Genomic DNA, 72089 nt, shown 5'->3' with positions numbered 1-72089 from the left:
AATCATGCCAAACATAGCCATAATAGTTGTGTTGTGAAAGAAAACATAGACAAAAAATCAAGAAAAATGAAGTTTAAGAAAGTATATTTCAATCCATATTCAGACACCACCAGTTCTTTCTTTGTGGATGGATAACATTTTTCATCATAAGTCCTTCAGAATTGTCTTGGATCATCATATTGTTGAGAATAGCTAAGTCATTCCCAGCTAATCATCTTACAATATTGCTTTACTTTGTATGCAGTACATTTCACTTTGCTTCAGCCTATCCAAGTCTTTCCAGGATTTTCTGATAGCATCCTGCTCAGCATTTCTTATAGTACAATAACATTCCATCATAGTCGCATACCACAACTTGTTCAACCATTCCCCAATCGATGGACATCCCCTCAATTTCTAATACTTTGCCTCCAGAAAAGAGCAACTATAAATATTTTTGAACACATTGGTCCTTTTCCATTTTGGTTTTTTTTTTTAATTTCTTTTGGGATACAGACCTAGTAGTGGTATTGCTAGGTCAAAGGGTAAGTATGCATGGTTTTATAGCCCTTTCAGGATAGTTCCAAATTGCTCTACAGAATAGTTCAATCAGTTCACAACTCCATCAACTATGCATTAATGTCTCATTTTTCCCACATCTCTTCCAACATTTGTCATTTACTTTTTCTGTCCTATTGAAATAGTACCTCAGAATTGTTTTAATGTGCATTTTTCCAATCAATAGTATCCTCCACTGTAAAAGTTTTTTCTTGCCTCTTTTGTGTGAGATAATTTACTCTATTCTACCTCTCCCTTTCTCTTTCTCCAAGTACATTCCTCTTTTACTCCTTAATTTGATTTTTGAGATATCATCCCTTCATATTCAACTCACACCTGTGCTCTCTGTCTGTATATACTCCTAATTACCCTAACAGGGAGAAAGGTCTTATGAGTTACAAATATCATCTTCCCATGTAAGAATGTAAACAGTTTAATCTTATTAAGTCTCTTATGATTTCCCTTTCCTGTTTACCTTTTTATGCTTCTCTTGAGTCTTGCATTTGAAAGTCAAATTTTTTATTTAGCTCTAGTCTTTTCATCAAGAACACTTTGAAGTCCTCTATCTCATTGAATTTCCATTTTTCCCCTGAAGGATTATACTCAGTTTTGTTGGGTAAGTGATCTTGATTGTAATCCTAGTTCTTTTGCCCTCCAGAATATCATGTTCCAAGTCTTCTGATCCTTTAATGGAGAAGCTGCTAAATACTTGAATTGTTTCTTTCTGGCTGCTTGCAATATTTTCTCCTTTACCTGGGAGCTCCAGAATTTGGCTATAATATTCCTGGCAGTTTTCATTTTGGGATCTCTTTGGGGAGATGATTGGTGGATTCTTTCAATTTTTATTTTACCCTCTGGTGCTAGAATATCAGGGCAATTTTATTGTTTCTTGATTTCTCATAAAGTCATTAGATTCCATTTTCTCCATTCTAATGTTTAAGGAATTATTTTCTTCAGTGAGCTTTTGGACCTCCTTTTCAATTTGGCCAATTCTGATTTTTAAGACATTCTTCTCATCATTGGCTTTTTGGAGCTCTTTTACTATTTGGCCTAGTCTGTTTTTTAAAGTGGTGTTTTCTTCAATATTTTTTTGTGTCTCTTTTACCAAGCTATTGACTCATTTTTCACGATTTTCTTGCACCGCTCTCATTTTTCTTCCCAGTTTTTCCACTACCTCTCTTACTTGATTTTAAAAATCCTTTTTGAGCTCTTCCATGGCCTGAAACCAATTCATATTTTTCTTGGAGGCTTTAGATGTAGGAGCTTTGACTTTGTTGCCTTCTTCTGAGTGTGTTTTGATCTTCCTTGTCACCATAGTAACATTCTATAGTCAGAGGTTTTTTTTCCATTGTTTACTTATTTTCCCAGCCTATTACTTGAGTTTTCACTCTTTGTTAAAGTAGGGCTCTGCTTCCAGAGTGGAGGGCGAACCGTCCCAAGCTTCAGGGGTTTTGTGCAGCTGTTTTCAGAGATACTTTTAGGGACCTGTAAGTTTTCAGTTCTTCCAAGGTGGTATGATCTAAGGAGAGGTGTTACTCCTCTCCTGGCCTGTGTTCTGGTCTGTGAATAACCACAAGCCCTCTTTTCTGCCCTGGAACTGTGAGGAGGGTCTCCACCCCACTCCTGCCACAAGCTCTGTTGTGCTACTGCTCCTCGCCCTGAGACTGCCACCCAGGACTGAGACCTGGATCCAAGTATGGGTAAAGCAACAGAGTCCTTTCTCAGTGCTACCAAAAAGACCCCTGTAATCTCCTTCTGACCAATTGTTTGGTCTCCTTATGGTCTCTTGGCTGAGAGCTCCAGAAGCAGCTGCTGCTGCTGCCCCTGCTGATTTGGTCACTACCAAGGCCTGCTCCTGGTTTTCTGGAGCCAGAGCTATGCTAGACTGTGTTTCACTTTCACCCAGGTGTGATGGTCCTGCTGACATTCTAAGTTGCTTTTGGCATATGTGGCTGAGGTGTGGAAACCACCACTGCTACCAGTGATTCTGTCACCCAGAGGCCAACTCTGGGTTTTCTGGGGGCCAGTTTGCACTGGCCTGGCTGCACAGGACTGTACTCCTCTTTCACTCTGGTGTAACTGACCTTTCCTGCGAACCTTCCAAGTTGTCTTAGGCTGGAAACTTGTTTCACTCCATCTTTTTGTAGGTTCTGCTACTCTAGAATTTGTTTCAAGTGATTTTTTAAAGGTATTTGCAGGGGGTTGGGGGAGAGCTCAGGGGAGTCTCTGCCTTTACTCTGCAACTTACTTTGCCTCAGAAGTGTCTTTCTATTAATCTGTCTTTCTTTCTTTCTTTCTCATCCTTCTTTCTCCCTTCCTCTCTTCCTCCCTCCCTCCTTCCTTCTCTTCTACATCATCTGGGCCACTCAGAAACCAGATAACAGTACTATTTAGTCCAAAAGCCTTAACCTCCATTTTGTCACACTGAGCTGGTTCAACCAGACATCTGATTACTTTAGTCCTAGGGCATCTTAAAACTCCAAACCTCAAATCCACTGGCCCCAGCCTCACCAGCAGTTGGGACAACAGGCAAATGCCACTATATCTGTCCATGCCTACTTTTTTAAGAAAAGTAAAATCTGGTCCCACATACTAAGAATCCAATAATCCCCAGCTTCTCTGGAACTATGATGTTCTATCACTGATTTCAGGATATATCTACTTTCCCCATCATGATGATATCATATCTTATACAATCAATTTTTGGTAGTCAAATGAATTAAACTCAACTTTTTGGGTTTTTTGCATGTCTGTGAATCTTTAGAGAAACTAGACAAACACTAGGGTGTCACAGAACCAAAGCTGGGAAATACCAAATTCACACATTCCTCTTCCAACTTATTTGTTCTCCATTGGTTTGATGACAAAGGAATTTTTGTCAGAATATGGTTGGAAAAAAGAATGTCTAATCATTTAAAAAAAATCTAGAGCCAAAGCTCTGAACAGCTGCCTTAGGAATACTAAATATACTAGTTCATCCAAATTTAATTTTCTAATGTTTAAAATAACTTTTTAACAGCATTTTTCTTCTTCCTTCACCCATACATATCTTTAGAGCCAACTTGCACTTGCCAGGGAAATGTAACTGTCTTGATTTTGTATATGTATACTTTGAACCTGGCACAGTGACTAGGACAGAAAGAAAAAAAGAAACGTATGAGATCTAAATTTCTGTGACATTTTGCTCGATTTAATCTTGTCTTCCTGGCATACAATACTGATGAACTTCTCTGGGCAAGACCTTGGTCAGATTGGTGAACGTTGTATACACACACACACACACACACATACGTATATACACATGTGTGTGTATATGTATTATAGAATTGTATAGTCACAAATATAGTTTTTATATATACAGAAACTTCTTGTTTGTATATGTGTGTGTGTGTGTGTATATATACATAATGCTCGACTGCACTTTACTGTTTTTAAATACATTATTTATTTGAATAAACAGAAAGAGATTTTTCCCCCTCCCCTTCCCCAACATTAAAAAAAAGAAAAAAGAGAGAAAACCTTTGTAACAAATAATAAATGTCCATAGTCAGGCAAAACAAATTCCTTTATTGGTGGTGTTCAGAAGAAATATATCCCAGGTTACACCCTGAGTCCATCACCTCTCTATCAGGAAGAAGGTGAGCAGCAAGTTTTGTCCCAGGTCCTCAGGAATCATGATTAATCTTTGGGCTAATCAGAGTCCTTAAGGTTTTCAAAGTTGTTTGTTTTCATAGTTTTTGGTGTATAAATTGTCCTCCTTGTAATGTTCATTTCACTCTGTATGAGTTCATACAAGTCTTCCGAGGTTTCTCTGATCTATCCCTTTCATTGTTTCTCATAGTACAATAGCATTCCTTTACATTCATGAACCATCATTTGTTCAGCCATTCCAAAACTGAACACCCTCTTGGTTTCTAGTTCTTTACTACTACAGAAAGAGTTGCTATATTTTCATACATTTGGTTCTTTTTCCTCTTTCTTTGATCTCTTTGGGTAATTGGCCTAGTTTGTGGGTTAAAGGGTATTGACTTTAGGGGCATAGTTCCAAATTTATTAGATGTATTATTAACATCCACATTATACTGTTGATTCAAATTTTTAAAATTCCTTATTGATTTTTCTCTCAAAACATTTTAATAATTATTTTTATTATTTTAATTGATCATGAGCAGTAACAAAAGTTACTTTATGTATTTAAAGTTACAGGAATGTTTCTCTCTTTTTATTACCCCTTGTTTTGGTCTGGCATTGCCAACAGGCTTCTCAAGCTTAAGACAGGTCTTCTTAATGGCCTGTATAATGGCATTGTTGTTGATCAAAAACATCTTCAGCAGCATTACCAGCTTCCTGCTTCTTGGGGATGCTGCTAACCATCAAGCAAATAAAGGCGATACCAGATTCACCCACTATGGCGGTAGCCTTGGCCTGTCCTATGCCACCCTCACAGTAATGGTCTTCCACAATCAGAATTCAGCCATTCATTGCACAGGAGCTATCAAAAATTAGTTTCTTATCCAGGGCCATGCCCTAGGCTCATGGGTGCCCATCTTGTCCTCAAGCTTATAATTTGGGAAAGATGGCATCTGGATGGTGATGTTAATTGTGATGGCATCTTCTTTGGGGATGGTCACTGGAATCTTCCTCTTACTTTGGATTTGACTATATATTTTCTTGATAACCTATCCCACCATATTTTTGGGAAGGGGTTTTCCATGCCAAGATTCCTTATCTTCCATACCTGAGATTCTTCTGCCCTTATATGTCTTTGCAATGACAGCCAGTGGTTTATGCTTGCCCTGGTTGAAGGCCTTCCTGAGTTCCTTCACACTGTGTTCATCTACCATGACTGCCCAAAGGAGTCACATGACTTCTACTAGACTTCTACTTGGTGCTACAGTGGGTCAGGGTCTCTGGCCCACCTGGTTAATGTCAAGCGTGGCAACCAAGTTGTCCAACTTGTAGAATCGCACAAAAGACCAAGGACTCCCACACAGCTCCCTGGGTTTTGTCCAAAGTATTGTGAATTTTGATTACCTCCACCCCCATTTCCCTCCCTTCTATCATCCCCCCCTTTTTTATCTTCTTCCTCCTTTTTTCCTGTGGGGTAAGATATCCAAATGAGTATGTATGGTATTCCCTCCTCAGGTCAAATCTGATGAGAGCAAGATTCACTCATTCCCCCTCACCTGCCTTCTCTTCTCTTCCTACAGAACTGCTTTATCTTGCCACTTTTATGCAAGATAATTTACCCCATTCTATCTCTTCCTATCTCCCTCTCTCAATATATTCTTCTCTCATCCCTTAATTTGATTTTATTTCTTTTAGATATCTTCCCTTCATCTTCAACTCACCCTGTGCCCACTCTCTCTCTCTCTCTCTCTCTCTCTCTCTCTCTCTCTATATATATATATATATATATATATACACATATATGTATACACACACACATATATATATACATACATACACACATACATACACACTCACATATACATATATATACATAAAGATATATATATATGCATATTCCCTTCAGCTACCCTAATACTGAGGTCTCATGAATCATACACATCATCTTTCCATGTAGGAATGTAAACAAAACAGTTCAACTTTAGTAAGTCCCTTGCAATTTCTTTTTCTTGTTCTTTTTCTTGATTACCTTTTCATGCTTCTCTTGATTCTTGTGTTTGAAAGTCAAATTTTCTATTCAGCTCTGGTCTTTTCACTGAGAAAGCTTGAAAGTCCTCTATTTTATTGAAAATCCATATTTTGCCTCGGAGCATGATACTCAGTTTTGCTGGGTAGGTGATCCTTGGTTTTAATCCTAGCTCCACTGACCTCCAGAATATCATGTTCCAAACCCTTCGATCTCTTAATGTAGAAGCTGCTAGATCTTAGGTTATTCTTATTATGTTTCCACAATACTCAAATTGTTTCTTTCTGGCTGCTTGCAGTATTTTCTCCTTGATCTGGGAGCTCTGGAATTTGGCGACAATATTCCTAGGAGATTTCTTTTGAGGATCTATTTGAGGAGGCGATCGGTGGATTCTTTCAATTTCTATTTTGCCCTGTGGCTCTAGAATATCAGGGCAGTTCTCCTTGATAATTTCTGGAAAGATGATATCTAGGCTCTTTTTTTGATCATGGCTTTCAGGTAGTCCAGTAATTTTTAAATTATCTCTCCTGGATCTATTTTCCAGGTCAATAGTTTTTCCAATGAGATATTTCACATTGTCTTCCATTTTTTCATTCACTTGGTTCTGTTTTATAATATCTTGATTTCTCATCAAGTCACTAGCTTCCACTTGCTCCAATCTAATTTTGAAGGTAGTATTTTCTTCAGTGGTTTTTTGGACCTCCTTTTCCATTTGGTTAATTCTGCCTTTCAAGGCATTCTTCTCCTCATTGGTTTTTTGGAGCTCTTTTGTCATTTGAGTTAGTCTATTTTTTAAGGTGTTGTTTTCTTCAGTATATTTTTCAGGATTTTTGGGGGTCTCCTTTAGCAAGTCATCGACTTGTTTTTCATGGTTTTCTCACATCCTTTTCATTTCTCTTCCCAATTTTTCCTCTACTTCTCTAACTTGCTTTTCCAAATCCTTTTTGAGCTCTTCCATGGCCAGTTCATGTTTTTCTTGGAGGCTTTTGTTGTAGGCTCTTTGACTTTGTTGACTTCTTCTGGCTGTATGTTTTGGTCTTCTTTGTCACCAAAGATTCCAGAGTCTGAGACTGAATCTGGGTGCATTTTCGCGGCCTGGACATATTCCCAGCCAACTAACTTAACCCTTGAGTTTTTCAGTGGGGTATGACTGCTTGTAGTGTTAAGAGAACTATGTTCCAAGCCTGAGGGGATGTGCCAGCTCTGCCACGCCAGCACTCCTCCTTCCCCAAGAGCCCCCAACCTGTACTGGACTTAGATCTTCAGCAGGCTCTGCACTCCTGCTCTGACCCGCCACTTAATTCCTCCCACCAGGTGGGCCTGGGGCCAGAAGCAACTGCAGCTGTAGTTATGTAGCTGCCCCACCTCCTCTGCCCCCGGGGTGGGGGCTGAACCACGAACTCTATCACCCTGTCCCCAGCAGCTTTTCCCACTAACCTCTGTTGTCTTTGGTGTTTGTGGGTTGAGAAGTCTGGTAACTGCTGCAGCTCACTGATTCAGGGTGGTAGGGCACACTCCGCGCAGCTCCTGGTCTGGTTGGTTTGCACCACCCATGCTGGGCTCTGCTCAGCTCCACTCTGCTCTACTCTCACCTCCGTGAGGGATAGACCTCATCCAGAGACCATCCAGGCTGTCCTGGGCTGGAGCCCCACTTTACTCTGCTATTTTGTGGGTTCTGCAGTTCTAGAATTGGTTCAGAGCCATTTTTATAGGTTTTTGGAGGGGCTCGGCGGGGAGCTCACACTAGTCCCTGCTTTCCAGCCGCCATCTTGGCTTTGCCCTCCTGCACTACCTAGCTTTAAAGGTCACACTGTGAGACAAGTGCTTTGTAAAACCTAACATTTTGCTCTTCAGGACAGCTAGGTTGCACAACAGATAGAGTGTCTGGCTTGGAGTCAGGAAGACTCATGTCCCTGAGTTCAAATCTGGCCTCAGACACTTGCTAGCTATCTGGCCCTGGGTAAATCACTTAACCCTATTTGACTCAGTTTCCTCATCTGTAAAATGAGCTGGAGAAGCAAATGGCAAACCGCTCCAGTATTTTCACCAAGAAAACCTCAAATGGGGTCACAAAGAGTTAGACACAGCTTAACAACAACAAAAAACCCACCGTCAGTAGGTATTTTCACAGAATAATGGTGTTCAGGAAGTACTTAAGATAGCAGTAGCTCCTATCTGCAGGATTTACCAACAAGTGCCTTTCCCATAATATTCCTGTAAGTTAACTAAGGAAGGTACTATTATCCCCACTTTGCACATGAGGAAGCTGAAATTCAAAGGGACACACAGGTAATTCATGTGAGAACCAGGACTCAAATCTTAATCTTTTTTTTGTTTCATCTCTTTTTTAAATTTTAATTTAACATTTTATTTTTCCCAATTACTTGTAAAAGCAATTCTAACATTCTTTTTTCAAATTTTGAGTTCCAAAATTTCTCTCTCCTTTTCCTCTCCCTCCCCATTGAGAAGGCAAGCAATTTGACATAGGATATATACATATAGTCATGAAAACACATTTTCATGTAAGTTATATTGTGAAAAAACAGAGAAAAAAACAAGAAAAAGAAAGAAAGTAAAGAAAAAGTGTCTTCAATGTCCCAAATCCTGATCTTCTAACTTCAAGGCCAGAATTCTTTTCATTGTCTGATAAATGATTAACAAGGAGTCATTCTAACCAAAGGACCTAGGAATGGACCACTAATGAATGAATTTACCAATTGTTCTTGGCTTATTGACTAAGCCTGGCATCTTTCACAGTTACAACAAGAAAATACTTGTGTGGGGGTGTTGCTCAAAAGATGTCAGGTCTTGCAGGACTGTAATGGAAAAACTATGCTGTGTAATTTGTAGCAGAGGCTGTTCTATGGCAAGTATGGAAACCCAGACGCATGAAACCTGTCTTAAAACTGTGCTGACTTGTGTGACACTGAAAAAAAGGAAAGAGATTTTTAAAAAAAGCAACCCTCAATATTTTCTCACTTGACAAGATCAAAAGCACAAAAATACACAATTGTATGCAAATCAGCCCTAACTTACTGTAAGCTTTACTTCTGCAATAAGTGAGAATATGACAGGAGAAATAGATAAGGACATTTTTCATGTGCATTTACCCCATCTGTGTGAGAAGGGTATTTAGCATGTGATCTCAAGTTCATACTGAGCCTCAGATGAATAGCTTCTCATTCTCCTTTGAAATCTGCTCATCTCTTTCATGCTCTAAATTTCCTCTGAAGTCATTATGAACGGAGCATGCCAAAGAGATGTGAGATGAAAGTGGATTCAGCAGTTGCTAAAAAAAACCAACAACTATAACTTATACATCAGGCATATATAAGGCAGTATATTACACTGAATGCCAATTTTACTTCAACCTTAGAAATAACAACACTTGAGGTAGATGAAAAATAATAACTCACCATTGTATGTAACCCTTTGCATAGTTTATGTCATTGGATCCTCACATTAACCTTATGAGATAACTGGAAATATCATTCTCCTTATTTTACAGATGAGAAAACTGAGGCCCAGAGAAGCTAAGTGATTTGCCTGTGGTCACCCAATCAGGAGGTGGCAGAGCTGGAATCCCTGAATCCAGATCTTGCGATCATTTTTTTCTATCAGGTATCATCTTTTTTAGGAGCTTTAAAATAAGTATTTATCAAATGCCTCTTATGTTCAAGGAAATAAAAAGATAAAAACTAAATAGCCCCTGCCCTCCATGAGCTTATGTTTCATAGGGCATTAGTGCCATTCAATAGTCCCTTTGAGATAGAAGTCACTTACATGCCAGCTGGAAATGAGCTTTCATGTATGCTGCCCAGAGCCAGCTCCAACTTTCCTGTCCCTGACCTGCCACAGCTATACTGACCTCACCTTCATGGCCACCTGCTTCCCAGTTCCCATTTTCCCCAAGTACATCCCAGACCCATTATGTCCTAAAGATCAATAATTCATGTGGCTTGTACATCACTTCCTTTTAAAAACGGAGATCCTGCAAATTCAGTCCTCCATTCAGCAGAGCTGTCTGTTGTCTCACTGACTGGTTTCAGAGGATAGTGTAAAAGCCAGTAATATTCACTCAGGCTGAATACTTCCCTCAATTTTGTAAGGGGTTACTTCCAGAAGATGAATGGATAAATTCCCTCTCTTCCTGCACCTCTCTAAAAACAAAAAGTACAGTTTTTTCTTTTTTGTTTGTTTGTTTTGGAGCAAGGAAGGCAGGGCCATTGGGGTTAAGTGACTTGCCCAAGGTCGCACAGCTAGTAAGTGTGTCAAGTGTCTGAGGCTGGATTTGAACTCAAGTCCTCCTAACTCTAGGAACGGTGCAAAAAGTGCATTTTTTCACACCAACTACCAGCCAAATGTCTTACCCCATCAGTGATTAGGTATAGGACTGCTAGGAAAATAGGCCTAATTAAGGCTAGATAAATATTGCTGAGTTCCCTAAAAGATTGAATCCATACATGCCTAATGTGCTGCTAGGGATGGCAAGTAGGGAAAGAAATAGGTGATGTTCTAGCAGTGGTGTTGGCCCAAAAACAGAGGAGATGGATGAGGGACATTTGTTCCTGGCATTTTTATATTCTTCAGATAATAATAATAATAGCAGCATTTACCTTACAAAGTACTTTACTTACATTCTCTCAGTCGGCCCTTACAACAGTTTAGTGAGGAAGGTGCTATGATCATCCCCCTTTTACAGGTGAGGACCATGAGGCCGAGACAGATTAAGTGAATTGTCCAGGGTCATATAGCTACTAAGGCACAGAAGCAGGATTCAAATTCAGTCTTCCGGAAAAGGTCAGTTTTATTGGCCCTTACTCAAAACAGACCCATAGCATATACCTTTTTACAGCTGAACAAACTGAGGAACCAAGAGCTACCTGGGGTTCGGTGAATTGTTCAAAGCCAACTAGGATGTCAGCGATTCTCTTAGATGAGGACTCATACAAAGGCAATATTTTGGGGCAGCTAAGTGGCACAATGGATAGATTACGGGGTCTAGAGACAGGAAGACTCATCCTCCTAAATTCAAATCTCACCTCACACTTACTAGCTATGTGACCCTAGGCAAGTCGCTTAACCCTGTTTGCCTCAGTTTCCTTATGTGTAAAATGAACCGAAGAAGGAAAAGGCCAACCGCTCCAGTATCCTTGCCAAGAACATCCCCAATGGGATCACAAAGAGTTGGCACAACTGGGCAATAAAAATAGCTAGCATTTGTTTAGTATTTTAAGGTTTGTAAGTCACTTCACACATATGATTTGGTCTTCATAGCATCTGCGTGAGGTAGTGCTGTCTTTATCCCCATTTTGTAGAAAAGGAAACTGAGGGGGAAGATAGATAGGTGACTCAGTGGATAGAGCACTGGTCCTAGAGTCAGGCAGACCTGAATTCAAATCCAGCCTCAGACTCTTACTAGCTGTGTGACCCTGGGCGACTCACTTAACCTTGATTGTCTTAAAAAAAAAAAGGAAACTGAGGATGATGGAGGTTAAGTGATTTACCCAGGACCATACAGCTAGCAAATGTTTGTGGCAGGATTTGAGCTCAGATCTTCTTAAGTCCAGGTTCAGTATTCTGTCAGCTGTGCCATCTATCTGACCCTCCTAGCACTAAATGAGAGTAGTAAATTCTACTGCCACCTATGCATGAACAGTATTAGTATTGTCTTCAAACCTAATAATAGCTGCTCCTTTACCAATGAAAAGTGCTCTTGGATTAGTGTTGGACAGAAAAGAATGGGAAAGATGCCCCTGCCAAGTCTTACATGTGTGAGATCACATTCTCCAGCTCTGGTCACCTTTACCCACCTTGAGCAACCTCTCTCCCTCCCACCACTACACACACAGGGCTGCCTCCTGGTCACAGAATGACCCAAATCAATAATCCCTTCATCTAAGTCTTTCCTGGGAGCAAGCTCCCAAGCAGTTGTGATTGGGGATCACCACCCCTGGTAGCTGTGGTCTCCTTGGTAGGAGTCTCCAGGTGCTACCCTCAGGTACCACACTAGTAAGGGTGAAAGTCCAGGTAAGAGCTGCTTCTGGCTGAGGGTAATAGCCTAGGTCTCTCATCTGTGGATCAGAACCTGGGGTGCAGTAAAGCCAACTAAACATGGTTGGGCATGTTCTCTGTAACAAAAGCTGCACATAGAGGATTTTGATCCTTTTGCAGCTTTGGAGAATTTGATATTGGAAGCCCTTGATATCAGAAGAGAAGAACCAAGCTAAAGGATACGTATTACCGAGATAAGTGGACAAATGACAGAAAGGATTAGAGCTCTGTCTTTACGCCTTTACAACGACCTGCTATATAAAATAGCAACAGATATGAAGAAGGTGTTATGAGGAAGAGGGATTGACCTCAGAGGGTAGAACTAGGAGCAGAGGGGGATAGGGATATTCAGAAAGGGAAGTTAGATAGAGCTGCCCCAAAGGGTAATGTAATGGCTCGCCTTGAGAAATGATGAGTTCCCCATCACTGAAGACCTGTGCCTACTTGTCAAAGATGTTGGAGAGGGAATTCCTGTTTATCTATGGGTTAGTCTAGGTGAACACTAGAGTCCCTTCCAACCCTCACAATCTATGAGCTCATCATAACTGTGGGATAATAGAAAGCACATTGACTCTGTTGTCAGAGACCCTGGGCTCAATTCTTGTTCTCTTACTTGTTTGGTTGTTGTTTAGTCATTTTTCAGGCATGTCCAACTCTTCATGACCCCGTTAGGGATTTTCTCAGAAAAGATAGTGGAAAAGTTCACCATTTTCCTCTCCAGCTCATTTTACAGTTGAGAAACCTGAGGCAAATACAGTTGAGTGACTTGCCCAGGGTCACACATCTAGTAAATGTCTGAGGCTGGATTTTAATACAGGAATAAAAGAGCCTTTCTGACTCTAGGACTAGCACTTTGTCTGCTGTGCTACCCAGCTGCTCTCTCTTACTCACACTCTACTGATAAACCTTAGGTTGATGGTTTTATCCTGTTTGATAGCACTCAGAAAAAGGAAAAAGGACAACATTCATAAAAGATGACATTGTGATATCCCAACATTTTTTTTCTAAATTTAGATTTCCTCAACTAGAAAAAATGACAGAACTGGATAGTTTATCTCTACGATCCCTTCTGATCTTAGATCTAAAGAAGTTTGTTTTGTTTTGTTTTTGCCATTTGGTTTAATATTCCTCTGCTCTTGCTAAGTTTCTACACAGGGACTGATAAAAGATAGATGTAGCCATGGTTGGGGGGGGGGGGAGTGGGAGGGAGAGGGAAAGGCAACAATACTGGAGGAACACAACAGATCTCCATTTACTTTTGTGAATGCAAATCGCTAAGGCAGGTCCTGTCTATACCAGATAACTGAATCAACAATTTTTCCATTGATTCATTTGAATTTGTCACCTTAAGTTCCCCAGAGCTTGCAGTCAGCTCTGTTGCAATCCATGCTGGCTGCTGAAACAGCTGGAAACAGATCAATCATCTCATTATGCGATTTCTGTCAGTCAGAGCTTCATCCAGTTTCTGACCACAAGGACTACATGGGCTGGGGGAAGTTGGTGGCAGTTAACAACATGATTTTCTTTATTAATCATCTGTGTTTCTCAGTAAGAAAATATTTTTATTATTCTTTGGTCCGATAGAATAAGGTAATGTCTTTCTGCACACAGGGTATCTCAAAAGTCTTAGGGCCATTTTAAACTTTTGAAACTTAAAGCTATGAAAACATAAACCTGCACTAAGATTTTGGGGACAACCTTTAAAACAGATTAACTAACACATCCCAAGAGAATGTAAACTCTTTGAGAACAGAGGCTACTTTTCCTTTTGTCTTTAAATCCCCAGACTAGTCACTAGTCATACACAGCAGGTTCTTGGTAAATGCTTGTTGAATCAAATTGAAATACCATAAAATTAAGGCCTCACTTTAAGTCAATTCAGTCATTTCACTAAATGTAACTTTAGATGATGAGGCAGCCAGGTATAGCTGGAGCCAGGGTAACTGGGGTGTAAGTCTTGCTTCTGATATATACTGGTTGTGTGACTGTGGGCAAGTCCTTATCCTTTCAATGCTTTAGGCCAGGGCTTCTTAAACTTTTTCCACTTGTGATCCCTTTTTGAATTTCTGGAGCATCTGTTTGAGTTGCATGGCCTGAGTACACGCACAGTGCAAAGTGCTCATGCTTTGTGTTCAGAACCAAGGCTGCAGTGAAGTTGCCAGATGCAACACAAGCAAGCCATGCCAAAAACACCTCGGCTTCATGACACATTTAATTTTTAATTAATTTTACTGTTGCCAAATTTTCCACAGCCCCAAATGGGGGGCTTGACCCACCATTTAACAAGTGCTGCTTTAGGCCACTTTCTAAGATCATAAATCACAAAAGAGAGTCTGATCTATTTGCGCTGATAGACAAAGTTTCTCACTAGAAACTCCCTACTCCAGTAAAATCACAGATCCAGTCTCTATTCCTAATTTTAGATAATCTACATTTACTCTCCCTAACTAATGGGACTAGTTAGCCCCATTAAACTGTCTTTAAATAAAAAAAGTCTGAGAAACCTTAAGTTGATAGTTTCATCCTGTGTGACAGTACTTAGAAAAAGTAAAAAGAAAAATATTAATGGGAGATGATATTGTCATATCTTTCTTTGCACTGGCTTCTCAATATACCTGGGATGTTCTCTCTCCTCACTAATAACCTTTTAGAAAGCCTAATTTCCAACAAGGCTCAGCTCAAGGGCTGCTTTCTCTACGTGAAGCCTTTCCTGATTTCCTAGCTGCTATTGCCTTCCTCCTCCAAAGCCATCTTGTAGCTATTTTTAGCTATCTGTTATCTACCTACCTAGCTAGCTAGCTATCTTATCTACCTGTCAATCCATCTAACCTATCTATCTCCCCTTCTATCTCCCATTGCACCAATCGGTCTCCCATTGCATCCTGGGTCATCTCCAGTTATCCTGATGAATACCTGGTCACTGGACCCAGATGGCTCTGGAGGAGAAAGCTGGTAACCTTGCACAGCCCTCCCTCACTCAAATCAAAGTCAACTACAAGTCATGTCATCATTTCCCTGATCTCATGGTCTTCTTTGAAAATGAAGGACAAACACAACAATCTATCTATTATTTATCTATCTACCTATCTATCTGTTGTCTCTGTCATTAGAATCTAAGTTTCTTGAAGGTAAAGGCTGTTTCATTTTTACGGTTGTATCTCTGGCATTGTGGTGCTTGGCACATAGTAGAAACTTAACACTTTTGTTGGTTGATCAAAATTCAACTTTTATAACACCAAATGAGTTGCTAAGGAAGATAGTAGTAATTGGCAAGAGACTGTTAGCTGAGTATGTACAAGCTAGGTATAAGCTAGTTGCTTCCCAAGATGCATTTTACCTTCCAGGTCAAAATGGTACTAACTGGCAGAAGAAAGAATGCATTTGCAGAAGTGAGTATTTCATACGGAGGGAAACCTTTACTTAAAGACCAGTGAACTCTTCCCAAATGGACTTCTCAACAATTGCTGGTTTCTCAGGGTTTACTAGAAGTAGTAACATGAAGTTGGTCTTCTAAGAGGAAATTATATGTTTTCTGTATTTCAATTTCACTTTAACAAGAGATAAGGTCTAGACTTGTGATTATATTAGTATACGGAACTCCGAGGTGAGGAAAATCCTTCCACCAATGTACTTTCTCTGCAATGTATAATTGTAGAGAATTTCTGAGAACGCTGAAAGGCCCACGGTCACATAGCCAGTGTGTGTCACCGGTGAGACTTGAGCCCAGGTGGTATTGGCTTCAAAGCCAGCTCTCTATGCATTATACTAGGGGTGGGGAACCTCTGCACTATACCATGCAGCCTTTTCATTTTTACAAATATTCATGAAGGCCTGCTATATGAAAGATATTATGCTAAATGTTATGGTTATAAATCAGTCAAATGATCCATAAGCATTTATTGAGCATCTATTATGTCCCAAGCAAGGTTCTAGGCACTGGGATACAAAAGATAAAAAATGAACCAATTCCTGCTCCCAAAGAGCCTCAGGAGAGAAAATGTGTGCCTATATATATAAGGATATACAGAATAATTACAAAAGAAATACAAGGCAGTTAAATAGAAGTTAGAGGAAAAGCACCAGCAGTTGAGGTGATCAGAAAAGGTTTCATGTAGGAAGTAGTGCTGCAGAAGAATCCTGAAGGAAGTGAGAGATGCTATGAGAAGAAGTTTCAGGCATGGAAAATAACCAGTGCAAAGTCACAGAGACGGTAGCATGTCTGAGGAATGGAAGGAAGGTCAGTTGCAAATTATTACAACTAATTACAACTAATTATTGCCCTCAAGAAGTTTACAATCTTTTAAAGGGATAACACTTAGCACAGTGCCTGGCCCATAGTAGGCACTTAATGTTGTTGCTGTTCTTTGTTTTTGAAGAGGACCAACAACATCACAGTGATGTGATGACTTATGCATAAATTGGATTTAAATGAGGCAGAGTTGTACCAAGTTATCAGCCTCACTCTCTCTTCCAGAGTCATCAAAGTCCAGGGGCAGGACAAAAGTCAGGATGACTGCTGGGGGCCCAGGACGCAGGAAATGACTGTGGCATCTTTGATGTCTGACTAAGCACTAAGTGCTCCACACCGCCTGCATTAGCTGCCTTCATGGCCAATGGAACAAATTGTTCTTGTCCATCCATTCCACTAGGGAAGTCTTCACATGCTTAGTGTAGACATCCCCCTAACTCACTAATGGGTTTTAGACCTGTCAGTTATTCTCAACCTGGTTTAGCCCATCAGCCAAGATGATTTTACCAGGGTGTGGTCACTATGCATGCTACAGCTTGGAGCCACAGGTAAGAGTTGGATGAAGTTGGACGAGCAGCCCTGAAAAGAGCTTGGCAATCCCTCACACCAGAGATGCTAGTCCTCCCTGAACATTCCATAGACCCTATAAGAGTTATTGATTGATAAGACATGTACACAAACAACTATACTGCAAATGAATGCCCAAGTTCAAATCCAACCTCAGCTGTGTGACCCTGGGCAAGTCACTTAACCTCAGGCTGCCTCAGTTTCGTACATCTGTAACATGGAATAACGATAATAGCACCTGCTTTCCAGGGTTGTTGAAAGGATTGAATAAAATAATATTTGTAAAGCACAGTATAGTGCCTGGCACATAGTAGGTGCTTAGTAAATGTTTGCTCTCTCTCACTTAAAAGTGTAATAAAGGTTAGGAGGGGTTAGAAGAATGTGAGATATTTAGGGTGAAAGGGATCACTTCTCTCTGTGGGGATCAGGGAAAGCTTTATAAAGATGGTGGCCCCTAAGCTGGAGCTAGGGAAGTAACTGTGTTGTAGTGAAAAGAGGATTGAATTAGGGTCAGCGGACCTGAGCTGAAGTCTTCCGGCTTCTCCAGACTTGCCTCAGGCAAGTCACTAAACCTTCCTAAAACTAGATCTTCCTATGAGAAATTCTAACAATAATAATAGCTTACATTTACATAATGCTTTCAGGTTTGCAAAGAAAGAGTCAGAGAAATTATTTCATTTGATCCTCACAATGTCCCTGAGAGGTAGGTGCTAATATTTTCCCTATTTTACTGTTGAGGAAAGTATAGCAGTTGTCTTTGTTATTCAGTTGTGTCTGACTCTTCATGGCCCCATTTGGGGTTTTCCCGGCAAAGATACTTAAGTAGTTTGCTATTTCCTTCTTCAGTGATTTTACAGATGAGGAAACTGAGGCAAACTGAGCTAAGTGACTTCCCCAGGGTCAAATAGCTAGTAGGTGTCTGAGGCTAGATTTGAACTCTCCTGACTCCAGGCTCGGCATTCTATCCACTTTGTCACCTAGCTAGCCCAAAGTAGAGCAGACAGAAGTTAAATAACTTGTCCAGATTCATAGTTAGGAAGTGTCTGAAGCTAGATTTGAACTCAGTTCTATGCTCTATCTACTGTGCCACTGAGCTGCCTTCATGGAGAGGTAATAACATTTGCATTTTTTATTTCGCTGGTTTTTCGTACAGAAAATGCTTTGTTAACTTGAAGATCCTGTAGAAAGATATGCTGCTTCTGAGAGTTTTCATCACTTCCATAGATGGAAGAGGTCAGTGTGAGTGACCAGGAGAGAGGAGGGTGAGGAGACCTCAGTTGGAAATGTGCTTCTACCATTTATTGGCCATATGATCCTAGACAAGTCACTTCAGTTTTGGGGGTCTCATTTCTCATCTGTATAAATAAAGGGGCTGATCTCTAAGGTACTTTTTAGTTCTAACAATCTATAAAAACAAGACATCGAAAGAATTTTTCCCAGGCTGGGGCGGGGAGGTGCGGCGCAGGAAAAAGAGGAAGCTGAACAAATGTGCAGTAGTGGGAAAGGACAGGATAATATTAGGGAATGGTGAGCTTGGCTGGAATGTTAAATATATAAGGCGAAGTTCCATGAAATAAATCTGAAGAGGATAACACTAGGCTGGGCCTTGAATGCCAGGTTAAGGAGCTTCACTTTTTAACTTTGTGCACTGAGTGGCCATCAAAGCTTTCAGAGCAAAGGACTGTCTTGATCAGACCTATGGATTGAGAAGACTATTTTGGCAGCAACAGGAAAGAGAGACTGAAGAGGGAAGACTGGAGGGAGAGGGAAGTGTGGAAGCCATTATAATAACCCATTTGAAAGGTTTGAGTCCTGCCTGAGTCAGAGTAACTGAATAGAGGTGGATGGATGCAAAAAAAAAAAACGTAAAGGCAAAACTGAAAGGGTTTAGCAACTGATTCAAAATGTGGCCATCCACATCCAGAGAAAGAACTATGGAGCTGGAATGCAGAGTGAAGCAGTCTCTTTTCTCTTTTCTTTTGTTTTCTTTCTCATGGTTTCTCCCATTCGTTATAATTCTTCTATGCAACATGACTAATATGAAAATGTGTGGAATAGGAATGTATCTGTACAGTACATATCAAATTGCATGCTGTCTTGGGGAGGGAGGGGGAGAAAACTTGAAACTTCAGGAAATTAATGTTGAAAACCAAAAATAAATTTCAAAATTTTTTGATGTACTGAAGCTTCTAGTTTAATATTTAAGTTCTTAAAATAAAATATATGTGTATACATATACATGTATATATGCATTGGTATGTATATATTTAATTTTATTTTATATGTAATGTATATGGAGAGATAGAAGGGAGGAAAGAGAGCGGAAGAGAGGGAGAGAGAGACGGAGGGGGGGAGAAAGAGAGAGAGAGAGAGAGAGAGAGAGAGAGAGATACTTATGGCCCTTGAACCATGAAACCATAAACAGGCATGCTGGTTATCCTGAAAACAAGGGAAAATGCAGACTCCCAACTTAGACAATCTGAGGATGGTGGCCAAAGTTATCAGTTACTATAGATTTTACACCTGGCTGTTAACTAGTTGAGCAGAAAATTCACACTCAAAGTGAAACCTTGAACGTTTTAAAATTAGTTTGAGGAAGCTTCCTCATAGGTTCCTTAAAACAGTATCAGAGTTGTAACAGATAGTAGGACAGTTACGGAGAAAGATGAAGAAATTCAGGGCTCTCTGATTAAAGATGGCGCATATTCCAGAGGTAAGTCTTAATCCTATGTGTTGACCTATTTTTAATGTGCCCATCCAATTTCCACTGGGGGAAACCTTTATGAGTCATATCTCACATCAAGGCAGCCCTGTGGGTAACTGTCATCTTCAGTGAAAGGGAAAGAATAAAGTATGGTCTATTTTATGAAAAGACACAGAATAAAGAGTGGGTGACCTGCTAAGATACATGAGTTTTCTACAAGAGATCTTATAGCCCTACCATCTCCTGAAATCTGTACTTTTGATGATTTCAATTAACAAAATGATCATAATGGTTCATTTGTCTAGAACCTCAACTCTGTTGCCTCCTAAGCTAATCAGAGCATAGCTGAAAAGCTGGAGGGGAATGTAATGATCTCTCAGACGTCAAAGTAGATGTGATAAAGCCCATTGCTAAAGTTCACACCCATGACTCATAAAGTGGCATCATAACAGATGGCCTTGCTTCTGGGGCATGGAATAGAGTAGTATTCTTTTTCTGAAGTGATGGCAATACTTTATGTAATGAGTTGTATTTCTTTTCCTTTTTCTTGATTGAAATAAGGGAAAGTTAAATAATATTAATTGGGTAGGAATGCATGTGGAATACTCCCCAAACCCAGTATGCCAACAGAAGATTGTCTACTTGACTGAGAGGGAGCCAGGGATTATAGAAAACCCTGGATGGGCAAAATTTACTGTAATGTTAGCAATGGGCTAAGAAAGGGTAAAAGGTAGTTAGATGTTAGTTGTGTCAGCAAACATTTATTAAGTATCTACTATGTGCCAGGCACTATGCTGAGCTCTGGAGATAAAATTTAAAAAAAAAAAGAAGCAAAAGACAGTCCCTGCCTCCTTAGAGAGAGGCCATTCTCTTCTGGAGGGGTCACAAAGAAGCTAGCAGGTCCATGGACAAAAGGAAACAGGTAGCCAGCTGGGCCCAGAAAACTGTACTAGAAATTGAGTACCTTATAGTCTATAATTCAATTCAGTTTAAATCAGCAAGCAGTACTTGAGTATCTGCTATGTGCTAGGCACTGTACTAGGTACTTTACAAAAGTAAAAAGAAAATGGACTGGTTCCAGCCCTCAAAGAACTTACTACCGGGAGGAAACAACATGCAACCAGATGAGTAAATATCAAACACCTACAAATAAATTCAAGTTAACTTCAGGTTTGGAGAACATTAAAACCTACGATAATAAATGAAGTCCTCTTGAATGAGGTGGCATTTGAGTTGACATTGATGGGACCTAGGGTAGAGGTTCTAAGAACTATAATTTTCTTTTACCCATATTTCTAATTATCTTATCTGCTAGATTATTTCTAAATTTGCATATTCTATTTTCTCTTGTGAATATGTTGATGAATGGTAATTCCTCTACTGATGTGGACTGAGCATTACATAGTATTGTAGCTACTGGAAAGGACCCTAAAGATCATGTGGTCATAAGACTTCATTTTATAGATAAGTAAATTGATGCCAAAAGCTATTAAGTGACTTTGCCAAGATCACGCATGTAACAAGTAGCAGAACCAGGATTTGACTCAGGTATCCACTATTCCATCTCGCCTCCATACCTTCTTGTCATGTATGGATTTTTTGTTCATTCTTTTATCTAAGTTCCCCAAGGAAGATCTACTGAATATCCCAAAGGCCTTCTCTTGGTTCTTTTAATATTGACAGATACCAGGATGGTAGTTTGGTTGTTTCACCATTGTTATAAAAGTAGCCCATCTACTTTTCTGATAATATATGTCATCGATGATATTTTTAATGTACGTTAGTGGTCAAGTCATCACTGGAAATTTCACTGTTTCAGAGCTAAAAGAGATACTTTGACTAGATTTAGGCATTCTTGACCATAAAATCCATACTGCTGCAGTCAGTGATATTCCTTTACCTTTTGAAAATAGATATTCCGCCTTTCAACTGGCCAGAGAGCTGGTCAGCATCAGGCTCATGAAGGATATAGACAATGGAATGTAGTAATACAGTGAGAGTGCAGACTCTGGAAGTTTGGGATCCAGCTAATAATTATCAAAATTGAAATTATCAAAAATTGAGTCATCATCAAAATAAGAAATCTGCCTTAAGTATGCAAATCCTGAGGGAAATTATGGTCTACTTTCACCCACCCTGAATCTGTCATTGCCCGTTGAATTACTTGCATTTCTTTTTATTCTTCTGAGACTGTGGTGAGTTGTGATTTTCAGTCACCCATTCACTAGGAAAATATTGCTAATAACAGCTGTTTTTCTGAAACATAGTATTAAAAAGATGGGCCTTTCCAGCAGCGAGCAGCTGGAATAGGTGAAAGCCTTGAACAATTTCCTTAAGATAAATAAATAGCAATAATGATAGTACTAACATTTATATAGAGCTTACTATGTGCCAGGCACTGTAAAAAGTATTTTACAATGTCATCTCACTTGAGCCTCGGAACAACTCTGGGAGATAGCTGCTATCATTATCTCCATTTTACAGATGAGAAAACTGAGACAAACAGAAGTTGAGACCCCAAAAGTAACCCATACTGATTTCCTTCTATTCAATTCTGAGGCCAGCTTGTTGTCTTTACCACCTGTCCAAGGTATACATACTAAAAGACAAATTCAGTGGGTCACTCATCCAAATATCCAATCTGGGCAATAAATGATTTTCAGCCACTTTGTTTTTCCAATATAAACAGCTAGACCAAACTTCAGGCCCTGTAGTGGTCCAGGGCTCAATGCAAATAAGCACAACGTCATCTGTTATCGAGACTAGTTTGAATTGTACACAAGTCATCCTCCATGATTCTGGTAAATGCGCTAATGAAACTTATTATAATAAGCCATAGGAAATCCATCATTATGGTCTGTAGCATAATATGATAGAGTATGGAAATCAGGACAGTGGAGTAGGCCAGATGCAAAATTTGCAGTAATATTAGCAATGGGGGAAGAAAGGGTAAAAGGCAGCAAATATTTATTAAATATCTACTATGTGTCAGGCATTATGCTGAGCTCTGGAGATAAAATTAAAAAAAAAAAGAAGCAAAAGACAGTCCCTGCCCTGAAGGAGCTCACAAGCCAGTGGGGAAAATGGCAAGCAAACAGATATTTATAAATAAGGTATATATAGAAAAATAGGAAATAATTAACACTGGAATTGAAGGGTTGGGGAAGGCTTTCTGTTGTGATTGTTGTTCAGTCTTTCCAGTGGCAAATCTCTGTGACCTCATTTGGGTCTTTCTTGGCAAAGGTACTAGAGTGGTTCGCCATTTCCTTCTCCAATTCATTTTACAGATGAGGAAACTGAGGTAACTTACTCAGGGTCACACAGCTAGCGTTGAAGGCCGGATTCAAACTCAGGAAGACAAATGTTCCTGACTTCAGGCCCAGTGCTCTATCCTTTTGGCCACCTAGCCACCCCACACTTCCTTCAGATTTTTGTTGGGACTTAAAGGAAGCCAGGAAGGTCAGTAGAGGGAATATAGGATAAAGAATGTTCCAGGTATGGGGGTGAGCTAGAGAAAATACTCAAAGCCAAAAACACCGTGTCCTATACATGGAAAAACAAGGAGGCCAGTGTCTCTTAATCTGGGTAACTCAACAGGATCAGGAACTAAAGGTCAAAAGCCTCCTGAATCTATTCCAAGAAGGATCTGGAATTTCTGGGAAGGGAATCAAGATTAGTAAGACCTTAAAGCCCTGAAATAGAATCCTCATGAGACCTTCGGGCTCTCATTCACACCCTAGTTACTCCTACTATACCCACAATTCTGACAACTCTTGATTTTCAAGCCTACCGCAGATTGGAAGAAGCAAAATAAAATCAAGATCGAAAAGAAAGTTAAGAAAAATGGCAAGCCAGATCTAATAAGAACAAGATGTAAGGTGATATTTAATAAAAATACGAATGCAAAGTCTTACATGCCAATTTTTAAAAAACCCAACTACCCAAATGCCATTTAGGGAAATATAACTAGAAGATAGTTCATGAGGCAAAGTCCTGAAGACTATGAAAAGCATGACTCTCACTTCTTGGGAAGGAGGTAATAGATTTGGTTTGGAGCCAGGCATGCTTTAGTACAGTTTAATAAATGCTCATTGATTAATTGATTGTCAGATCAATCAATATGTTTGTCAACTTTGTCAAAAATTGATTGATATGTTTTGCTGTACTGTACTTGTTCTTTGCAAAAGAAGGTTTTATTTGTGGTGGAACCAGAGAACTAGGTGAAGGTGGGGGATGGGAGGGGAATCTCTGGGGAGTAGCTGTGGTCTTAAAAATAAAGAACAAAGAACATTAACAAAACTTTTTTTTAAAGACCTGGGGGTTTTCATGCACTGCAAACTCAATATGAATTATTAGCCTGATATGACAACTGAAAATACTAAGGAGATCTTAGGCAGTATTGATAGAAACATAATGCCAGGATGAGGAAGGTTCTTTTTGTCCAGCTGTAATATTCTATGGTTAGGCCATATCTTTCAGAGTTTCATAGATTTGGAGCTAAATGAAATGCTGTGAATCTTCTAGTCTAATTCTCTCATTTTACAGAAGACAAACCTAAGACCCAGAGAGACTCTGTTCCATGATTTGCCAAGCTCACACAGATAGTATCAGAGGCGGGATTTGAACCCAGGGCTTCTGACTATAAATCTAACGCTTTCCCCACAGTACTATGCTTCCTCTGAATTAAATGTTCACTTCTGATTGCCACAGTTCCAAAATACTTACACTTTAGAATGTGCCCAGAGAACTAACTCAGTGATGAGGTAACTGAAAACTATGTCACATGACAATTGGTCAAAAGAAGTAGGAACTGCTTAGACTGGAGAAGAAAATAATAAATGGGAATTTTTATAGCACTTTAAAGTTTAGAAAGTTCTTTATGTAAGTTGTCTCACCTAACACTCACAATGACCTTATGAGGGAAATGCTAAAGTCATTATAATCATTATTTTATAGAAGAGGAAAGTACAGCTTAAGTATCTCGCCCATTTTCATACAACTATTAAGTGGCAGTGGTTGCATGATGAACTCAGATCTTCCTGGTTCTAAATCCAGGACGCTGCCCATTATAACACAGTGCATCTTTAACTTAAGAGTAGTAATTCTCAATTTCAGCACCCAGGAAAAATTCAGATGAGTGTGGAAGTTAACTGAGTAGCCACTGCTATGGCTGACTCGGACTTGTAAAAAAAAAAAGTCATGTTAGGTGAGGAGGCTGAGAAACAGGGAGGTCAGGGTGTTCAAAGAAGAGCAGGAGTTAGGATAGAGAAGAAAACTGTGAGCCAGATCCTGCACTTATTTAGGCAGAGGGAGAGTGATGTCGAGGTCCGTAGATGGCAACAACAAAGATCCAGGCATGGATTATAAAGGTGGAGAAGTAGTTGCTGAGAGATAGAGGCAGAGGGAGGATCTAGAAGTAAGGGTAAAGGATACACCAAGCTGAGTTTGCTGACCCTGTATAAGGGGGTGTGAGAGGATAGAAGCAACCTTTGGGGAGATGTGATTCCGAGAAAAATCTGATTGTCAGTAGGTACCAGAAATTGGAAGGAACCTGAGAGAAGTAGATCCAAGATGAAGGAAAGGTTGTTACTGTTGTTTTAACAATAGAGGAAGGCATAGTGGAAAGGGAGGGAAGCAGAGCATGAGAACTGGGAAACATTAGGGATTAGTTGAATAGAGATCAGAGGTAACAGGGGAAAAAGGGTTTTTGTTAGGAGGAAGGTGGCTCCGAAATCTTAGAGATTAGAGGAGCAGGAAGTAAGAATTTGCTAGCTATAGTGATTGAGAAATTACAATAAATCAATCAATAAACATTTATTAAGCACCAGTTATGTGTCAGGCACTATGCTAAGCTCTGGGGATAGAAGAGACTAAGGACAGTCCCTGTCTTCAAGGTGCTCTCAATCTAATAGGGGAGACAACATGCCAACAAATACATGCAATGCAAGCTACATACAAGAGAACATACAAGGAAATAACTAACAGAGGGAAGGGATTATAATTAAGAGGGGTTGGGAAAGATTTCCTGTAAAAGCTGAGATTTTAGTTGAGACATGAAGCCGGGGAAGTCAGTAGGCAGAGTTGAGGAGGGAGAGCAAATCATTTCATCAATCCACCGATAATTACAAAGCATCAGTAAAGTAAATTGACTTAAAGTTCTGACTGGGATGGTAGCCAAGAGGCCCTGCAGATCCAAACTCTGAAATGGAGCCACTTTAACTGATTGGAAACAGATCTATTTGATAGGAAGCATTTCAATTATAATCACAATCATGCATAACAGCCTATTGAATGCTTACTTTGTTCGAGGGGTTCTACTCTATTACAAGAGACCAAGGGAAGCTATAAGCCATGGTCCCTTTCCTCGGAGTTTAATTGGGGGCCTGGAGATGACTAAACTTTGCCACTAATGCCAGCCTCACCACCATCTGGCTCTGTCCAAAGGACAGGCAGGGCAATTGAGAGTCAGGGGAAGAAAGGAGTAATACAGCCTAATGCGAAGGCATACCCTTGAGAAGGACAAAATTACTCATTCCCACTCTAGTCACAAGTATCTGAAAGACTGTCAAATGGAAGATAAATTAGACTTGTTTGGAGTTTGGTTTTGGTTGTTTTCTTTTTCATCTCAGAAAACCAAGCTAGGAGCAGGACATGGATGTTATAGAGAAAGGCTTGATACCAGGAAAAATTTCTTAACAATACTCAGCTATCTTTAAACCATATTATAAGGTAAGAGGAGTGTTGAAGTATAAAATGGATACTTCTGATTACTTTAAATTAAAATTTTTCTGTATAAATAAAACCTATGTAGCCAAGAATAGAGGGAATGCAGAAAAATTGGGGGGAGGGGAATTCTCACAGACAATCTCTCAGAGAGAATGTGATTGGGTCAGAATATTGTAGTGGTGTAGGAAATGATGTGCTAGTAGATTTAGAAACATATGGAAAGATTTGGACTCATAAAGGAAGATGCTATCCACTTATAGAGAAACAGATGGTAAGTGGAAATAAGTATAATGTGGTCTTACATCTATGCATTTGAGTATATATGTGCATATATGTTTATGGATATCTATGTATATGTGCATATGTATAAATATGTGTAAATGTGTGTATATATACACATATATATATCAATCTATCTATATATGTCCTCATTTAATTATAACCTTGGTCAGGGGAGGAAGGGGAAAAAATGAAGTAAAAAGTACACGGCAGAGGACAAAAAAATACAAGCAAGCAAAGAAAAGATGTACAGCTTTGAGAACAATGTGTAGTATTTATTATATAGGTTTTCTTGAAATGAAAGTTCATTGCTTTATATTGAATCCTCTCATTCTGCTGTGTACGTGGCAATAGTTTTTCTTTTTTTGTTTTGTATTTAAGTTTAGAATAAATTGAAATATCATGGAAAAACAAAACAAAACACCAACGACAAAGAACTGTTCAGCCATCCAAAAAGCTGAATTGGCTGCATTGAGAGGTAATGAGTTCCCCACCACTAGAGCTGCGAGTGGAGGCCAGATGACCAGTTTGGGGAGTATCAGAGAAAAGATTACTACTTGGATAAGAGCTACACTAGTTAGCCTCTTAGGTCCCATTAAACTCCGAGATTCTATGATTCTAATAGGGGAAGAAGAACATTTTATAGGCAGACGAAATGTTTTTGTTTTGTTTTGTTTTTTTTTAATGCCTGCTGACAGTCAGGCTGAAAAGAAGGAAACCAGAAAATCATACAAAGCATATTTGAAAAACTCAAGAAGACTAACAGTCTGAGATCTTTTAGCAGAAGCAGTGTGGCTTCGTGGATAGAGTGCTGGACTTGGAATCAGGAAACCAATCATCTGATATTCGCTCTGTGACCCTGGGCAAGTCTCTTAGCTTTGTTAAATGTATTTTTTCATCTTTAAAAGGGGATTATAAATACCTGTAATACCTACCTTGCCATTATTATGAAGCTGAAATGAGATAAAGTATGTAAAGCAAGTACTATTTAAGTGTCAATGATTCTTCAGAGCCAACACCTCTGCTACAAAATTCAGTAGATCTCAGAGTATTTTGGTCCCTTAGAACAAATGTTATTTGTAAAGATGACCCTGAGCTATCAAAAAAGGCTATGTAGATTTGAGTCTTCTTCATTTAAGAAAATAGGGAAGTGCTTACTCCATTTTAGAAAAATTTCCATAAATTGGTTAAAGTTGTTTTTTTTAACAGTTAGTACTTTAAGGGGGGTTTGGGTACAAAGAAGTTTAACATAAGGGAAAACTTCCTAATGACTTTCTTCTTGTTGTTGCTCAGTTGTATCTAACTCTTCATGACCCCATTTGGGGTTTTCTTGGCAAAGATACTAGAATAATTTGCTTTTTCCTTCCTCAGTGATTTTACAGATAAGGAAACTGAGGCAAACAGGGTTAGGTGATTTGCCTAGGGTTGCCACCTAGCTGCCCTTCCTTCTGGCTAGAGCTCTTCAAAAGTGGAATAGACTCTCTTAGAAGGTTAATGGGTCCCTCTTCATTGGAGGTGAGGTCTTCAAGCAGAGGCTGGTGACCACTAGCCAGGTACATTGTATCTGGAATCCTTTTTCTGATCATTCTAGATGTAATTTTAGGTCCTTTTCAACCTTACAATAACCCTTACCTATCTCTAGTGACTCCTTCACCATGGTCTTATGGTAATTCTGCCATTTTTTTAACTTGACTTGAAAGTTTGATAATAATAGACAGGAGTATGCTGGAATAAGCTGGAACAGAACCAACTGTTAAATTTTCAGTGTGAGCATTTATACCTGGGAAATCAGCAAATGCTACAAATTAGGACTTGATGTACTGTTTTGCTAATTGTCTAGACAAAGTGATGGAGAAAATATCAATCATGAAGATTAAACTTAAAAATGTGTAAAATTTTTAGAGAGCTGGTTGTTAAACCTTGACCAGCACGCCACTGGGTATGTTATAATGGGGATCCTTTTTCTGGTTGAAATTGAACTAAATGTCACCTTAGGTCCTTTCCAACCGTTAGACAACCTTTAGCCATCCCTAGTGATTCCTCCTCCATGGTCTTATTGTATTTTTTTTTACACCTGACTTGAGAATTTATTGGCTTAAGGAACTCCCAACAAGGAAGTTCCCTCTGCCAATGTAATGTCAACACCTACAATACTTCAGCTCTCAGAAAAGCCAATTTTTAGTTCAACCTTAAGAAAGGACACTTACATGGTATTCCAGTAGCTGTTAGAACCTTGAAAACATGGACTGCCTTTTGCTGTGCCTAGAACACAGTAGATATTTAATAAATTCCCATTAATTAACAGTTGACTTCTGCTATTAACTCCTTGTAAGCAAACATCTGCTATAAGATCGCAACTTTCATAATTCATCCTTCTACCCCTAATTCTCAGTTAGGAAAGGAAATTCAAGTTTTATGTGCTTTCTCATATTATGCCTGAAGATGAATACCTGATGAACTAATATGCTGTATTTAATAGATACCAATAAGAATGGAACTTTTAAAACTTTATTAAGATACTGGATCTACTTAAGTGAATAAAAGTTTTCATCATACTTGGTTTTTCCCTTTCATTTTTAGTACCATGCAACTGAGCCAAATTTGTATAACCTCTCTGAATGTTATGAAAAATATTTACCCTATTTCTGGCACATGAGATTTCAAGGTCTATTTCTGACATCAAAACAAAGATGAATGCAATTTCAATTACATCTATACTATCACTGCAAAGTAAAAAATGGAAGCAAAAATCAAACCAAAAGAAATACACAAATTCAGGCCAAAAACTAACATATGTGTCTGTCTTAGGATCCACCAACATTACCAAAGTATGTGCAAATGAGGGGATTGGTCAACAGACAGATAACCTGGAAGATGCTTTTACCTTTTTGATCCTATGATCCATTCAAAAGAAAAAATCAAGCCTAATGGCCATAAGGTATCTTATACATAACAAGGCATTCAGTAGACACATGCCTGCTAGAAATGTGGTGGGTTTTTTTGTTAATTTTAGATTATTCTAATCTAAGCATTTCTGCTTAGGGATAGAACCAAAAATGGGCAGAACCACCACATAACTCTGAAATGTCTCTTTTTCTCATGAAAATTCATAGTTCCAATTATAGCATTCCTGGTCAACAGACAAAATTTGACATTATAAAACATCCTAACAGAGCTCAGGGTAAAAGTTCAGTTAACTATTCTCTTTTCATCAAATAGTCACCCTTGAAGAATTATTTTGTTTGTTTCTTTTTCCGTTTAATTCCTGAAACCATTAAATCCCTCTTTGTCCCCTCTCTTCAAAGATTCCATTGTCCAACTAGTCGATACCACCATTAACCAAAGTAATTAAAAAGACTTCTTCCTTCTCTTAGATTGGAGGTTCTTAGGATTTTGTGTGTGTGTGTGTGTGTGTGTGTGTGTGTGTGTTTGTGTGTGTATGTGTGTTGTGTGTTTCATGAACTCCTTTGACAGGCTGATGAAGCCAAGGACACCTCAGGAAAAAAAAAGGTTTCCTTTAAAAAAAATCATTATTGGAGGAAATGCCAACTCGCAGTTGGAGGTTAGTGAAAATAAAATTTTCTCCTCTAAGATCACAGATCCTTTGAATTATCCCTATGAACCTGTTGGAGATCTGTGGACACTAGATAAAGAATGTCTATCTTAGTCGGAGACTACTCTAATCCTTCAGGGCATGAAGAAAGAGGTTACTACTCTTAGGTGGATTAAGGTGCCCCTTGTCCTCATCTAATCTCTGCCCTAATTATTTCGAGAGAAGAGTCCCTCTTGGACTTATCAGAGACATGAGATCAGGATATTGTTTTGAATGGATAGTTCAAGAGACAGATATGTTTTTTATTTAAGATTAGTATGAAGGCTTTAGATTAGGATAATTTTGAATACTTTCTTAATATTTCCAAAAGAGGAAAGAGAGGACAAATAACCCTTTATGTTGGATCTTCATTGGTGCTTGCTTTCTGTGTGTGCTTAGATTGTCAGTCAAAGGTGCTGGGTGGCAGATTTCTGAAGGCTCTAGTCATCAAGTCATCTAGCATTCTTGAAACAATAGAAAAAGAACTGGATTTAGACTCAGAGGACCTGGGTTCCAACTGAACCTTAGTTTCTTCATCTGTAAAATGGGGAGGATGGACTAAGTGGCCTTTAAGATCCCTTCCAGCTCTAAATCTATGTTTCTGTGATCCTATAAACCATGGTATATAAAGTGCCTGATATGGCCAGTGTCTCATTAGAAGTACACTTTCTTCACTGGATATGGTATCTGTCCTGGAAAATTTGGGAAGAACATTTGCTAAACTTATTAGAAATAGAGTGAGCAAGGGAAAGTATGGGTGAGGAAATGATGAGCAGTTGTAAATATAACCTGATTGTTTTTCATAGCTTATGTGAACCTGATTGAGAGATAACCAGACATAGCAGACAGATAGCTAGCTGTGGAATCAAAAACACTTGGATTTTCAAGTTCTGCTCTGACACATAGCAGTCATATGGCCATGGGGAAATTGCTTAACTTCTCAGTGTCCCACCCAGTCCTCTAAGAATGTATGTTACGGGTAAGTTGTGATCTGCATTGGCAGAAGAAATTTTCAACTTGAGTTGCTCACCAATGAAATCAAGGGTCCAGACTCTCCTCCCACCACCCCACCAAAATGAACTTAATTGTTAATGCAACTAAACAATTGTAACCTGGTGATTTTTGTGCTTGGGACAAGTTTAGGGAACGGAAGCTCATTCGGGATGCACTTCCTTTTCCCAGGAAACCAAAAGGTTTCTACACTGCTGGTACAGGACGGAGAAAGGATAGACTAGGATAAATCTACCACCCCCAGGGAAGGGGATAAATAGGAGAGGAAGGATCTTCTGGGATGACTATCACCACTTTCACTTTAAGCCTAATGATGAAATTGACACCCTCTAAATTTCCTGCCTCTGGGTAAAACTTCAGTTTTCCTTTCTTAGGGCTCTGCAGCTGACTCTTACAGTCGGTCAACAGTATAATCAAAGATCAAAACTAGGAAGGAGAGTTTATTAAAAATATCGGCCAGTCATACCAACTGCCAAAATAATATTTTACAAAATATTCAAAGGTAATCATTTATACCAAGTGATGTGGTCCTTTTACAAATGTTACTATAATCAGGATCATACAATTCAAAATGTTACTATAGTGTTTGTTTTGCTTCCTTGCGCATAATTGTTACAAGGATTTCATTTTTCTTTTTTTCGAGTTGGGGGAGGTAGAAGGGGGGAAAATGATCATTAATTGAAAAAATTAAATGCAGCATAAATGTTCCCATGCTCTAATAATGCATATCATGTCTTTCTTCCCCCCACCCCCTACCCCACCCCAGCTTTATACTACATTTTGATTGAAGTTTGTCAAAGCCCTAAAGCTTTGACTTGGAAACTCCACCCTGTGAAATACTAGGTCCCTAGGGATCAACCAGTTTAGTTTTCCTTAGGCTGTGAATGCTAATCTGGTGCAATTAATGTTCTTGTCTGCCTCTCCTGGGGTCTGTCAGTCTTACGTTGATCAGAAGAAAAAAAAAACCCATAAGCTTGTTGGAACAAAATTATCTTTTCACTCGTTTGCTGAAGATGTGAATTCAGGAGCTGCAAACCACAAATTCATTCTTTCTCTGCCCATTGGTTCAGGAGATTTGCGAGCTGTCTCTTTTGCATTTGCATTCTTGCATGAAAAGGTTATGCCTTGCCAAACCAAACAACAGACAGGTGTCTCTAGTACATACCACTGGCTCAAAAGAAAGACTCAAAGAAGGTAAGATCCAACTTCTCTTTAGCTAAAATGCTATGTGGTCAGCTAAGAGCTCATATATCATTTAGCGACAAGGAAAATATTCAGAGAAACTCTCTCAAGCCTTAAAATGCTTTGCTTTTGCTTATACTCTGCATCTCATCCCCTGTTTTGTGCCTTTACTCAGGTTATCCTTCATTCCTAGCTTTAAAGGCTCAACTTAGAGGCCACCTCAGGCTGTTAATGCACTGAAATTATATTTACTCTCTAGATGTGTTAATTCCCAAACATGAAAATATAAGCATCTTGAGGATAGGGACGGTTGGGGTTTTATCTTTCTATCTCCATTATCTGGCACAGTGCATCAAATAATGTCAGTTTTTAATAAATGTTTATTGAATGAATGAATGAATGAATGAATGAATGAGTTCCATAATCACCATAGCAAGAGGGCTAAAAATAATTGTATTATTATTGCATGATATCCGGGAACAATTAGAACTATATTTGGGACAAGCTCCCTGGCTAATTAAGGAGGAAAATTGAGCAACTGAGGTTTTCAAATCAAAATTGTTGTATTGACCTACTGGTATTTATCAAGAATTGCTTGGCCTACCTGTATTTATCCTTCTGATTTCTTTCTTTCCTTAATCCATACCTGTGATTTGATTGGAGATTCCAAATTAGGTAACTCCTACCAACACTGATTAACCTCTTTTCCAATTTAAGAGTGTAAGCTTCTGGGGGCACTGAGATTTTAAGCAACAATACTGGATTCAAACAACTACTGCCTGATAGAGACAGAATTTGAGCCCTGTTCTTTCTGGTTCCAAGGTCAATTCTCTATTTCATTATGCTTCCTCTTAGTCTTTTTATTTCTTGTCAAATGACATAATGATTTTAAAGCACTTAGCCCAGAGCCTGGCATTTAGTAAGTGCTATATAAATATCATACAGCAACAACAACAAAACCTACCCCTAGGTTTTGAGCTGTTACAGTGGCTGGCCATTGGGTAGTAAATGAAAAAAAAAAAAAGACCTGAGTTTTTTACTCATACAACCAATCTGTAAACTCCTCCTCCATTAAACTAAGGAAATTATGGATAAAAGCCCTTAGGGCTATATGATGGCCTTTTGAGGCTTTGTTCCCTCCTTAAGACTGGAGACCATGATGTACAAGGATGAAGTAATTAGGCATGTGTAGGCTGGAGAAGAGAATATTTAGAGGACATGATAGGAGGAAAAATTAGATTTGGAGTCAGAAGGCCTGATTTGAATTCTGACTCAGCCACTAATGACTTATGTGACCTCAAGGGAATCACTCTACCTCTTTGGGCCTCAGTTTCCTTATCTGTAAAATAATAAAGGTTGTGCTGGATGATCTCTGAAGTCTTTTCTAACTCTAGATCATATGAAACTATTTGAAGGCCCCTCGTGCGGATGAACCATTAGGCACACTCTGGCCCCAGAGGGCAGAAAAAGGTACACTGAGTGAAAGTTTGTAGAGAGACAGCTTCTATATAAGGAAAAACTTCATGACAACCTGAATGACATACAAGTGTAATGGGCTATTTTATGAGTTCCAGTCACTAGAAGGTTTCAAGTGAAGGCTAGATGTCCTCTCAGGTGTATTGCAGAGGACATTTCTGTTGGTCAAGGTTGACATAGATGATCTCTGAAGTCCTGAGAGCCATGATTCTTTGACAAGTCACTTGGATAAATATGTCGGGAGTGTGGGTAAGGGCAGAAGGACAATTTGTCTGAGCATCCTTAATTGGAGGGACAGCCATGACTGGGTTTTATTTGGCTTTTGGAAGACTAAGTCCAGTCAAATCAATAAGCATTTATTGAGGTCCAGACATAAATTGATCTGTGGAGAGAGGTCTGATTTGGAAGCAGGGCCACAATGGAAAAAGAGAAAAGTAGTAGTGACAGCAGCAAAAAGTTGTCTCTAATATAGGACTTTCAGGTCTGCAAAGCACTTTCCACAGATTATCACATTTGATCCTCACAACAACCTTGTTCAGTAGGGGTTGTTATTATCCCCATCTTACAGGTGAGGAAAGTGAAGCAAGGAGAAATTAAAAAAAAAAACTTGCACAGGTTCACAGAGCTAGTAAGTATTTGAGGATAATAAGCACATAAGGAATACTATTATGGAGTACTATTATGGTGGACGTAGCCTTGGATTTGGACCCTGGCTCTAATGATCTTGGGTTAGAAACTTAGCTTCTCAGGGCCTCCGTTTACTCATCTGGCAAAGGAGAGGATAAATCTAACTGGTGTCTGACTTTCCTTCTACCTCTAAATATGACCTGATACTCAAGAGGGTGCTGGAGCCAGCTCCAACCAGGAGCTGATTGTTAAATTTTCATTGTGAGCATTCACACCTTAGAAATCAGCAAATGCTATACATTAGGGCTTGATTTATTGTTTTGTTGATTGTGCAGACTTCAATATAGAAAAAATGTTGATTATGCAGATTAAGCTTAAAGGTATGTCATGCATATTTTTTCCCCGGAGAGCAGCTTGTTAACCACTTACCCCCCTGCCTATGACCTATAGTACAAGTTCTTGCTGCTGCAAATGGTTTATGCTCAAAACCAGGATTCAAATTGTGGTCTTTTGCACACTGTCCTTTTGTGTCTAGACGTTCTACTTCAGTGATCTGGTGTAATGATCTGAACAAATTGTTCTGACCCTAGAGCAAAAGCTAACTTACCCTAAATATGCCATCATTTCTGATTTCTGTTCTTCCAAACTTGACTTACCTGCCCAGTGCATGTGCTTTCGCATGTGTTTGTCTGCATGAATGTCATGTAATATGTGAGAAAAGAGAATTTCTTAAATGGGTCTGTGTACTCTGAGAGTTATCATTCCTTTCCAAAGTAATTTCCCCCCTTCTCATTCTGGCTTTTAACTTTAAATGCAGTCTACTTTGATGACTTCAACCAATCAAGAAACATGTATTAAGTACGTACTAAGTGCTAGGTGGCTCAGCAACAGAGCACTGGTCCTAGACTGAGGAAAACCAGAGTTCAGATCTGGCCCCAGACACTTACTAGCTGAGTGACCCTGGACAAGTCACTTACCCTTGTTTGCCTCAGTTTCCCCATCTGTAAAATGAGCTGCACAAAGAAATAGCAAGCTACTCCATTATCTTTGCCAAGAAAACCCCAAATGGGGTCATGAAAAGTTGGACACAACTGAACAAGTGCTAGATGCTGTGCTTGAAACTGAGGACACAAAGACAAAAACTAAATATTACCTTCTTCTCTTACATTCTATCATGGGAGATGTCGTGTCCACACATATTCAGAATAAATGCAAACTAAATATTAAGCAATTATAATGGGGGTGGAGTTGAACTAGCTGCTCTGGAGAACAGGAAAGACTTCAAATAAGAGAAGAGAATTATTTAGAGATTCTAGCTATAAATATTATGAGATTTCATATTTTCTATAGGTGATTCTGATACAATGAAATTATCTATTCTTACTAACTCTCCTTTATATCCAGTCTGAAATGCCCACAGATAGGAAAGGACATATTCCTAGGTTCCTATGTCCTGGCTTTTCCTCACAGGATAGGTGGAACAGTGACTCAACTTATTAATTTCTTTTTTATTTTAGTTTACAACATTCAGTTCCACAAGTTTTTGATTTCCAAATTTTCTCTCCCTTCCTCTCCTCCTCCCTCCCCCCCAAGACAACATGTAATCCAATGTAGGTTCTACATATACCTTTGCATTGAACTTATTTACATAATAGTCCAGTTGTAAAGAAGAATTATAACCAAAGGAATGAATCATGAGAAAGAAGAAACAAAATCAAAAAGGAAGGGGAAAAAAAGAGCTAATAGTTTGCCTCAGTCTGCATTCAGACTCCATAATTCTTTCTCCGGATATGCATAGCTTTTTCCATCATGAGTCTTTTGGAGCTGTCTTTGAACCTTGCATTGACGAGAAGGGCCAAGTCTATCAAAGTTAGTCCTTACAGGAACCGTGTGTCTGTAATTGTGTATAATGATCTCCTGGTTCTGCTCCCCTCACTCAGCATCAGTTCATACAAGTCTTTCCAGGTTGTAATGAAGTCCATCTACTCCTCATTTCTTATAGAACAATAGTATTCCATTACATTCATATGCCACAGTTTGTTTAGCCTTTCCCCAACTGATGGGCATCCCCTTGACTTCCAATTCTTTGCCACTACAAAAAGAGCTGCTATAAATATTTTTGTACATACTGGTCCATTTCCAACTTGTGTGATCTCTTTGGGATACAGCACTAAAAGTGGTATTGCTGGGTCAAAGGGTATGTACATTTTTATAGCCCTTTGGGCATAGTTCCATCTTGCTCTCCAGAGTGGCTGGATCAGTTCACAACTCCACCAACAATGTAACAATGTTCCATTTTTCCCATATCCTCTACAGCATTTATCATTTTCCTGTTTTGTCATGTTAGCCAATCTGACAGGACAGATGTAGTACCTAAGAGTTTTTGATTTGCATTTCTCTAATCAATAGTGATTTAGAGCATTTTTTCATATGACTATAGATATCTTTAATTTCTTCTTCTGAGAACTGCCAGTTCATATCCTTTGACCATTTCTCAATTGGGGAATGACTTGTATTCCTATAAATCTGACTCAGTCCCCTGTATATTTTAGATATAAGGCCTTTATCAGAGACACTGGTTGTAAAGATTCCTTCCCAATTTTCTACTTCTCCTAATCTTTGTTGCATTAGCTTTGTTTGTACAAAAACTTCTCAATTTAATGTAATCAAAATTATACATTTTGCATTTTGTAATGCTCTCTGTCTCTTGTTGGGTCATGAATTCTTCCCATTCCCATAAATCTGACAGGTAAACTATTCCTTGATCTCCCAAATTGCTTATACTATCAGCCTTTATTCCTAAGTCATGAACCCATTTTGGGAAAAAGAATTTATTGGCCCTATATTGATCAGGCCAGCCAATATCTCACTTGTTTGGGCCCCAATTCAGATAGACCTTTCAAGAATAACTTCTTCCCAGGGCAACTAGGTGGTGCAGTGAGTAGATCATCAGCTCTGGAGTCAGCAAGACCTGAGTTCAAATCCAGCCTCAGACACTTGACACACTTACTAGCTGTGTGACTTTGAGCAAGTCACTTAACCCCAATTGCCCTGCCTACCACCCTCCAAAAAAAAAGAGTAACTTCCTCCCTCCTCACCTATATGAAACTTTTGCTCCAATCAGATTGGCCTTTACATGGTAGCCTTGTCATGCCTCACCTTTTTCTGCCTTCAATCCCAATGGATTAAGGTAAATGAGTTACAGGTTCATGACCAAACCAAAAATAGAAAGCATTATGAAATGTAAAATAGATAATTTTGATTATATTAAATTAAAAAACTTTTGCACAAACAAAATCAGTGCAACCAAGATTAGACGGAAAGCAGAAAACTGGGAAACAAGTTTTACAGCAAGTGTCTGTGAGAAAGGACTCATTCCTCAAATATATAGAGAACTAAGTCAAATTTATAAGAGTACAAGCCATTACATAATTGATAAATGGTGACAGGATATGAACAAGCAGTTTGCAGGTGAAGAAATCAAAGCTATCTATAGGCATATGAAAAAGTGCTCTAAGTCACTTTTGATTAGAGAAATGCAAATTAAAACAACTCTAAGGCACCACCTCATACCTCTCAGATTGACTAATATGACAAAAAACCAAAATGATAAATGTTGGAGAAAATGTGGGACAATTGGAACACTAATGCGTCGTTGGTAGAGTTGTAAACTGATACGACCATTCTGAAGAGCAATTTGGAACTATGCCTAAAGGGCAACCAAACTGTGCATATCCTTTGATACAGCAATACCATTACTAGGTCTGTATACCAAAGAGGTCATTAAAAAAAGGGAAAAGGACCTATATGTGCAAAAATATTTATAGCAGCCCTTTCTGTAGTGGCAAGGTATTTGTAATTGAGGGGATGCCCATCAACCTGGGAATGGCTGAACAAATTGTGGTGTATGAATATAGTGGAATACTATTGTGCAATAAGAAATGATAAACAGGCAGATTTCAGAAAAACTTGGAAAGACTCGTATGAACTGCTGCAAAGAGAAATGAGCAGAAACACGAAAACATTGTACACAGTTATCAGCAACATTGTGTGATGATCAACTATGAATGACTCAGCTCTCCTCAACAACATGGTGATCCAAGACAAGTACAAAGGATTCATGAAGGAAAATGCTATCCACATCCAGATAAAGAATTGATAGATTCTGAATGCAGATCAACACACACTTTTTTTCCCTTACTTTATTCTTTTTTAGTTTTTCTTTTCCTTTTGATCTGTTCCTTCTTTCACAACTGTGACTAATTTGGAAATGTGTTTAACATAATAGCACATATATAACCTATATCAAATTGTCTACCATTTTAGGAAGAGGGGAGGGGAAGGAAGGGGGGAGGGAGAAAAATTTGGAACTCAAAATCTTGTAAAAATCAATGCTAAAAATTATCTTGACCTGTAATTGGGGTGGGGAGGGAAAATACTGTTAAAAAATCTAAATGGATTCACCATCCTCCTATACAGAATACCTTCTTTCTTCTCCATTTGACTAAATCCCACTTCAAGCACTGGCTCAAATTTCTGTTTCTGAATATTGTCTAATATTGCTAGTTAAGCTTTTTATGTGTGTAGTTCTCTCTAAACATATCTCAAGCTCCTTAGGAACAGGAATCAAATCTGATGCATGGGGTACTACCAAGGAGGGTAGTCTTTGAGAAGGACAGCAATGAGGAAGTCTGAGGACTTGGGGATTGGACCATGGGAATTGAGTATAATTGGGAAGGAGAGAGAGGAAAGTAAGGGAGTACTTCACACACTACTTCACAGTTTTATAAAGGGTTTAAGCTAGTCACAGGCTTAGTAATAGTGCTGATCACTCACACACACACACACATACACACACACACACACAAAATAAAAGATATATCATTGCTATAAAAAACTCCTTTTATCAATGCAGATCAGCACCTATTCTACAATATTTAATCTTAGAGCAAAGATACTTAACCTGTACAGGAGTCCATAGACTTTTGCTTTTTAATATTTTAATAACATTTCAATATAATTGTTTTCCTTTGTTATCCTATATATTTTATTTTATACACATAAAAACATTAACAGAGATAATGCTGAATCAACAGCTAGAATAACAATGGATAATGATCTGGAACTGGAATTAGAAAGACCTGAGTTCAAATCTAGCTTCCATCTACCTCAGTTTCTTCCTCTGTAAAATGAGGATAACAGTAGCATCTACTTCCTAGGTTTGTGGTGAGGATAAAGTGAGATAATAAAAGTTTTCTGCAAACTGTGAAGTGCTACATAAACTCTAATAAAAAAGAAAACATGGGGCAGCTAGGTGGCACAGTGAGTAGAGCACTGGCCTTGGAGTTGGAAGGACCTGAGTTCAAATCCAGCCTCAAACACTTGACACACTTACTAGCTGCATGACCTTGAGCAGGTCACTTAACCCCAATTGCCCTGCCTAACTCGCTCCAAAAATTTTTTAAAAATAATTTTAAAAAATCAAAATAAATTAGGATTAAATTCACTATGCATTTTTGCAATGTGTTCCTGATTATTTCTGTTTTTTTTTCCTTTCAGACTTTCAACTGAACATTCAGGATATGATCCCTCTGGTGTTGAGAGATCCACAAACTTGTGAATTATGAATAGCAACATATCCCAGCTAGATAACGAAACAATACGGATGCTTGAGAACCGAACCATTGCTGTGGTCCTCCCAATCGTGTACTCGTTGGTGGCCCTCATCAGCATCCCTGGGAATCTCTTTTCCCTCTGGGTGCTTTGCCGAACCAAACCCAAATCACCTTCTGTCATTTTTATGATCAACCTTTGCATCACTGACCTCATGTTGGCTGTAGCTCTTCCTTTTCAGATCTTCTATCACCTGAACAACAATAACTGGACCTTTGGGAATGTCCTCTGCAACCTGGTGACAGTTGTCTTCTACACCAACATGTACTCCTCCATACTGACCATGACCTGCATCAGCGTAGAGCGGTTCCTGGGAGTTGTGTACCCCCTGACCTCTACTAGGTGGAGAAGGAAGAGATATGCGGTTTTGGCTTGTGTAGGCATATGGCTCCTTTTACTGCTTGCCCTGTCCCCCTTGGCTATCACAGACCTGACCTATGAAGTAAAAGCCCTGGGGATCATCACCTGCTTTGATGTCCTCAAGTGGAATATGCTGCCCAGCCTTGCAATGTGGGCCATCTTCCTCTTCACCTTGTTCATTCTTCTCTTCCTCATTCCCTTCATTGTGACTGTGGCCTGCTACACTGCCACCATCCTCAAGCTGATTCGGACTTCAGGAAGATATGGGAATGGACAGAAAAGCCGGTCCATCTGTCTCGCTGGCATTGTCCTCCTCACCTTTGTCACCTGTTTTGCTCCTAACAACTTCATACTCCTAGTGCACATGGTCAGTCGCCTATATTTCAACAAGAGCTATTATCACATCTATAAGCTTACGCTCTGTCTCAGCTGCCTCAACAACTGCTTGGACCCCTTCATTTACTACTTTGCCTCCAAAGAGTTTCATCAGAAATTAAGGAAGTTCCTCGGCAAAAATGCGCTCTTCAGTGATAGCTCAGAAGCCAGAAGGGAAAGTTTATTCTCTGCCAGGACACTGTCAGGCCGGTCAATGTCAAGCGGACAGGGGGAAGGGTCAGCTGGAGGCAGCCGGGCCTGTTTGCAAAGGCAGGAAAGTTTGTTTTAATGATAGTATGTGAGCCAGAAGGGCAAAGCTGAGGCCCATGAGAGACGAATGTGAAAGAATGAAGGTAAAAAGCCCATCTTTTTCAGGTTTGAAAAAGGCTTGAGGTTTCCTCTCTTGTTATTAGAGGCAGTAAAGGTCCTTTCTTGAGGAGGTGGCTAAAATGAGCTAAAGTGGAAATACTTCCTATTACATCAGGCACAGAGTACCCTGTGGGCTTCAAAGGCATGGATTCCTGAAAAGAAAAAAAAAGGAAAAGCAAAGCAGTGAGAAATAATCAGGTCCATTCTCTGGGTAGGAAGTCAGAGATTAAATACTTCTTAACCTGGAGAGACAGAGAAGAATGCCTTTCACAGACTCAGCTACTTTCCTACCTCTGTCTCAACTACAGATTCTCCTTCAGCAGGACTGTGCTCATAGCCCTTGACATACCAGATACATCCTCCCCTCCTGGCCCTGTCTTAGGGTCAAGTGTTGGACTAGATGACCCCCGAGATCCTTCCAGCTCTAAAGCTATGATCATATGACTTTATGTGCTCACACAGCCAGGTTTTTCCTTGTCATTTGTCGTTTGGGAGTGTTTTCTGATAAAAAGACTAATCAAGCCACAGTGGAGGGTTATAGATGAGTGGGCATTTTTTGAGTGGTAAAGGCATTGGCCAGGTCCAACCATCCCTAAAGACCAAGCCACCACACAGGTCATGAGCAATCCACATTGGGTGTTCACCAAGAACTGACAAGATGACCCATGACACCAGACTGTCTTTGCTGTGGTAAATTTCTGCAGCCATGGAAAGACATGGTTTGAGAGTTCCTTGTTTGGGGTATGCCACATCCTCTATGAAAAAAACAAGAGAAAGCTACATGCTAAGTAGTGTCTCCAAGTGTACAATGTGGTATCAGGTGCACCATTCTAACTGTATCGGATCAGCATTAACAGAGCTGCCCTTAGAGCAGCCTCTTGCCACTAGACTTGACAATTCTCTCATATGCCTGATGGTAAAATCAGGCTCTTTGTGTGCTCCTGAGCCTTTTGATGTGGTTTAAGTTTCCTGACATATGTCTTTCTATACCTAAGTCTTCCTCTTTCTGAGAGTTGCCAATTTGTGACATTTAGCTAAATAATATTGCAGAGATGAACCAAGCTGACCTCACTGAAAGTTAATGTGGTTATGGTGGGCAATGAAAACTGGGGGGGGGGGGAAGGATGATAGCCTATGGGTAAGTGAGGCAAAGGGATTGGTCTATCCTTTGCTTGCAAAGCTCTAGAGTTAGGAATATACTAGGTATAAGACCCAGCCCTGCTAAAATGGTATCAAGAGCTAAAAGGCATAAAAAGAGAGGGGGGTGGGGAAATGGTGAAGGAGGGGAGAAATTAGATGTATGATTTCATTTGTATATAGACCTCTTAGTGAGTAAACTCACAGACCTTCCCCTAACCCAAGGATTTTTCCACAGCAGGAGTAAAAGAGAGGGAAGAGAGTGGGCTGAAGTTGGAATCAGAGAACTATAATACTGGGAGGCCGAGGACTGGTAGTCAGAAAAACCTGGGTTCTGGTCCTAGATACACCATTGGCTTATTATATAACTTTGGAGAATGTACACTCATGATGAGCCAACTATGGATGTCCTGCTTGTTTATCCGGAATTGACTCTCACAGAGGGTACACCTTGTGTTAAGCCATTTGTCTGAATGGGAACCCTATCCACCAAAAGAGTTTCCTCCTCTGTAAAATGAAATGATTATCCTAGAAGTTCTCTGAGGCTGCTGATAGTCTATGTTTTAAGCTAGATTATGGTCCTTCTTCTGCTCTACAGACTCCCCTTTATCTGAAGTTTGTGAATTTTTATAAGGATTAGCCATCACATAAGGGCACTAATAAACTGAGATGTGCCAATGTTTCTGAATGTCAATCTATTTTTCATTGTATATTGTTGGGATTATCAGGGCAGGAGAACGTTCTGTTGCTCTTGACCTTATACCAATAGAACATGAAAATACCTGCAGTGTTGGATGGGGGTTGAGGAAAGTTCGTGGAAACAGAGTCACAATTATGCCAGGACAACTGGGGCTGTGTCCCAGGGAACTGATATCAAAGGTGATGCTGCTCATTCTGAGCTAAGACCAACCTCCCTTCCTTACTTAGTTATAGGGCCACAACCTTCCACCTACAGCATCTCTCCCATGTCCCTCTTGTGGTTCCTTTTGCCATTACTGCATTGGGACCAACCAAGGCGAATCACCCTCTGTCACATGGCCAAACCTGAGGCCCTAACATCTGTGGGTTGTCCAAGATCATCAAGGCAACCGAGATCAGGGACAATGAACTTGTCCCTGCTGCTTGAATTCCTAGTTTATACCTATTAACATGAGAAGAGAGCAAAATGCAATGTTGTTTTGTTATCCAAGATACTATACTGATGGTTTTGCTTAGCAGGATAGAATTTTACCAAACGTCTTAGCAAAAGAAGTCTTCGCCTGGTTTGCAAGTCACAGAAGAAAAACTGCATGACCCTGTGGTGAGCTGTGCAAATAAAAAGCATGCCAGGTGTGTGTATATGCTTGGGGGAGGAGGTGACGAAGAGAAGGGGAAGCATGCCTACCCAACCAGCAAAAAATTGTGTAAAATAGATGTCACTTGTTCTGAATACAAAATACAATTGGACAAACCTTGCTATGGCCAAGATCTGCTGTAGAGTGACCCTGGAGTCAGAAGAAAAGGCTTTACATTTTGCATACTGTTCTTTTATTTGAAATGCTAATGTTGACTGCATGTTATTGTCTACAGCAGGCATTCATTCTGTTTGGTTTGGGTGTTCATGCAGAAGGCTCAGCGTGGGGAACTTATAAAAGACAAGTTTAAACAACTTTTGAACAATGGAGGGGAGGGAAAGGGGTGAAGAGGGGGAGGCAGAGAGATTGGTCAGATGCACTTTCATGGTCAGTCAGCTGTGGAAGGCCTGCTTGTTTGGCCAGAATTGACCCTTGAAGAAAATATGCCTTGCAGGAGGTAATTTGGCTGAATAGGAGCCCTACCCTGCAAAAGAGTCCAGAGTTCATTTATACTACAAGGGGACCTAGGTGGTTGAGAAATACAGATGTTCTGCATGTTCTTCTTTAAACAATATATAGTATATCTACCACACCAATGCAGGAGATAGAAAAATATGTAGGCAGATCTATATAGACACATATATCTGTACAGATATCTATATTGATATTAATATATCTATATCTGTATAGATATATATGTGACTATATAGATCTGCCTATCTCTTTTGTGCATGTAGATATATAGATATCATGTATAGATCTGTAAATATCTATGTGCATGTATATATATTCCATGTATATAGAATATATGTATTCTATGTCTCACTTTAAAGAAGCTGATACCGAATCAACTGAAAAATTATCGTAGCCTTTTTCCTTTGATGTAGAAAGAGAACTGGGATGAAATGAGAAGACCTGGATTCTAGTCCTGGCCCCGCACCTGTGACTTAAGCTGGTTATGGCATCCTCATCTGGACAATGGGGATGATGCCTGCTCTGCTTACCTCACAGGACTGTGAGGATTGAATGAGATCAGGGGCTTCATAAAAATAGAATGTTCTATATAAATTGAAGGCAATTCATTCATTTAGCAGGCATGTATTAAGCCTCTGCTCTGTGGCTGACGCTGCTCTAAGCAGGCATACAATGACAAAAACTGAACAACCCCTGCCCTTGCAGAGCCCAGGCTCTGGTTTCGCTTACCTTCTTTTCTCCAAATGATATCGTATTCGCTTAAACATTAAAATTTAGAAATTCAAAAAATTCTGTCAACAAAGTCCTCCATGGTTGAAATTATAGAAACTCACGTCCAAGGGAAATACTCTACCCTTTCTTCATCACCTTTCAACATTTTACCCGTTCTCAATCTCAGACTATATGAAAGAGCTAATCATAGCCATTTGTGTGGTGGTACTGCGACAAGAAGTCATACCCGATAATGTAGAGGACCCTGAAATCTCTTATTTCTCAGTTAAACCAGAATCTCTGTATAGATTTGGAGGGTGAATGGTTGACTTCATAGGCCACAGTCTTGCATCCCTAACTTTCCAAAGGCACCATGGATTCTATGTTGGTTCTAGAATTGCTTCAAGTTTTTTTATTTTTATTTTTATTTTGTAAGCCCTTATCCTATACTCAAAACATTCTCCCAATTTTATCTTCCCACAATAGCAGCAATGGTAACAATTGAAAATTTACAAATATTATTTTATGAATATTAACCAGTATTAGAAATATTAACTAGAGACAAATTCTGACCGTTACCCAAATCCCTCACTATTAATGAGTTGGGCACTGAGTTGGTGCATTATTAGCTAACTCTATCAACTTACTCAGATGAAGAGAGAACGAGTTAGCGGGTAGTGATAAAGGTAAACAGGAAGCAAAGAACAGTATTAAAGGTTTTTTAAAATGGTCAGAAGAGAGCACAAGTAGGATAACTTTGTTACTGTTTTACTCAGTACTCAAATGCATCTTAATGGGTTTTACCTCTCTCAAAGTGAGAACCTGAAAAGACCTTAGCTTAGAAGGGCCAGGGTCTCTCTCCCATTGCATCCTGGGCCATCTCCAGTCATCCTAATGAATTTCAGGCCACTGGACCCAGATGGCTCTGGAGGAGAAAGTGAGGCTGGTGACTTTGCACAGCCCTCCTTCACTCAAATTCAAGTCAACTGCAAGTCATGTCATCATTCCCTGATGTCGTGGTCCTCTTCAAGAACAAAGGACAAATACAACAACCAGCTTATAAATTCCAGTGTTCCTTCTAACAATGCATAGCACAGCCCAACCAAGCTTGCCAGTCCTGTGCAACTCCCATGCATTCCTCCAAAAAACTTCTCCGCAGGGGGTACGTTGTTTTCTTTCTTTTGTTTACTTTCTTTTGCTATAGCTAAAGTATCAGTAGAACAATCTGACCACCATCCACCTGTCATCCCTTCCTCTCAAAATCTTATCTTAATCGATTTAACATACTTAAAAAATAAACTGTGTAATATGTTTATGATTTCATATGCAATCATATTGTATTGGAATGTTTGTGTTTATGTATAGTTTTATTTGTAATTAAAGAGTTTTAGAAAATCACTAGGAAAAAATTTACTGACTGCAGGAATCCATTTGATGGTAAGCTAGTAGTCTATAAAAGTGTTAAAGATTTATTCTGTGACCTTGGACAGTTATTTAACCTCAAGAGATTATACTAGGTTATCTCTAAATTCTCTTCCCAGCTCTACAATTATATTATTTCCATCCCTTGTTAATATCTTACTATCAGGGAAAGATCTTGGCCACAGGAAAAATCAGGCTTTCTATGTATTTCCAAGGTGTTTCCTGCCATTTTCATTAGTCAATCTTCAAAGCAGTCCTCTGAGATAATTAAAATATATATTATTCAATTTTCCAATGCATAAATGAGACTAAGAAAAATATGACTTTAGTAAAACTGAGATTAGACAGTCAATGTGGAGGCAGGGAAAGAGCAAGGAAACAAGTATTTATTAAGCACCTACTATGTGCCAGGTACCTTACAAATGTTATCTTGCTTGATCCTCACGACAATTTTGGGAGGTAGATGCTATTATTACCCCGGTTGAGGAAACTAAGGCAGACAGAGGTTAAGTGACTTGCCCAGGGTCACACAGCTAGTAACTGTGTGAGTTCACATTTGAACTCAGGTTTTCCTGATTTCAGGTCCTGTGCTCTATCCACTGAGCCACATAGCTTCTGAAGCACATTGAATTTAGAGTCAGAAGACCTAGGCTGTAATTCCACCTCTGTTGTTTAGCACCTATACGATCTTGGATAAGTCCTTTCTCAGGGTCTCAGTCCTCTATATGTAGAATGAGGGGACTGAGCTATATGATGTCTAAGGTCCCTTCCAGTTCTGGATCTATGATTCTAAGCATCTAAGCTGCTGTTCTGCTATAACCATATTTATTTACCCTCAAAATTTAACCCCAGAAAACAAGAGCTGATACTCTATTATTCACAGACAGAAATAGTGAGGAAATACTAATCTCTGGAACGGCACAACATTGCAAGTCTTTGGAGGGCTGTTAGCTTTGTAGAAATTGTTCTAAACCCTGTGGGATAGGGGGTGGAGAAAGGGAGGGAGATGGAGATCATCAGCCCATACGCATAAGGTACATAACAGTATTTGGCCTTCCTCATGAATAGACTTAGAGAGAACCAGGTGATAGGATATATGGGAAATTTCTGCAACCTGAACTAAAACTGGGAATCCTTGAACTCAGAGCAAGAACAATAGGGGATGAGGTTGTCAGAACAAGTGCATGGGACTATCCAATGTGAGTTCATTCGCCTGGGGAAGGGTGCAGCCTGCCAGCCAGAGAATCTTTCCTGTGCCTCTGCATGAATTAAGGGATAAGGCAGGCTCCAGGAGAAGAGTGTCATGGCCAGTGGGTCTTATGGGTGGGGCTAGGTGAGGGAGCCAGTTGTAATCCCTAAGGCAGGGCTGTCCAACCTTAGGTTTTTATTGAAACAATAGACAACGTATTTTGATTTGCCATTTTAGTGAGAGCTCTGTGGTAAATCATTTATGTAAATTTCTATGCTTGTAGGCAGGTCTCATAAATCACACGGCATGGTGCACTGGGGGTCACATTTTGGACAGCCCTCCCCTAAGGTATGGGAATGATGGCCCCCAGAAGCAACCTGCTACGTGGCACACACACGTATGTTATTGCCCTGAAGCAAAGACCTTGCCTTAATTATGATTCTGCTCTCTGAACCTTCTGCAGCCCAAACATAAGAAATAATAGCAACTTTTGTCTCTAAATGGTTAAATGTTGTCTTTATGAAAATGTGTATACAGTCATTCCATCCACATCACAACTTTCCCCAGTGCAGTTTCAATATATCATGGATCAGCATAAGAAATTAAATGAGTATTTTGAGAGTTTTGCAGAAGCTGCAGATGACACACAAAGGCCAGAAGACAATACAGAAAAAGTTTAGAAATGCATAAAAATATGTATAGTGTTATATAATATCAAGGCAAATTTTATAATACGGTACTGTAAATACCCCAAAAAGAAAAAAAAACGAATCAGAGTTCTTCTCTGTTATGAAGGGAGGGCCAAAAAATTTTATGCGGATTTTCCAGATCACAGAGGCAGCCTCTAATCCCCTCACAATGTGGATGGGATAACTGTATTCTATTTCCCCTTCTACATATAATGTAAAAATATGATCTCTAGCTTCAGTGACAGACACAAAGTTTCTCCTCCCTTTCTACCATTAGCCTGCTTTGTCACCTCCAAAAATTCATTTTCTTTTTAAATTTTTCAAAAAATTATCTTTTGTTTTTTACATAATTTACATTTCCTAATGTATCTCTCCACCCTCCAACTCCCACAAAATGATCCTTTATAGCACAAAATAAAAGAGGTTGCAAAACAGTTTAGTAAAATTAACCAACATATCAAAAACGTCTGGCTTTATACTACTATGTACATGCCTGTAGTAAGAGATTAAGATAAGAACCAAGATAAGGAGGGAACCTGTGATTTCAAGGGTATAAGGAACGTCTGGGTCAAGAAATACCCTCTGCCAACACAGAACAGCTCATTATCTGAAACTGTGTGTCTACATGTGTACATACATACATGTATTGTACATATACAACTTGTATGTACATGTGTATATTGTGCACATGTGCATATATAGTTTTGGTGTTTGTGTGTATATGCATATACATGTATGCATATATTTATATATGTTCATGTACATGTGCAAACCTATATAAACTTTCAGAGAAACTTTAAAAATAAGTTGTTATATGTTTTCTCTGAAACTTTGTTTATACATGATTTATATGTATATATATACACATTCTATAAATACACTGTATATAAACAAAGTTTCAAAGAAAATGTATACATATGTGCATATTTGTATTAAATATGTATATATGATGTATATTTACATGTATGTGTGTATGTATATATATTATTGTGTGTGTGTGTGTATTTTTAAACTAGCCCTATGATTCCATTGTTAGAGGAAACTTCAGGATTCATAAACTTCTTCTACCTGAGTAGATATGCATTTACTCTGAAACCAATAGTCTTTATGAAAGAGTTAACTACAGCACCAAGTAACTTGCCCAGGTCACATAGACAGTATGTGTCATTGTAACAACGATGTGGCTAGCAGCTGCTGTAGAGGTGTAAGACCCAACAAGACCAGCAACAAGAGCTGCCAGCACAGGTTCTTTGATCTGCTTTTCTAAGGAAGGCAACTTTAAGGGGTCAACAATCTCACTTCAATCAAATATACATAGAGCATTTACCTAGTTCAGGGGGGAAAGCCAGCACCCTGAACTTCAGAGCAAATACAAATAGAAATTACAAAGAGAAAATATCAACAGATTGAATAACACAATTCAAATGATCAGGCTTTGTCTGATCAAGACATCACATACATAGTTACCAAAAAGAGAAGCACCAACATCCGGGTTTTCTTCAAAGCTGGGGGGGAGGTCCTCCACAAAGTCTCCACACCAACACTCTTGCAGTGAGCGAGACCCCCAAACCAAACGCTAATGTCTGAGTTTATATTCCCTTCTTAGGGCCTGAAGGCTTCATATCTAATCATCAAAAGGTATGGGCCTAGAGCTTAGCACCTTCTAAGACTTAATCAAAGGCACTTGAATGCTTTAGCATTCCCAAAGAGAAAACAGTAAGGAAAAAAAAAAAAGTCTCAACTTAATTACCAATACAGTTAACAAGGGCAAGATCTGAACCTCAGTCAGTCTTCCTGACTGAAAATTCAGGGCATTCACATGTCACACACACACACACACACACACACACACACACACACACACACCATGATGCGGCCTCTCTAAAATCAATCTTTTAAAACTTAACAACAATGCTGCTTCTTCCTTCATATCCATTGTTTCTTTACAATATCATGAGATCGCAGATCTTTATTTGTTCCAGCTAATCATGATTTACATTTAATTCATTTCAGAGTGGGTCTTACCATCTTGCTCCTTATCTATTTGTTCCTGAACCCACAAAAGATCGTCTAGACTGTAGAAACTCTATTCTAATAAAACTGCTTTAAATTTTGAAGAGATTTTGCTGAGATAATTTGAATAGAGTCAAGAAAATCATTTGCACTTACCTCCAGAATTTCCAAAGCTCTACTTCCAGTTAGATCTTTCTCATTTCTCTACTACGCAAAATTTTGACATTTTATCTGGGAGGGAAAAATTACTCCTGATTAAATTTATCTACACAACTTTAAAGCTTTTTTTTAAAAGCCTAAAGTTGCACTAAAACTTTGGGGACACCCCATATAAAAATTTTAATCACTTTAATCGCTTGACTTTCATGTCTTAGTATAGTTTCAAGAAAACTCCATGGGATAATGTTCCTGCTGCTTCCAGTCTCTACCTCACTTCCCTTTCCCTTTTCATCAAGGAAGTTATTATCTGTTATTATTTCATCAAGTTACTCAAAGTCATCTAACTTAAATCCAAGTAGTTATCAATTTACAATGGGAAATACGCCACAATTGGCTTTTGGAAATCCTGAATCATTAAAAGAGGTCCTGAAAGGATCAGCTTCAAATGAAATTTAAGTAGCAGGCCTTAATGCCCTCAGTTTTAAGCACTTTACCAAATTCTTTCTGGCATGGTATATGAAGAATTAGAGACATAATTAGATTATAGAGTTAGAGCCCAAAAAGGTTCTCAAGTATAACCCTTTCATTTTATAGATAAAGAAGCAGAGACCCAGAGAAGCAATGTATCTTTCCCAAGGTCGCAGAGGTGAGAAGTGGCAGAGCAGTAGGTAGATCTAGGTCTTCTAGCTTCAAATTTGACCCTCTTGCTATTGCATTGCATCGAAATTTTCACTAAAGAGGTTGAATTCAAATTTCAGCTACTTTTAGAGAGAAAGTGATCCATCCCCCAAGTTTGGCCCTTGTTACCACCACCACCACCATCCTTTCAGGGGGGTGCCAAGGGAACCAAGGATTGGCAGCCAAAGGGCTGTTGTGCACAACAATAGGGGCTGATAGAGATTGGAGGTTCTTGGAGGAAACCCACTTCCCTGGATGTTGGCTTTGGAGAGTTTCTTAAAGTTTGGTGAAAATTAAAATGCTAATAAAACTTCATTAATTAGGAGTATACTTCTAAACCTCAGCATTAATAATTAGTATTTGTGGTAATGTTACCACTATTTGTTACCCTACTTATGGTAATGTCTTAATGTCCTTCTCCAAGTTATAGAGTCTAACACCATAGCACCGTGTTCCTATTATTTTGAGAAATGCACTAATTAGGTTTGCTTTTGTCCTTTCAGTAATGATTCAAGGCTCTGGACTCCATAGAGTGTTACATTAAAAAGTATTATTTCCTGACATTTGGCAAACCATTCAGATGTTTATAATCAGACACACACACACACACACACACACATATATATACAGACATGCATACACAAATACACATACATATATATATACACACACATATATGCTCTCACTAAATTTTATATATCTATATCTATCTATATACTCTCACTAAAAATGATTAGCTGGTGTGGATGGTGAGTGCTAGAAATGAAAGTATTCGAGCTGCCAAAGCTATATCCACCCCACACCTGGCTCCTTCCCCAGCTTCTTGCTATTGAGAGTAATGTGGTCCTGTGATGAATTAATCAGCTAAGAGTGTAGTATAATATTTGGCCACCAGATGGTGCTCAAACAACCTATGTCCTCCCACTGAGGCTGTGGGGCTGTGCCTCTCTTTCCTTAGCTGACAATGAGATTTATGAGGCCACTTCCAGAGAAGTCTAGATGTATGATTTGGAATATGCCCCACCCACCCGAATTAAAAAAAAATACAAAATCTTCTCATTTTTTCTCTCCAAGTGCTCATTCTGAGGTTTTGTTCCTTCATTCAGAATCCCTATTCATAGGGTTTAACATGACTTTTATAATGACCATATGGTTTGATTTGTTGAAATAATTAGCAGAAAAATATGCAAATTGTAGCAGACTTTTATTCACCAAACTGAAGGAATCATTATAGCTTGGATTGCCTATCTTTTTCCCTACAATTTTCCTCCCAGCCAGTAAAAGGGAAGATGAAAAAGAAACCATGACAAGCTTTTAAAGCACCAGCCCTGGAGTCAGGAGGACCAGAGTTCAAATCTGGCCTCAGACACTTGACACACTTACTAGCTGTGTGACCTTGGGCAAGTCACTTAACCCCAATTGCCCTGCCTTCCTCCCTGCAAAAAAAAAAAAAAACCTTAAAAAAAATTTGCAGAGATTTCCTTCCTACACCCTTGAAGGACAGAAGAAGAGGAAACACTGAGGTCAATTGGGCTCTATCTCATCTGTGACTGTTCCATGGTACAGCATGTACATCTCACCTCTGTGCTTCCCTATTCTAGCTTTGCTTTCCTTTGGCCTCTTCCTACCTGTTCCACATTCACAACTTCCCATCTCTAGGAAGGAGGGGGCAGGAGAGAAAGGGGAGGGGAGGCATAGCTCTCTCCATCTCAGAGCATCTTGTCCTTCTTTTCAACCCCAAATTAGAGTTCAGAAAGGCATCTGTTTAGAGGCCTAAAAGCTACAACACAGTCAAGAGCAGTGTGCCCTTCACCAGACTATCAAGGTTTCATGTCTTGAATGGGGGGAAATGAGGGAGGGAAAAGAGAGAGGGGATGGTAAATCTAACTGCAGAGAAAACACAACGACCATGACTAATTGTACTATTGATCAAAGCATAACACAGTTAGGAAAATGAGACCTTATATAATATTACAAAATACTTAAGAAGCCAAGGTTACCTAACTTTACCTCCTGGGGTGTTTAGAGGATGAAAGTGCCAGAAATATCCATGATCCATTATAAGCAATGCTTCCTCACCTCTCCCCAGCTCCCACCCCCCCCCCAAAAAAACCCCAAAACTAATGTATTTAATCTCACAGGCATTTAATTATGCAAGGGGGAAAAGAGAAGGCTACTGGCTAATAAACCCAGTAATCTCCATACATACTTCAGAGCATAGACAGGCATTGTTTCTGTGCTGCACTAACCAGATGACTTGGTCCCTCTGTTTCCTGACTGCCTTTTGGTACAGGGGCAAGAAAAGCTATAGGCCTCCAGGTGAGGAGAGAGCCTTGGGCTCCCTTTAGCTCCCCAACTGGCTCCCCACCAGTTAGTGCATGGCCCTGCAATGGCTTTGTCTCTGTTGTTTCTATTCTTTGCTGTGTTAGGTGAAGAGCATTGACGATAAAACAAACCAGTGGGAAACGTGTAAGGTTCAAAAAGTCAGAGAACCAGAGATCCAGTAACAGTGCTAATGAGGCCTTGAAGGAACCAACCCAAGCAGCAAATTAAACAAACAGAAAGTAATGTAATCACTGTGTTACACAACAGATGAAACGTGCATGAACAGTTTTTCAAAATTTTCTTATTTTCTCTTCTTTCCTTATGTTTCCACCTTCTTATTTTTATTCAACGCCCCTCAATTGCACCCAAGGCTACTACCCCCCCCACCCCACCTCTCACCCCACCCAGCAGGGGGAGGTATTACATACTTTGGGAACACATGCCTGATACTTTGAAGTAGGGGGAAGGATCCCTTCATTATTACCTCTGTGCTGTGATTACCTCTCTAGAAAGGACTCTACTAATCCCTTTTATGATACCAAGACATGAACCATGTCTAAACTTTATTGTATAGAATTTATTCAGAACTCTGTAATGGGACCAAGGAACAGAGAATATTTAAAAACAAACAAACAACAAAAACACACCTGACTACCCTTTTTGAGGTCAGGCTTCCCTCAGGACTGAATCTGGGCTTCACCTGAGCCCACTGCTAGAGCTATGTGCGGAAAGGGGACCCCTAAGCCAACCTTAGTTAACATCTTTGAATTTAATGGCTTCCCATAAGTCAAGGAAAATTACAGGATATTGAAATGACTTCAAAAACATAATACAAGGCATCTATTTTTTGCTGTCAGTTAGATATCAGCTTCTGCCAGTTCAGAATGACAGAATTGTAGGCTTCTTGGTCTGAGCACCCTACCCCGGTTACTTTGCTTTTGCTTTAGTCTGGGCAGGTGTTGAAGTCAAGACCCCACACTGATGCTAGAGTCCCATAGTTGCTGCTCACTTCTGTTCCTAATCCTTGTTCAGTATACAGCCTTGGGACCTTGAATTTTCCTTACCCTTACTCTCGTACACTACCTCTAGGTGCAGATGCTCTCCTCAGTCCACACTGGATCTGGGACCTAATTCTGGAATATGAACAACAGAGCTGTCTGTTTGTTCCTTCTCCTTGCCTATTGTCAGGTCCATACATGCTAAATGTGGAACTGTTGAGGGTTGAGGGAGATGAAGTCCAGGAACCCCAAGACTGGAGTTCCCCACCCAGGTCCTTGAAGGGGATTGCCCCTCGAGGACCCGAGTGCTGGAATGAATTCATGATCTCAACCATTCTTTAAATCAAGGTGGCAAAGATTTATTATGCTTTACAGTGAGCAAGAGTTCTTAGGGCCTGCAACCTTACGGGGGTGCAGGAAAGTTTTTATAGGAGATTTGGGGGTGAAACATGTCAACTAGGTGTTTTGAGGTGGAATTAGGGAGTGGTTAAGGGATGGTCAGTTCTCAAATGAACATGCACTTTTTGTATCTACTGCACAGGTATCTTACCCAGAGTTCACTGGGAAATAGCCCAAGGCAGGGCAACCTGGAAGTATTGTTTTGACTGTGAAATGTCACTAAGTCAACTAACAGTTAGGGCTGACTAGGAATATCCAGGTGGCTCTCATCAAATGTCTTGTTAGACAAGATGAATGTAAGGGAGTATACATTTGACTATGTCTAGGATACATATCAGTAAAATCAGTCAGTAGTAAATATCATTATGGCCCAGTGCACAGCCAATTAGCATGTACAGAAGGAGGCGGACCAATAAATTCTATATGTGCAACTGGCCACAGTATCAGGAGGAGAGATAAGCATTTTGCTAAGGCATAATGCCTTTGAACTGGAGAGGAACTGCCTCAGGCAGTATTTTGAGGCGAGGGAGAGACATGACTTTAGAATTGGGTGTGATTTTGGAATTGGGGTCCAGGCACAGGAACCCAAGCAGAGGCTAAGGAGAAATGTTAGAATTAGGGTCCAAGCACAAGCACCCAAGCACCCCATCAGAACCTTTTCTTGCCCAGATGCACAGCCACAGGCCTCAGTTGACTCCCCACATAAAAAGGGCTCTGTACCCTCATGGTTGGATCCTGTCCCCAGTGTCCACAGATCTGTCTATCTATACCAATGTGGGCTAGAAAAAATGCCTCACCACAATTGTTCCTTTTTGTTCCTTAATTAAGGTTTGGTCTGGCACTTTTCCTAGATCTTTTTTGAAGTAGTTATGGGAGAGACCTAGACTGGGTTGCTTCCTTCTCCACCACCAATTTGGCTATAAGCTTGATATTCCCTAGTATTTCAGCTAATTGGGCTTGAATGTATCACCAAAGAGATTAATACCTCTTAAAAAAAGGTACTCAGTGCATGAAATAGGTATCTAGTATGAGAGCTATTTTCTCTGCCACAAACAAAATGTTTAAAAATATAAATGACACATAGGCACAATTAACAAATACTTCAGACATAAAACAATAAGCCATCACCCTCACTATAATATCCCTGAAAGGCAAAGGCTTTATAAGGGACTATTGAACAAACATGTGACTTTTACTTCAGACCTGCACTATTCAAGTAACTGACAAGGCCTGATCTCTTGGACAGCAAGTCTTCTCAGGTTCAGAATGATCATCTCAATGGTTATTTTCTCCTTAGAGAAGTGGAATACTTACAGGAAGCACCTGCTGCTGGGCACCAGCTCAGAAACCCACAAACTCTTTAACTCATAAGGCAGAAATTAATGATGGAAGTTTACATTTCTCAGAATTTCTGATTGCTCATTATAGACCTGTTCTCACAGAAGAATCATAAAGGCAGAAAAGCTATCAACTTGAGGTCCAGGCTGAGTCCCAATGAGGTGAGCACATGTAACCATTACAGTATGATTTAGTTACTAGTGCTGTTGGGAAGAGGGAGAAAATTTCACATACACACACATACACATACACACACACATGCACACACACGCACACACGCGCACGCGCGCGCGCACACACACACACACACACACACACACACATACCATGGAAAGTCCAAGGAAAGCCAACACAGTCTCAAAGTAACATGTTCAAAAAAGAAAGAGGGGTGGGGCCTTTGTAAAGAGGCATCTCTTCTGGCTCAATTGCCTACTATCTTTGCCGGCTCTAACCACTGAAAATTGCAGTGACCAAAGCAGATATTAAGCATCGTCCCACAGAATATGTCCTTCAATCAGTGAATGAATTCTCCAGAGTCTATGCCCAACTCCACGGGAGGTGCTTCATAGTAGATCAATATGTTCCCATGACCACCATTTCTCTATAGCAGAAAGAATTATAAAATGTATGTCATTTTATGAGTTAAAATAAATATTATCCAGCTTTATAAATAAGGTCACTATTGATCATAGAGATTAAGTGACTTGCCCAAGATTACACAGTTAATAATTAATGAATACATTTTGTTTGGACACGACTGACATTTCTCAATAAATACTCAAGCCAACCATTAAAAAGATATATGAAGAAAAGAATTAATTGTAATCCTCCACCTCAAATCAACTTTAGAAATTCCCCAAAGGACAGCCCTGTGATGCTACATATGAACAGGAAGATGGCCATTCTGGTTTCCTGAGAGACCTTTCTCTCAGGACATACACATATTTCTCTCCAGGAAATTTTAGAGAGACTGAGGAGATGGGAAGGAAAGGCATGAATTGTTGATGAGAGATCTCCCTTGAGCCATAAGCATATGGGAAAAAACAGCCTTCCATCATGTCTCTTGATTCCCAGTGCCTGCTCCCCTCAAAGACTGCTAAATATAGACTTCTTGAGTGAGATTCTTCCTTCTTAAGTTGAGCTGAGATCTTTATCTTGCTTCTGTCATAGATTCTTTCATGTAATGTAATACGTGTAATTTCCCTAATTATTGTTTGACTATTTTTGATAAATATATTTGCTCTCTACCCATGAATAGACAATCACGTAATCTGTAAAACAAGCATTTGGAAGGAAAGAGCTAAGCTCACCAAGAGTAAGCTGTTATTGTCTCTTTTGGATCAACAAAGAAAAGGGATTTTTATCTGGAATCCCAAAAGAGCATTGTACTCCTAGACCGAAACTATCCAATGTGTATTAAATAGATATAATTCTGTGTCACTGCCCTCTGAGAGGTAAGCTAATGTAGGAATAAGCACCTACCTACCATCCTCCTCCTACTTCCCACAAAGACAGAAATTGATGGGGTAGGCCAGATCTCAGATCATATTTATTTAAATATCTATCCCTACTATGCACAGGCCACCCCAAACCCCTGTGGCTCAAGTCTTCTATGTTAGATGTTTAAATATACTAGATAAGCAACACTCCTAATTGCATGTTTAAAACTGGTATGACTTTAAATTTTTATAGTTTTCTGATGATTAGCAGAAAAGAAGATTGTGTCTTTTAACTTTAATAATAGAATTTTAACACTGTCTGTGTATTTAACCTTAGTTTTATTGCTTTTTATTATTGGCTTTATTTCAATTTTTGTAGTTGTTGGTAATAATGATATTTTGGTTCTGTTGTCTGCCTTGTGTGTCACATCACATACTTCACACATCTTTCTTTGAATTCTTCATATTTGTCTTTCTTGATGGTTCCATTACATTGACGTACTACAATTTCTTCAATCATTCCTCAACTATTGGACATATTTCAGAAAAATTTTAATTGCTTTCCAAGAACATGAGATAACACGGCTGTAGAGTCGAGGAGGAAACAAAATAAAGATAAAACAATGCAGGAACAGAGGGTGACAGGTATATTATTACAGAGATTATGCTGCTCTATTAGTTCTAAATACTCATAAGTGGGGTAGGGAGAGCCCCTGATAAATATGATGAGCCCCCCAGTCACCTTGATGATATAGGCTTTTGTCTAGAGGCATCTGTCACACAACCCCTACAGAGGTGCACGTGAATACTTATGCTTTGCTAAGAGGACCCACAGAAAATTTGTGATTGGTTCCCTGTGACTCAGACTCAAGGGGATGGTCTAAGGGACCACTTCATTCAAAATTCTATAAAAGTGAGGGTGTCGCATATACGCTCTTATTTACATTATTCAGGATTCCTTCTTTACATTTTCCCTTGTGCCTCCTTCCACAATATGGCAAAGGAGGAGTGGGATGGGATTTTTCCTTTCCCATTTCTGGAAGCTGTAATAATTGTTCATAACAGAAGGATATAACAGTAAAGATGCTTGCAAGTTGTATGAAATAGAAAGCGAGTGCTGGACCTGGAATTAGGAAGATCTGAGTTCAAATCCAGCCTCAGACACTTACTAACTGTGTGACCATGAACAAGTTACTTAGCCTCTGTCTATCTCAGTTTCCTCAACTGTAAAATGGAGAAAGTAATACCATCTACCTCACGTGGTTCTTGCCAGCATTATATTCAATGCATAAACATTGGAAGTTTTCTGAATTAAATACAGGAGTAAAGCCAGGATGCCTGCTATCCCTGCTATTATCTGACATAGTTCTATAAATGTTACCAAGAGTAATAAGACAACAGAAGGAGACTTAGAAAAAAAAGATGTTAAAATCATCTTTGTTTGATGTGATAATTAATTTAGAAAATTCCAGCAGAACAGTAAAGAAATGAATTGATGATTTAAATCTTCAGTAAATTTCTGTTAGAAAATAAACACACAAAAATCAATAGCAACTGTAAACAATGATGACAAAATCCGGGAAGAAACAAGAAAAGGGGAAGTCCCATTCAAAATACCTACAAAATGCAGCAGTTATCTTGAAATCAGTTTACCAAAACAGAGTCACTACCTATACAGATAAAGGATCTAAGACCACCACCCCCTATCCAAGCCTGAGGAGCATAAAATGGGCTGCCCCACTTGGATGGGGTCTGAACAAGGTTGAGTAGAAAACTAATCCAATCTCATTATCAGCAATGTCCTTTAGATGCTGGCTAGATAACCACCAAGGGGCTGGTTTCTGAATGAGGAAACAGAAAGTGAAAAAATCCTGGATCTTCCCAATAGTAAATGGTCACTAATATGAGAGAAATAAGTGTTTCCCTCCTGAATGAGCTGATAGCAGTGTCGGCATCACTGGGAACCAAGGAAAAAAGTGGAACACTCCACAAAAGGAAGAAAAGAACTTCTAACCACTAGAAACTGTGAATGACCCCTTGCCCAAATATGCCAAATCAACTGGAAACTAATTACTTAGTCCTAAAGAATTAGTGGGTAAAAGAAGAAATCATAGAAATGATAGATAACTTCATTAATAATAATAAAAACAGTGAGATAACATACCAAAATAGCACACCAAAAGGGATGCAGCCAAATCAGTCCTTAGGAGTTTATATTTCTAAACCCTTTTAACATGAGAAGAAAAGAACAGATCAAGGAATTGGGTATGCAACTTAAAAAAAAATAGAAAACCAATAACAAAAAAAAAAACTTTTAACCCCAAAGCAGAATAAGTCAGAGAAGAGGTTAGCAAAATTGAAAGAAAGGGGGGAAAACCCAAATCACTGATAGAATTAACAAATAAAACTAGGAACTAGTTTTTTTGAAAATAAATAAACCACTAGCTAATTTGCTTAAAAAGAAAACGGGGACCACTTAAATACCACTAACAAAAATTAAAAAGAATTCATAACAAATGCAGATGAAATAAAGGATGTTATTAGAAACTATTTGCTGAATGAAACAATTTAAATGAAATGGATGAATATTTGCAAAAATATAAATAACATATTAACAGAACAAGAAACAGAAAATTCCTTCTGTGATCTAAATATAGTCTTACTATCTAATCCAGGAAGCATCAAAGAACAGAAAGAAAACTATAATCAATATCCCCAATGAATATTGGTGGTGAAACATTTTAAAATAAAAGATTAACAGAGGCTATAACTAGCCTAGATGGGATCTGTAACAAAAATGTAGTGGTGATTTAATGTCAGAAAAATTATAAATGTAACAGTATATTAATAACAAAAGCAATGAAAATCATATAATTATAGAAAAAATATAGAAAAAGCTTTTGGTAAAAATACATCCATTTCTGCTAAGAATACTAGAAAAATAGGAACAAGTATATGTTTTGACAAATAGAATATATGTAAAAATCAAGAGCCAGCATTAATAGGAATAAACTAGATTCTTTCCAATAATATCAGAACTACAGCAAAAATGTTCATTATCACCACTTCTAATGGCTATAGTGCAAGAAATAATAGCTACACCAAAAAGACAAGAAAAAAGAATGAAGTATAGGCAAAGAGGAAACAAAACTATAACTTTTTACAGAAAACACAATGGTGTACTAGGAGAACTGGAGAGTCTACGAAAAATTTAATCAAAACAACTGATAATTTAATGAAAGTGGCAAGGTATAAAATAAGTTCACAAATTCATTGGCATTTCAGTATATTAACAATATATCCCTGACAGAAGAGATAGGAAAAGAAATTCTATTTAAAATAAATGTATAACATATAAAATACTTGGAATTATATGAAAACAATTGTAAGACACTTTATGAGATAGAACAAATGTTTTTAGAAATACTCATTGCTCATGAATAGGATGAACTAATATAAATATTGTTATAATACTACATAAATTTACTGAATACAGTACCTTGACAAGAAAAATCAGAAAGGATTTAATAAAAGTCATCTGAAGTAACGAAAGGCCACGAATCTGAAGGGAAAGAGTTTTTAAAAAGTGGGAAGGAAAGGAGGCCCACCAGTACTAGATTCAAACCATAGAAAACAATCACTTTGATAATAATCTGGTACTGGTTAAAAAATAGAAAGGATGATCATTGGGATAGATTAAGGGATACAACATACAAAAGTAAACAGTATTAGACTAGAGTTCAATGAAATAAAGACTCCAGCTACTGGTGTAAGAATTTGCTGTTTGACAGCAACCGCTAGAAAAACTAGACAAAAGTCTGGCTGAAATTAGACTTAGACCAACAACTCATATCACATCCCCAAATAAGCTGCAAATGGATACATGACCTAAATACAAATGATTATTATCATAAACAAATTAGAATAATAAGGAAGATGGATGGGGAAGAGTCCATGATCAAACAAGGAACTGAATGGATTACAAAAGGTAAAATCAATAATTACATAAATTAATTTAACAATAATTACATACAACTACATAAAATTTAAAGGGATTTTTTTTGTACAAATGAAGCTAATATTAAAAGGGAACCAATAAACTAAGAAAAATCTTTGCTTCAAGTTTCAGTGATAAAAGTTTTGTTCCCAAAAAACTGATTCAAATTTATATGACTAAAAGCCATTCCCTAATCCATAAATGGTCAAAAGATATTACAATCAGATCTCAAAAAAAAGAAGTCCAAGCTATCTATAGCCATATGAAAAAATGCTCCAAGTAACCGATAAGAGAAATGCACATCGCAGCAACCTTGTACCCATTATATTGGCAAAGTTGACAAAAAATGAAAATATTGGAGGGAATATGGGAACACTGATATGCTATGTGTAAAGCTGTGAATTGATCTAGCCACTCTAGAAAGTGATTTGGAATAATGTCCCAAAATTACTAAAGTGTGTATGTCCTTTGACCCAGAATTACTACTGCTAATCTCCACTTTCTAGACAGAAGAAAGGAAGGTCACTAGATCAGTCACTGGCTAATGAGTTCCATGGATTCCTTCAAGTCTCATCTAACATCCTGCTTTCTACAGGAAGCTTTTTCCAATCTCTCTTAATACTAGGGCCTTCCCTGCATTGATTATTTTCTATTCAACCTTTCATTAGTTTGTAAAGTTTGTTTAGTTGCTCAGTCGTTTCTGACGCTTCATGACCCCATTCAGGTTTCCTTGGCAAAGATACTGGAATGGTTTGCCATTTCCTTCTCCAGTACACTTGACAGATGAGGAAACTGAGGCAAACAGGGTTAAGTGACTTGTCTAGGGTCACACAGTTAGTAAGTGTCTAAGGCCGGATTTGGACTTAGGAAGATGAGTCTCCCTGACTTCAGGGTTGGCACTCTATTCACTGTGCTACCTATCTGCCCCTTGCTTGTACACAGCAGGTTCCATGCTGTCTTCCTCATTAGATTGTGAACTCCTTGCTGGAAGGGACTCTCTTTTGCCTTTCTTTGTATCCCCAGTGCTTAGCACAATGCCTGGCACATAGCAGGTACTTAATAAATGTTTATTGACTGACTACAAGGCCTATACCACCAAAGAGATTGAAGAAAGAGAAAAAGTTCATATGTATATGCATCTATATGTAGTGTGTACATATATGCATATGCACACACAAATATTTATAACAGCTATCATTGTAGTGGAAAAGAATAGAAAAGTAAAGGGGTAGCCATTAAATGGGGAGTGGTTGAACAAATTATGGTGTAAAAATATAGTGGAATATATTGTTGAAGGAAGGAAACAAGCATTTATTAAGTGCCTACTATGTGCTAACGACTCTGATAAGTGCTTTACAAATATTATCACATTTAATTCTCACGACGACACTGGAAAGCAGGTGCAGTTATTACTATTTGTGTGTGTGTGGAGTAGAGCATATTTTATCATCGTTAAAAGTAGGGAAAGTATCTCTGAGAACTGCATTGCTGGTTATCTCCTTTCTACTGCTCTTAATCTTTTTTTGTACTTCATATGGCAAGGATGTCAAAAAATGTTTTTGTGACTGTGGTATCCTTTTAAAATTTAGTCACATGAACATTTTCCATTTTCCTTTTTCCCTTTATTGGATAAAGTGGAACATTTCATGAAGGGCTCAGTAAATTTTTATAAGAGGAGCCAGTTCCCTCTGATCCTGACTGAAGAGGATGCAGTGACGTAAAGGGCAATTGTAGTAGAGCTCTCTTTTCCTGGTGTCTCACCAGGCCATCTTCCTGTTAAACTTCTAGTTAAATCAATGGGTTCTGATCGCAAATTGTTAATTTCTAAAGTGGACTTGACGCCCATTGCTTTAAATAATTAAAAAGAAAATAAACAATTAATTCTTTTGCTTTACAGTAGAATATTATTGGTTAGTTCCTGATTATTAGCCCCAAACAGTTATAAACGTAATAACTGGGCAAAGTTTTTTTTTTCCTTTTCTTTTCATGCTTGGTTTATTGCTGGCATGAGTCTAGACAGTTTATCTGAGATCTTCATGGACTGTATGTTTATAAAAGGAAGTTTGCCTGATGGCCTAAGAATCACAGATAATTAATCTCAAATGTTTGCTCTTTGAGGAAGAGGTGATTTGACTCTTTAAGGGCTTTACTGAGTACATTTTCTTTGAGTTAACCTGTTACTTCTAGCAAGGAATGAGTTAGAAACACCATCTGGTTGGTGCTTACAAATTTCAGGGATCCATTTGGGGAAATATCAAGTATCCTTTGGTACAAGGAAATTTGTCTGGGTCTCCAAGAGGTTTATGGTAGAGGGACACATGGATAAATTGTGGTGTGCCCTGTGTAGAAAGGGATACCTTGAAAACTCGTCCGAACCCCAATCAAGCAGTGAAAGAATCATAGAAGACTGACACTCAGGAGAGTTTGGTTTCTTACCTAAAAGGTGAGGAACTGACTAGAAACTAAGATTTCCTTCTGAGTCAAATAGAAGAAAAATTTATGAAGTGCTTACTACGTGCCAGGCACTGTGCTGGAGATACGAAAAAGACAAAAGCATGGCTTATGGTCTGATCACATTCTAATGTGAAAGATAACATGAAAATAGCTATACCTGCATATCTACAAGATATATACAGTGTAAGTAAAAGATACTAGCACTCAGAGGCAAGGCAATTGGGGACGTTAGGGGGGAGGGGGTTGTGAAGTGGCAAAGTCTTCCTAAAAAAGGTGGGATTTGAGCTGAGTCTTCAAGGAATCCAAGAAGTAGAGATGAAGAGGGAAAGCATTCCAGGAAGGGGAAAGAGCCAGTGGAAAGACAGAGTCAATAGATGAGTCAGAGAATAACAAGTATATCTGTATCACTGAACTATAGAGTACATGGAGGGCAGTAAAGTGTAATAAAACTGAATTAGTGGGAAGGGGTCAGTGTGTGAAAGGTTTTAAACGCCAAACAGAGGATTTTATGTTTGATCCTGGGGGAATAGTGAGCCACTGGATTTTATTGTGTAAGGGGAGGGGGCAAGGAGAGGTCACACAATCAGACCAAAACTTTAGGAAAAGCACTTTGGCAGCTGAATGGAAAAGAAAGACTTGAGGCAGGGAAATCAATGAACATTCTATTAAAATAGTCAAGTTGTGAGGTAATGAGGGCCTGCACCAGGGTGGTACCTTATGTAAATGGAAAAGAGAGATATTGTAAAGGTAGAAAAGAAAAAACAGATTGGACATGTGGTTAACTGACAGTGAAGAGTCAAGGATGATGCGGGGGTTGTGGGAATCTGGGTGACTAGTAATAAGAAAGTCAGGAAGAGGGGAGGGTTTGGGGAGAAAGATAAAGAGTTCTGTTTTGGACATATTGAACTTGAGGTGACTATAAAACACCCAAATCAAGATGTCCGAAAGACTAATCTGCTATTGCCAGATTAGAGCTCACCATAGATACTAGGGCTAGATACATATATGGATGAACTTGGTTGGGAGTGGGGAAATTACATCTTTATTTCAAAATAATTAGCTTCCTTTGTAATCATATGTATTGTAGGCATTTAAAAACATTATTTTGAGAGGGGTCCATAAGTTTTACCAAACTGAAAAAGGAATTCTTGACACCAAAAGGTTAAGAACTCTTGCTCTGGGCCAGAGCTGATGAGCTCATTTAGACAGTCTAGAGCTTACTAGACTATTTCAATAAATGATCTCTTTAGCTCCCATGGGTTCCATGATCACTTCTATTTATTAGGGGTGGATTTAGAAATCTTGGGATGAAAGGGTTCTTTCTCTATCGTGAACCACTTTCTAAGTTGGTGTAGCATACCAACTCCTCAGAATAATATTTTTAAATGCCTAAAATAAAATACCTAAGATTACAAAGGAAGGTAACTATACCGGAATAAAGATTTTTTTTTCTCATCCAACTTCATGGACCCTCTGATATTGATCTTTCAAGTACGCCACAAGTCAACAATCCCTGGTCCAGAGGAAGAAGAGAAGAGGGGTCAGTACAGAGCCTTGGGGGATACTCACAGTTAGTAAGTGTGATCTGAATGAATATTTAGCAAAGATGCCTGAAAACTGGCCAGAAAGAAGGAGAGAGCCGTGTCACAAAAACCTAAAGAGCAGAGAAGATGCAGGAGAAGGGGGAGAGCAGCAGCGTCGGAGGCTACAGAGAGATCAATAAGGATCAGGATTGAGAAAAGTCCATTAGATTTACAATTAAAAGATCTGCAGTAATTTTAGAACGAGCTGTTTCAGTTGAATGATGAGGTCTGAAATTAGACTGCTAATGGTTTATAAGTGAGTGAGAAGAGAGGAAGTGAAGGTACCTCATATAACCAGCTTTCTCAAGGAGTTTTAGCTGACAAAGGGAAAAGAGATATAAAGCTAGATAGCTAGGAATTGGGAGCAGACAGGAAGACTGTAACACCGGTACTGAACTAAAGGAGAAAGAATTTGGGGCAGAAGGGGGCACCAATAGATAACTATAACAATCTGAATTTGGTGTGTTTTTTTAGCAAGTTCCAATTTTTTTAGCTCAAACAGTAACACACAAAGGAAGGTTAGCAGATGCTAATATATTTTATATAATACCAAGCAGCAGGGAAGGAATGAACAGAACTCAACGAGGGAAAGGGGAATTGCTGTGGCTATACACTGAGTAGGTGCAGCTGGCTGCTTGTCTCTGCAAAAGTCCACATGGCTTCAAGATGGAGATGACCTGAAATTCCACATCTGTGTCACAGCTTCCTCTTTCTTCAATGAATTCTTTGAGAACCAACCCAAGTACCATCCCTCTTTTTCCTTTCTCTCTATTCCCCCATTCCCATAACCTCAGCAATCAATGGACCCCCAGGAAAGCATTTTCCATCTCTATTTTCATTCTGATGTAGGGTAAGATTCCAATGTGTTATATAGATAATGATGCTATGAAGTTTTCTGGGTTTTTTTTTTCTTTGGCATGTCTTCCCTTATAATCAATAACCTTCTTGGTATATAGTCCCAAAAATGAGTCAAGAGGTATGAACAATTTAGTATCTTTCCTTACATAATTCCTAATTGTTTTCCAGAATGTTTGTACCTTTGACAATTCCAATAGCATGCATATTGTCCCATCCAATGATGATTTTTCCAATCTTTGCCACTTTGACTATGAGACAGTATTTAAAGGTTATTTTAATTTGTATGTCTAATTATTCATAATTTTTAACTTTTTCACGTAGTTGGTGCCTGTATTTCTTCTTTTGAAGAATAAATTTCTTCTTTTGTGCTTTGACCCCTAATTTATTAGAGAATGGGTTTTAATTTAAATATGTTTATGAATTAACTAAAGTGATCATATATTGTGATTTATTTTGCATATATGAAAATTATTTCTTTTCTCCTAAATATATGATTTTAAATATTCCTGCTCCTGGAGGCACAATATTTGATATGCCTTATCCATAGGTTATACAGGTTGGTATTTACTCATTAGGATTCAGGAAACTTGTATTCTAACCCTAGCTCTGCCACTAGCCATATGACTTTGGGTGAGTTTCACGCTCATCATGTAAGGAATTAAACTAGAATCTCCTAGATCTCTTCCACTACAATATGAAATGTTTTCTTCACCTCCAATTATGTAGAAAACTTTTAAAGAACATATATGTTCTGTAAAGTGAGGCCATCTCTACTTATATGGCCCTTGTTATTAATTAGCTCAGCTGGCTAATGAATACACACATTTCTAATTGCTGATGGTATTGCTATGAATTTAATATCTGTACAGACTGGCTAACTCTACTTTACTCCATAGTTATACAAAGCAATCATATTCTGGTCTGTTACCCCATTTGTGAACAGTAATAAACAGTAGAAGAAATAATCAATCAATAAGCATTTATTAAGAACGTACTACATGCAAGGCATTACATTAAACATTGAGATTACAAACAAGAAGACAAAGCAGTCTCTGCCCTCAAGGAGCTTACATTCTAATGGGGGAGACAACATGTACCTTTAAAAGTATATACAAGAAAAAAAAAGTATATACAAGATAAGCAAATAATTGGAAATTGAGGGGTTACCCATCAATTGGGGGATGGCTGAACAAGTTGTGGTATATGAATGTAATGGAATACTATTGTGCTATAAGAAATAAACAGGCAGACTTCAGAAAAACCTGGAAAGACTTATATGAACAGATGCTAAGTGAAGTGAGCAGAACCAGGAGAACAATGTATACAGTAACAGCAACATTATGCAATGATCAACTATGATTGACTTAGCTCTTCTCAGAAATACAATGCTCCAAGACAATTCCAAAAGACTTGTGATGGAAAATGCTAACCACACCCAGAAAAAGAACAATGGCATCTGGATGCAGATCAAAGCATACTATTTTCACTTTGTTTTTTGTTTTGTTTTGTTTTGTTTTCTTTCTTGTGGCTTTTCCCTTTTGTTCTGTTTCTTCTTTCACAACATCATTAATGTGGGAATATGTTTAACATGATTGTACATATATGACCTGTATCAGATTGTTTGCTGTCTTGGGGTGGGGGGTGGGGTCAGAAGGAGAAAAATTTGGAAGTCAAAATCTCACAGAAATGAATGTTAAAGACTATCTTTACATGTAATTAGAAAAAATGCTATTAAGTGCAAAAAAAAAAATATATACAAGATAAATAAAATAAATAATAAAATAAAAGGTAAACTTAGAGGGGAAGGCTTTAGCATCTAGATGAGTAGGAAAGGCTACCTACAAAAGATCACAAGCTGAGTCTTGAAGGAAGGCAAAGACTCTAAAGGTAGAGTTAAGTAGGGAGATTATTCTAGTCATGGAGACCAGTGAGTATAAAGAGATGGGAACAGTAATGTTGTGTGAGGAACAACACATAAGCCATTACGGCTGGACCTTAGGGTCCATGAAATTAGGTGATATGTACAAAGGTTAGAAAGACAGAAGGGTTTTAGATACCAGAGGACTTTATATTTTATCCTGGAAGTAACAAGGATCCACTGGTATTTACTGAATAGCATGGGGGAAGGGGGTTGAGGGTTAAAATATGCTTTAGGAAATTGATTTGGCATCTGGACAGAGAATGAATTAAAGTGGGGAGAGACCTGAGGTAGTGAAACAAATTAGGAGGGTACTGCAGTAACACAAGTAGGAATGAAGTTTTCAGTGCCTAAACTAGGGTGGTGACAGTAAGATAATGAATTATGTTTTGGACATAATTGTTGAGTTTGAAATGCCTATAGGACATCCAATTTGAAAAGTCTACTAGGTGGCTAATGATGTGGGATTGGAACAAAAGATAGAGACTAGGAATTTATATGTAGAGGTAAGAATAATATGCATAGAGATGATAATTGAACCCATGAAAGCTGATAAGATAATCAAGTGAAAAAATAATAGAAAAGAAATGGGTTCCCAGGACAGACCTTTAGGGTATACTCACGGTGTACATAATGTGGATAAAGATCCAGTGAAACAAACCCAAAAGGAACAGTCAGACAGCTAGGGGGAAAATCAGGAGTATTGCCTTGAAATCCAAGAGAGGAGAGAGTATCTGGGAGGCAAGGGTGACTAACTCTATTAACCAACGATACAGGGCATTGGCAGGGGGGAGAGAAACTGCATCTAGTATTGAATGCATTTCCATGGATTCAGTATTATCTGGAAGGAATTAGGTCTGAATGGCTGCTAGTAGACAGAAGGAGTAAAAGAGAAAGAGGTTTAACATGAAAGGGAGTTTATCATTTATGGAGTTACAGAGTAAACTATGGAAAAGGGACAGGAATACCTAGACATTAGTGGGGTTTGAAAGAGGAAGCAGACAGTAAGAGTTGGGGAGGGGAGTTTTTTCTTAATCACTTGGGAATATAATATCAGTGGGATGGGGTGACTAAGAGGGGATAGGAGTGAGCTAACTATTGGGAAATGAGTCCAGATGCAGTATCAGTAAGTAAGATGTTTGCTAATGAAAGCACGTGATTAGAATGCTCAAGTTGATCTTTCAAGGTCTAAGCACAGAACTTAACTGACCACTTTCCTGGTAGGTAGTATTGCTGTGTCCTAGCGGCATAGGTACAAGTCGGAGATACTTTGTCCCTGGGTTCTGCCTGTTGGTAAGCAGAAACACAAACCAGAAATGTTGCACAGGGCCCTATGAAAACTTAGGAAAGCCAGGAAATGATACAGCCAATGTCACCATAGGTCTAACCAGAAAATTGGAGATGGTAAGTCTTGTTTGGGACCTCTTCTCTGACAGGCATGAGCATGGGCTGGTGGTTGTGTGCTCTAAGGGGTCGAAAGGACTAGTTATGAAGCAGGAACTAGTATATCTAGGGTGAAGGAGGGGAGAAGTTCATCCAGGAACATGGATGAATCAGTGAAAACTCATCCCTACCACTGAGAATGCATATTCTACTAATGATGCTTCGTGGCATATTCATACCACATTTCAGTCTCAGTGAAATATAGAGCTGGCTCAGTTATGGAAACTAGTAAAAAATGAATAGTATCATAGACATTCAAACCTGTCACATAGTAAGAAGTTATTCTACCACCTTTGTCCAAACTGGACTCTTCTCTGATTTCATCTATTTAATGTTGGATTATTCCTTTACCTCCTTTACATATTAATGCAAGTTGTCCCTCATAGGAACTTATCCCTCATAGACTCCTTCCTCAGCTTTACCTATTGAAATACTTCTGGGAGCCAAGATGGCAGCTAGAAAGCAGGGACTTGTGTGAGCTCCCCCCCAGGTCCCTCCAAAAACCCATAAAAAATGGCTCTGAACAAATTCTAGAGCTGCAGAACCCACAAAATAGCAGAGTGAAGCAGGGCTTCAGCCCAGGACAGCCTGGATGGTCACAGGGAAGGGTCTATCACACGGAACTGGGAGCAGAGAAGATCAGAGCCCAGCGTGGGCTGTGCCAGGACCAAGCAGACTGAGAACCAGGCAGAATAGACCCTAGTACCCTGAATCAGTGAGCTGTGGCAGTTACCAGACTTCTCAACTCACAACCACCAAAGACAACAGAGAAGGTTAGTGGGAAAAGCTTCAGGGACAGAGTGAAAGGAGTTTGCATTCGGCCACTGCCCCAGGAGCAGCAGAGGTGGTGCAGCTCTGAGGACAGAACTACAGCTGCAGGTGTTTCTGGCCCCAGGCCCACCTGATGGGAGGAATTAAGTGGCAGATCAGAGCAGGAGTGCAGAGCCTGCTTAAGATCTGAGTCCAGTCTGGGTTGGCAGATCTTGGGGGAGGAGGAGCTCTGGTGTGGCAGAAGTTGCTGTGTAGAAATAGCTCTGAAAACAACAGCACAGCCCCTCAAGCTTGGGACAAAGTACTCTCTACTCTACAAGCGGTCATACCCCCATGAAAAACTCAAGGGTCAAGTAGTTGGCTGGGAACATGAACAGGCAGCGAAAATGAACTCAGATTTAGACTCAGACTTTGGAATCTTTCTTTGGTGACAAAGAAGACCAAAACCTACAGCCAGAAGAAGTCAACAAGGTCAAAGAGCCTATATCAAAAGCCTCCAAAAAAGCATGAACTGGTCCCAGGCCATGGAAGAGCTCAAAAAGGATTTGGAAAAGCAAGTAAGAGAAGTAGAGGAAAAATTGGGAAGAGAAATGAGAGTGATGCAAGAAAACCATGAAAAACAAGTCAATGACTTGCTAAAGGAGACCCAAAAAATACTGAAGAAAATAACACCTTAAAAAACAGACTAACTCAAATGGCAAAAGAGCTCCAAAAAGGCAATGAGGAGAAGAATGCCTTGAAAGGCAGAATTAGCCAAATAGAAAAGGAGGTCCAAAAGACCACTCAAGAAAATACTACTTTAAAAATTAGATTGTAGCAAGTGGAGTCTAGTGGCTTTATGAGAAATCAAGATATGATCAAACAGAACCAAAGGAATGACAAAATGGAAGACAATGTGAACTATCCCATTGGAAAAACCAGTGACCTGGAAAATAGGTCTAGGAGAGATAATTTAAAAATTATTGGACTACCTGAAAGCCATGATCAAAAAAAAAGCCTAGATATCATCTTTCAAGAAATTATCAAGGAAAACTTCCCTGATGTTCTAGAGCCAGAGGGTAAAATAGAAATTGAAAGAATCCACAGATCGCCTCCTCAAAAAGATCCCAAAAAGAAAACTCTTAGGAATATTGTCACTAAATTCCAGAGCTCCCAGAAAAAAAGGAGAAAATACTGCAAGCAGCCAGAAAGAAACAATTTGAGTATTGTGGAAACACAATCAGAATAAGGGATCAAAGGGCTTGGAATATGATATTCAGGAGGTCAATGGAGCTAGGATTAAAACCAAGAATCACCTACCCAGCAAAACTGAGTATCACTCCA

At 39.0% G+C, this 72089-nt stretch overlaps 1 protein-coding gene across 2 annotated transcripts; it reads left to right on the top strand.

Moving 5' to 3' along the window:
* The first annotated feature begins 19730 nt into the window (after window positions 1-19730).
* P2RY8 (P2Y receptor family member 8) lies at window positions 19731-44204 on the top strand. Of its 2 annotated transcripts, none has more exons than XM_036745917.1 (2): window positions 19731-19776; window positions 40220-44204. In XM_036745917.1, the coding sequence occupies exon 2, from the start codon at window positions 40284-40286 to the stop codon at window positions 41355-41357; it is 1074 nt and encodes a 357-aa protein (XP_036601812.1). In that variant the 5' UTR covers window positions 19731-19776; window positions 40220-40283; the 3' UTR covers window positions 41358-44204. The 2 variants fall into 2 exon arrangements, with proteins under 2 accessions (XP_036601812.1, XP_036601811.1); XM_036745916.1 differs by lacking the exon at window positions 19731-19776 and adding an exon at window positions 32493-32569.
* Window positions 44205-72089: the final 27885 nt, after the last annotated feature.

The sequence above is a fragment of the Trichosurus vulpecula genome, chromosome 2, assembly GCF_011100635.1.
Source record: "Trichosurus vulpecula isolate mTriVul1 chromosome 2, mTriVul1.pri, whole genome shotgun sequence".
Classification (NCBI taxonomy): domain Eukaryota; kingdom Metazoa; phylum Chordata; class Mammalia; order Diprotodontia; family Phalangeridae; genus Trichosurus; species Trichosurus vulpecula.
The sequence above is the reverse complement of the archived record's forward strand: the minus strand, read 5'-3'. Positions and strand labels throughout refer to the sequence as shown.

Bases quoted from the DNA above. Each gene is read 5' to 3' on its own strand.
- P2RY8 (XM_036745917.1), top strand. From the start codon at position 40,284: ATGAATAGCAACATATCCCAGCTAGATAACGAAACAATACGGATGCTT.